The sequence below is a fragment of the Symphalangus syndactylus genome, chromosome 9, assembly GCF_028878055.3.
Source record: "Symphalangus syndactylus isolate Jambi chromosome 9, NHGRI_mSymSyn1-v2.1_pri, whole genome shotgun sequence".
Classification (NCBI taxonomy): domain Eukaryota; kingdom Metazoa; phylum Chordata; class Mammalia; order Primates; family Hylobatidae; genus Symphalangus; species Symphalangus syndactylus.
The window spans coordinates 30,699,813-30,766,401 of NC_072431.2; the positions used below are offsets into that span (position 1 = coordinate 30,699,813).

The 66,589-nt window shown below is 53.9% G+C and overlaps 6 protein-coding genes and 1 long non-coding RNA gene across 18 annotated transcripts in view; 4 read left to right on the top strand and 3 right to left on the bottom strand.

Annotated features, from left to right (window-relative positions):
• Nucleotides 1–1,221, top strand: part of LOC129489340 (myosin-7) — a 21,657-nt gene extending 20,436 nt beyond the window's left edge. The window contains exons 38-39 of the mRNA XM_055291783.2: nt 73–207; nt 1,090–1,221. Of these exons, the coding sequence (XP_055147758.1) occupies nt 73–207; nt 1,090–1,107 (153 nt within the window). The 3' untranslated portion in view covers nt 1,108–1,221. The remainder of the gene's footprint in view (nt 1–72; nt 208–1,089) is intronic.
• Nucleotides 1,222–6,339: 5,118 nt separating this feature from the next.
• LOC129489339 (myosin-6) lies at nt 6,340–32,018 on the top strand. 2 transcript variants are annotated; one of them, XM_055291782.2, is made up of 38 exons: nt 6,340–6,372; nt 6,711–6,924; nt 8,178–8,321; nt 8,572–8,728; nt 8,824–8,851; nt 9,129–9,240; nt 9,563–9,655; nt 10,173–10,236; nt 10,506–10,604; nt 11,142–11,245; nt 11,339–11,477; nt 12,992–13,260; nt 13,545–13,715; nt 14,934–15,243; nt 16,404–16,474; nt 16,760–16,847; nt 16,937–17,054; nt 17,200–17,323; nt 17,610–17,746; nt 19,713–19,968; nt 20,128–20,370; nt 20,518–20,694; nt 20,978–21,123; nt 21,383–21,473; nt 23,590–23,979; nt 24,311–24,437; nt 24,523–24,641; nt 24,977–25,173; nt 25,694–25,877; nt 26,110–26,275; nt 26,379–26,503; nt 27,401–27,709; nt 27,899–28,102; nt 28,981–29,106; nt 29,288–29,563; nt 30,685–30,780; nt 31,443–31,577; nt 31,942–32,018. In XM_055291782.2, exons 2-38 carry the CDS (start codon nt 6,724–6,726, stop codon nt 31,963–31,965), a joined length of 5,820 nt encoding a protein of 1,939 aa, XP_055147757.1. In that variant the 5' UTR covers nt 6,340–6,372; nt 6,711–6,723; the 3' UTR covers nt 31,966–32,018. The 2 variants fall into 2 exon arrangements, with proteins under 2 accessions (XP_055147757.1, XP_063465478.1); XM_063609408.1 differs by lacking the exon at nt 10,506–10,604 and having other exon boundaries at nt 6,350–6,372; nt 31,942–32,014.
• On the bottom strand, nt 18,605–31,707 carry LOC134731415 (uncharacterized). The gene is made up of 4 exons (XR_010113642.1): nt 31,464–31,707; nt 28,333–28,397; nt 25,686–27,589; nt 18,605–23,901 (listed from the first exon to the last, which is right to left on the bottom strand). It is a non-coding gene; the product is annotated as an uncharacterized lncRNA (long non-coding RNA).
• A 2,214-nt stretch (nt 32,019–34,232) lies between the features above and the next one.
• Nucleotides 34,233–37,266, bottom strand: CMTM5 (CKLF like MARVEL transmembrane domain containing 5). 6 transcript variants are annotated; one of them, XM_055294425.1, is made up of 7 exons: nt 37,197–37,266; nt 36,627–36,813; nt 35,503–35,655; nt 35,135–35,335; nt 34,881–34,973; nt 34,621–34,705; nt 34,233–34,531 (listed from the first exon to the last, which is right to left on the bottom strand). In XM_055294425.1, the coding sequence occupies exons 2-7, from the start codon at nt 36,750–36,752 to the stop codon at nt 34,518–34,520; spliced, it is 672 nt and encodes a 223-aa protein (XP_055150400.1). In that variant the 5' UTR covers nt 36,753–36,813; nt 37,197–37,266; the 3' UTR covers nt 34,233–34,517. The 6 variants fall into 6 exon arrangements, with proteins under 6 accessions (XP_055150400.1, XP_055150399.1, XP_055150401.1 ...); XM_055294424.2 differs by lacking the exon at nt 37,197–37,266 and having other exon boundaries at nt 36,627–37,137; XM_055294426.2 differs by lacking the exons at nt 35,135–35,335; nt 37,197–37,266 and having other exon boundaries at nt 36,627–37,108.
• A 334-nt stretch (nt 37,267–37,600) lies between these two features.
• Nucleotides 37,601–41,565, bottom strand: IL25 (interleukin 25). The gene is made up of 3 exons (XM_055294430.2): nt 41,053–41,565; nt 40,632–40,852; nt 37,601–38,383 (listed from the first exon to the last, which is right to left on the bottom strand). The coding sequence occupies exons 1-3, from the start codon at nt 41,059–41,061 to the stop codon at nt 38,128–38,130; spliced, it is 486 nt and encodes a 161-aa protein (XP_055150405.1). The 5' UTR covers nt 41,062–41,565; the 3' UTR covers nt 37,601–38,127.
• Nucleotides 41,566–47,612: 6,047 nt separating this feature from the next.
• EFS (embryonal Fyn-associated substrate) lies at nt 47,613–57,312 on the top strand. Of its 4 annotated transcripts, none has more exons than XM_055291788.2 (6): nt 47,613–49,031; nt 53,427–53,567; nt 53,669–53,785; nt 54,014–54,391; nt 54,755–54,844; nt 56,058–57,312. In XM_055291788.2, exons 1-6 carry the CDS (start codon nt 49,014–49,016, stop codon nt 56,490–56,492), a joined length of 1,179 nt encoding a protein of 392 aa, XP_055147763.1. In that variant the 5' UTR covers nt 47,613–49,013; the 3' UTR covers nt 56,493–57,312. The 4 variants fall into 4 exon arrangements, with proteins under 4 accessions (XP_055147763.1, XP_055147762.1, XP_055147761.1 ...); XM_055291784.2 differs by adding an exon at nt 52,875–53,153 and having other exon boundaries at nt 47,751–49,031; nt 53,669–54,391; XM_055291786.2 differs by having other exon boundaries at nt 47,750–49,031; nt 53,669–54,391.
• Nucleotides 57,313–59,582: 2,270 nt separating this feature from the next.
• The window catches only part of SLC22A17 (solute carrier family 22 member 17), a 7,810-nt gene continuing 803 nt past the window's right edge, over nt 59,583–66,589 (top strand). The window contains exons 1-9 of one of the 3 annotated variants that reach the window (XM_055291789.2): nt 59,583–61,070; nt 61,265–61,768; nt 61,861–61,964; nt 64,286–64,440; nt 65,039–65,204; nt 65,404–65,549; nt 65,713–65,818; nt 65,978–66,249; nt 66,497–66,589. The exon at nt 66,497–66,589 is cut by the window's right edge and continues 19 nt beyond it. In XM_055291789.2, the coding sequence (XP_055147764.1) occupies nt 61,502–61,768; nt 61,861–61,964; nt 64,286–64,440; nt 65,039–65,204; nt 65,404–65,549; nt 65,713–65,818; nt 65,978–66,249; nt 66,497–66,589 (1,309 nt within the window). In that variant the 5' untranslated portion in view covers nt 59,583–61,070; nt 61,265–61,501. Of the gene's footprint in view, nt 61,071–61,264; nt 61,769–61,860; nt 61,965–64,285; nt 64,441–65,038; nt 65,205–65,403; nt 65,550–65,712; nt 65,819–65,977; nt 66,250–66,496 lie in introns of those variants that run through there. The other 2 variants (XM_055291790.2, XM_063609410.1) reach the window with 2 other exon arrangements.

Genomic DNA, 66,589 nt, shown 5'->3' on the forward strand with positions numbered 1-66,589 from the left:
GAGAGCTCGTCCCCCAAACCAGGAGGCTGAGAACCCAAGCCCCCTCTCACCTCATGCTCCCACCTCCCGCAGGAGGAGCAAGCCAACACCAACCTGTCCAAGTTCCGCAAGGTGCAGCACGAGCTGGATGAGGCGGAGGAGCGGGCGGACATCGCCGAGTCCCAGGTCAACAAGCTACGGGCCAAGAGCCGTGACATTGGCGCCAAGGTGGGTCCCTCCTCTGCGCTTTGCTAGTCACCCCTACGGCAGGCATACCCAGACAGGGCACCCTCAAACCAGGGATGCTTCCTTTTCATTTATTCCGCACAATTGAACCACACAGCCCCAGAGGCCAAGGTAACTCAGTTCTGTGTGATTTCTAGGATTCTTCCAGCTCTAACTTTTATATTTTTGAGACTGTGTCTCACTCTGCCACCCAGGCTGGAGTGCAGTGGCACAATCTCGGCTCACTGCAACCTCCGCCTCCCGGGTTCTCCTGCCTCAGCCTCCCAAGTAGCTGGGATTATAGGCATGTGCTACCATGTCTAGCTAATTTTTGTATTTTAGTAGAGATGCAGTTTCACCATGTTGGCCAGGCTGGTCTTGAACTCCTGACCTTGTGATCCACCCACCTCAGCCTCCCAAAGTGCTGGGATTACAGGCGTGAGCCACCGCGCCCAGCTCAGCTCTAAGTTTCGGTGGTTCTGGGAATTTCAGCCCTAGGGAGGTCTGCCACCCTAGAAGACCCTAATTTATATACAACCAGTATATCCCAGTTTCCCCCCAACTGCTAGTTTCCAGTTCCCTTCCACCTAATTTTGTCCTGCAATCATGTAACTCAAACCTAAAATGGACATCTCAGAGAACCTGGGCCTGGCTTTGTTCTCGCCCAGGCAACTTCCCTCTGGCCAACCCCAGAACCCTACCCTCCAGAACTTGCCCCCTGCACATTGATCCCTGGAAACACATCTGCTGCTGCCACAGGGCCTTCCACCTGCCCACACAGCAGGCCCCCCACCATCAGACCCCTCTCACCTTTGTTTCCCATGCCCCGTCCCTGCCCAATACCATCTCTCCAAGGACTGATTGGACTTTGTTTCCTTTCAAAAGGGCTTGAATGAGGAGTAGCTTTGCCACATCTTGATCTGCTCAGCCCTGGAGGTGCCAGCAAAGCCCCATGCTGGAGCCTGTGTAACAGCTCCTTGGGAGGAAGCAGAATAAAGCAATTTTCCTTGAAGCCGAGATCCTGACTCCAGACTCTTCTTCACTGCCCTGAGGACCCGGGGGTGGGGTCTGGACTAGGGGAGGTGGAAATGCAGGGGAGCGGGGGCAAATTCAAAGGCCTGGCCTGGGAGGCCTTCCTAGAGCAGCGCTGAAACCCCCCTTCACTTCCCCCAAACCAGCCAAATGCAGCAGAGGTGACACCTCTCCTCCCAGCCTTCTCCCCGGTCCAGCCGGGATTTAAAGGAGATTTAGGGAGACCCCTAAAGTTCACCTAGAGCACCCTGAGCCCATCTACTGTGGACCTGCACCCCAGCTTCTGTCAACCCTGCCCCACCCACCACCATGGATACCGCCCAGGGCTGGGCAAAGGGCAGCGGTTCGGGGTGTGGGTGCTGGCCAGTGCCGTTTCTGAGCCTGCAGAAGTGTGAACCACTGGGCCAGGTGAGGCAATGGCTGCCTAAGTGCCAGTCCCAGGCAAGTCTCTGAGAGTACACAAGGACTCACAGCTATAGCCTGCATCCCCTTCTAAATAGAGCCACCACCCTCTCCAGCCACCACCAGAAGCCAGTGTACCCCCTCCCCACCACAGGTGGGAGAAACACACCCTCAGCCCACCTGCCGTCCTCTTCAGCTCCTCCCGGGGCCGAACCCCCTTGGCCCAGGGTGCTCACTTCTTCCCACTGATTTCTTCCCATTGTAATTCCCATTACCAAGCCCTTTGTCCTCTGGGCTTGTGGGAAGATGGGGTTCTCCTGGCCCATTTATGGCAAGCCATCTTGAGGGGAGGCAGACAGATGAGGGGCTGGGGAAGGTTATGTGTGAACAGGACTCTGGGGAGAGGGAGGGAAGGGATGGCTCCCCAGAGGGCCGGGAGGTACAGGAAGGAGTAAGTCTCCTCCCACTAAACAAGTTCAGCCCCTTTGGAGTTCCTGCCACAGCTGGGTTGCTTAGGTGGGCCTGGGACTGTGGGCCACAGAGGGCAGGGGCTTGGGAGGCACTGGGGCTGTCGGCCCCACTGGGAACCTGGGAAGCAGTGGTTCAGCCCTGGACTGGATCTCCCCCAACCCACCAACCACTCAGAGCCCACTCCTGCTCTGTACCCGGCTCTGAGCTCTGTCTGCGGCAGCCAGAGCAAAGGCCCTATGCCGGAGAAGGAGAAACCAGTACCGGACAACAGCAGTGACAGCAGAGGAGAAAAAGGGGGTAGGGAGGGGACAAGGAAAGCCCTGAGGGGGTGGCAGTGGACAAAGAGATTGAGCAACCACAGGACAAGGTAACCAGAGGAAACAGAGACAAGGAAAAAAGATGCAGGAAATGAGGAGGCCCCAGAAAGATCCGCAGGCGCCGCCACCTTTCTCCTCGTAGCCACTTTCATTCTCCTTCCCTAGGCCAACCCAGCCAGAGCACCCTCAAACCAGGGATGCTTCCTTTTCATTTACCCGGCTCAATCGAACCACACAGCCCCAGAGGCCAAGGTAATTCAGTTCTCTGTGATTTCTAGGATTCTTTCAGCTTTTTTTTTTTTTTTTTTTTTTTTTGTGATAGAGTCTCACTCGGCTGCCCAGGCTGGAGTGCAGTGGCACGACCTCGGCTTGCGCCGAGATCCCTAGGGCCATTCCTCTGGCTAGGAACAGACTTGGACAGCAATGAAGAGGTAACTAGAAACAAAGGAGAGGACCCTTGAAAAGGGAGCTATGCAGAGAGACCCAGGGGACCTAAGCAACCAGAGCAAGAGAGACTGCAAGAGATACAGATCCCACAAGAATGGCCAGGGGCTGGATGCAGACAGCAGGGTTGAGAGAGGACTGAGAGCCAAGCCAGGGAGAAGGAGGGGTGTTGAGGGGGATGGGGAGAGAGGAAAAGAGAGGGAGCCTTGGAGGGAGAAGCTTGAAGAGCTGCGGGTGGTGATCCCGAGTGAAGGAAAGAATCCTGGGTCACTTGCAAACGCAAGGAGAGTCAGGAAGGCACAAGGAGATTGGAGAGAAGGAGGAGGAAGAGCCTGGAGCAAGACATGGAGGCCCAGCACGAGAGAAGAGGCCAGCTCGGAGAGGGCAGAGCCTCATGTTAGACCCTGAGCCAGGTGGAGACATGGGCCAGGGAGAATCGGAGGCAGGCCCCACTCTGAGATGGGGAAGCAGGCAGAGGGAATGAAGGCGAGATATAGAGACAGATGCAACAGGGAGCCAGGCAGAAGACAGGCAACCTGTGCCAGGGAGGCCAGCCCTGCCTCCTTGGCACCCTCACCCGTGGCCAAAGCCTCCATCCCTGTCCTTATACTCCAGGACTCCCAGCAGAATGAGGAGCTGTGTGCAAGGCAGGAGGACGGAGGGCAGTATGTGAGAGCCAGGGAGAGAAGGAGCCTGGGGAAGGGAGAGGACAGTACAGCAGAGCAGACAGGGGCAGGGCCTGGGGCTGAGCGAACACCTTCCTTCCTCCTCCCTCCATAGGAGCGGGGGACTACCCCCCACCACCTCCACTCCCCACCGCCCTGCCACCACCACCTATACCAAGTGAGGCCTGCTCAGAGCACAGGGTTCCCTGAGGACAAAGCCTGGTCTTTGTCACCTGGACCTGACCCAGACTGACCTGGCATTCTCAGCTCCTTATCATGTCCCCAGAGCTATGGGAAACAAGCAGTGACGCACTGGCCATGGGCTAACCCCCGGCTCGAATTCTGGGGCCTCGAGTAACCTAGAGCTGGGGACAGGTGGCCTGCATCCCCTGGGGGTAATGATTTGGCATAAGCACCTGCAGGAGATGGGGATGTGGGGTCAACTAAGGTCCCTCCAAGGACATTGAGAAAAGGTCCAGATGCTCTGGGAAGAGAGGTGTGTTCCTGAGCCCAGGAATGGGGCGGCAGCGTCCTAGGGAGCTAGGGGAGAGGCCACATCTTAATGGTAAGTGCTCCTACCCAGAGAAGCTGACTCCTGTCGTCCTACCCACCTTCACACCCTAGAGCTATATTGAGAGGTGACAGTAAACTGGTGGGAGGGGGGCTGGGAGAGTGTTCCTGGGTGTGAGGGTGGGGGGAAAGCCAGAGCAGGGGAGTCTGGCTTTGTTTCCTGAACACAATGTCCACTTAGTCATAACAGGAATAGCCTGCTGAAGACCTGACACCTACAGCCTCTGAGAGATGGCAGCATTGGAGGATGGGGAGCGGAGCCTTGAGGGCCTAGCGTGCTTGAGGACACCCACAAAGAAGGGCATGTGAGTATAAGCCCTGGAGGGCTTGGAAGGGGGCAACAAAGTTCTGCCTGGGGAGGGGGCAGGCGGCAGAGCCCCACCCCAATGGAATGCAGTGCCTGGGGACCAGATGGTGTAAATCCCCAGGCTGCCAGGCACCTGCACCCTCTGGCAGCCCGGAGAGGCAGAAGGGGACAGCCCCTCACCCACCCCCCTCCTCCCTCAGGCCGTGGGATTAACACCATCTTCTTCTGCCCAACCCACCCCAGGAGCAGAGGGCAGCAGGGGAGGGCAAAAGCCTATGTGTGCAAATGCGGATGTGCAAGTGTGTGCATCCATGTACACAAAAGAAAGTAGAAAAGAAATCTGCAAGCTTGAGTTTACGGGTAAGTGTGAAAAATCTGCATGTGTGGCTGAAGATGGGCATGGACACGGTCAAGTCTATATGTGAGAGTGCTAAACTGGGGTTCTGTGTGAAAATCTGCCTGAGGCGGTGGGGAGAATCCCTTCCATTGTGTGAGCAGGTTGGATGACGGCCACTCTATCAGGAGCATTAGGGAAGGGGTGGGGACTCCAGATGTGTCCCCAAACCAGGGTGGCCTCAAGACCTTGGGAGAACACTTGTCTGGAGACTTGGGGAATAGAAGGAGACCAGGCATGGCACTTGTGCAGACTGAGGCCAGGACAGAAGTTCCTGACAAAAGAAAACTGAGCCATGGAGGTGGACAGCAGATCCCTTCCCTGGGCACCATACCCCAGCTTTTAGTCCCTAGCACTGGAGGCTCCAGTACTAAGAGCAGAAAGATGCTCCCAGCCTGGGGCTGTGTGGGGGAGGTCAGAATGGGAAGGAGAGGCTGGGGAACAAGGGAGGAAAAGCCCATGGTTGGGAGGCAGAGGACAGGCATTTGGCCTGCAGGAGAAGGTGACCCTCACCCATGTTTTCAATTCACCCTTCGGGTTAAAAATAACTGAGGTAAGGGCTGTGGCGGGGTGGGAGAGGCAGTGCGAGAAGGTCCTGTCTTCCCACTATCTGCTCATCAGCCCTTTGGAGGGGAGGAATGTGCCCAAGGACTAAAAAAAGGCCGTGGAGCCAGAGAGGCTGGGGCAGCAGACCTTTCATGGGCAAATCAGGGGGCCCTGCTGTCCTCCTGTCACCTCCAGAGCCAAAGGATCAAAGGAGGAGGAGCCAGGAGGGGAGAGAGGTGGGAGGGAGGGTCCCTCCGGAAAGAATCCAAATTTAGACAGGGGGTGGGGGAAACGGGATATAAAGGAACTGGAGCTTTGAGGACAGGCAGAGACTCCTGCAGCCCAGGTAAGAGGAGGTTTGGGGTGGGATGCCCTGCAGCCCGTCCACAGAGCCCCCACCATGAGGGACCTCCTTCACCAGGAGTGGGGTGCAGGTCAGTTGGAGGCCTAAGGGCTCTGTTAAAACTGCCTATCTCCAGGCCCAGGGAAGTTCCCCCTGACACAAGGAGGTCCCACAGGAAACCGAGAAACCTCTTTTCTTCTCTGACTCTCCATTTCTTTCTCTGCATCATTCTGAGTCTCCTACATGTTGTCTCCATCTTGCCATCTTTCTTCTTCCTTTGGATGGCTTCCTTCCCTTGATCCTGGTTTTATCTTGCCTCTTGGTCTTCATCCACACTTGTGACAATCATGCTTCTTTGTCTCTCTCCCTTGCCCTTCCTTCTTGGCACGTGTTCTCACCTCCCTGCCTCTCTGCTTCTAACCCTGTTTCCACACCCCATCCCTCGCACTCGTACTGACTCGGCGCCCTTTCTTTTCTGCCTCTGCGTCTTTCTCTTTCTGACTCCCTGGTCTGTCCTGCCTGTCTGCGCTCTGGGGCTGCCTCCATCCCCGGTTGGCCTGCCTCTGTTGTTCTTCACTCTCCTCATCTGTTCTTCTCTCTGCCCGGCTCTACCTCTGTGGTTCCTTGCTCCACCCACGGTCCAGATTCTTCAGGATTCTCCGTGAAGGGATAACCAGGTGAGAACTGCCCCCATTTTCTCTGCAGAGAGCGGGGCACACTTCTCCTGGGAGCCGGATTGCTGGACCAGGAGTCTGCTGTCCCAAGCACTCAGCGCCACCCCTTAGCAAACCCCAGCCAATGCCACCCCAGGGAAACCCTTACAGAGATTGTCCTTCAGCATCACCTCAGAGGGCAGAAGAAGCAGAGCCCTGAGTCGGGGAGGGTGCAACAGCAGGTGCCTCTCCCAGGGTGGAGGAGAGGAGCGGGGGCAGGGAGGGGGGTTGCAGAGGACAAAGCCACTCGCTGGAACCTGGGCTCCCTCAGGAGTAACACAGCCCTCCTGTCTCTGACCCAGGGGAAGCACCAAGATGACCGATGCTCAGATGGCTGACTTCGGGGCAGCGGCCCAGTACCTCCGCAAGTCAGAGAAGGAGCGTCTAGAGGCCCAGACCCGGCCCTTTGACATTCGCACTGAGTGCTTCGTGCCCGATGACAAGGAAGAGTTTGTCAAAGCCAAGATTTTGTCCCGGGAGGGGGGCAAGGTCATTGCTGAAACCGAGAATGGGAAGGTGAGTAGGGCATGGCACCAGGGCAGAAGGGAAGGAGGTTTGGGAAAGAAGATGCAGAGGTGGAGCCACTTGCAGGGGGAGCTGAGAGGGCTGGAGAAAAGCCAAGGCCAGTGGGGATGCCAGGACATGCTCCTTTGAGGAGCCCAGAATCTGATCCCTCTCAAATTGACCTGAGCTGGTGCAACAAGTGCCACCCAGGGCCCTGTGCCCCTTACCAGAGAGGATGCTGAGGGAGAAGGACCTCAGTGTTCACCTAAGAGGGGCCTTGTAGATAAAGAGGGCACAGACACAGCATTAAATGATGCCCCCTTCTTGCACTTGTATCCCTCTTCCCTGTGCCTCAATTTCCTCCATGGGTCCACTTTCTCAAATTCCATTCATCCAAATCAAGAGTAATTCTTAGACCCAGATGAACACAAAGATCAGAAACTTTTGAGCTGAGCACTCTCCTTGACTGGCACTCAGAAGCCTCTGGTCCCTGGTTTGCTCACGCCAGCCAAGAGAATCACCCCTGGTTACCAGCTGCGGCTCAGGGCTGTGTGTCTGACGAACTCGTTGACTGAATGTTACAACCCATTGAAGTGTAGAATAACAGGCCACAATCCCCTGGGGCTTTTGAGTCTGATCCCAGCTCTGCCACCCACTAGTCACTGTGCAGGCAAATCATTTAGTCATTTAGAGCCACGAGTTTCTCCACTATAAAAAACGCTGGAATACCTATTGGCAGGATCTAGTGACATCAGGGCATGGCAAACTGACTGCTGCCAATCAAACCACACCAACAGTGATGGATGGGGAGTGTGGAGTAGATGGGTGAACTACTTTTCCAGCAGGGGTGAAGGTTTGCCCTGAGCAACAGATACCCTAAAGCGCTGCCCGAGGGAGACAGCCTCAGGGTCAGCATACGGTATGCACAGATCTGAGAGCTGCCAATCTCCAGGTCTGCCCCAAGACCCTTGGAACATAGGGACTGAAGAGTGATGGTTATGGGCACAGGGTGTCCCCAGGATGGTCTGGGGATCTGGCAAGAGAAAGGTACCCTAGGACAGTCTCTAGGATGGGAGATACAGAGGGAAGGGACATTAGCTGGGGAAAGTGTCCCGGGGGACATACGGGGTAGGGGCTGGGGCACTGGTCAGAGCAAGCGGAGCAAGGCCAAGTCTCTGTGTCCTGGGAGCAGTCAGTGGGCAGTGCCGGCAAGGGTCCCGGAGGGATTGTGGTCACTCATCCTCCCGCCTATGCGCCCCCTCCAGACGGTGACTGTCAAGGAGGACCAAGTGTTGCAGCAGAACCCACCCAAGTTCGACAAGATTGAGGACATGGCCATGCTGACCTTCCTGCATGAGCCCGCGGTGCTTTTCAACCTCAAGGAGCGCTACGCGGCCTGGATGATATATGTGAGTGGCTCCTGCACACTGCAGAGACTTCCTGTGCTGCGTGGAGGCCAAAATAAGCCAGGGAGGCTCTCCCAAGGAGACGGGGAGGGACTCTCCCAAGGGACCCAAGTGCCCTTCCCCCCCCCACCCCTAGTCAGCTGCAGGAGGAGCAGAGCCAGCTGGAGTGAACAGGGACATGCCTGGCTGCCACCACTGCCTGTCCCAGGCTCTCCCCCACCAACCTCATGCCCAGCTTTGTCTCCTGCTCCAGACCTACTCGGGCCTCTTCTGTGTCACCGTCAACCCCTACAAGTGGCTGCCGGTGTACAATGCCGAGGTGGTGGCTGCCTACCGGGGCAAGAAGAGGAGTGAGGCTCCACCCCACATCTTCTCCATCTCCGACAATGCCTATCAGTACATGCTGACAGGTGAGCCTGGTGGCCCCTGGTCTCTGCTCCTCCTCCCAGACACCCACCCAGATCCTCAGCCCTGACCCCATTGCTTCTCCTGTTTTTTCTTCCAGATCGGGAGAACCAGTCCATCCTCATCACGTGAGCGGGTGCCATCCTCCCACAGAAGGGACTGGGCTGGAGGCATACAGGCTGATGCCTGGGGTGTAGTTGGGAGGAGAGGTTTAAGGCTGGGATTGCAGGGAGCATGGGGCACTGAGCTCTCATTAGAGGGGTGCCAGAGCAATGAACCATGTCAGGCAAATCCTGCTGGGTGCTGGGCTCTGATGGCCGGGCTGGGAAGGGGAGCATGTGGTGCTGAGCCATGTGTGGAGAACAGTAGGAATCCTGAGTTTTGATTGGTCCCTGTGGCCCCCAGGGGAGAATCCGGGGCGGGGAAGACTGTGAACACCAAGCGTGTCATCCAGTACTTTGCCAGCATTGCAGCCATAGGTGACCGTGGCAAGAAGGACAATGCCAATGCGAACAAGGTGCCATGGGGGCCACAGGCTCGGCAGAACAGGGGTGGGGGGGCAGGCCGACCTGAGTTACCCCTAACCCTCCCCTCCCTGTGACGTGGTGGGGACAGCCACACCGAGCTGGGCTCCTGATGGTCAGCCCAGTGTGGAAGACCTTCCTGACAGGAGACACTCACCCTGAGGTCTGGGTAGGATCCTACGGAGTTGCAGACCCACCAGCGGTTCACCCAGCCCCCCACCCCCATTCCTCAGGGCCAGGGCAGCCTCCCTGCCCTCTCACCACTGCCTGGAGGTGGATGGAGGATGAACCCATGCAGTTCTGCTCCTTTCATAGGGCACCCTGGAGGACCAGATCATCCAGGCCAACCCCGCTCTGGAGGCCTTCGGCAACGCCAAGACTGTCCGGAACGATAACTCCTCCCGCTTCGTGAGTGCCTTTGACCACTCACAGCAGCCTCATCCAGCCTTGACAAGAGAAAGAGGGTGCTGTTTTGCCACACCCACTTGATTGTACTGTATCTGGCTTTGGGATATCAACATGCACACGTTGGTGGGAAGAGAGCATAGGCTTTGGAGCCAAAGGTCTGACTCTCCACTTGCTCAGCAAGTCCTTACACCTCTCTGAGCCCTAGTTCCTTCACCTGTGAAACAGGGGGACCAATATCCACCCTGCAGATTACTGGGAGGATCAGGTGAGATCATATGAGAGTTATGAGCAGGAGGCATTGTGTATGCATTCCCCTCTGGGCCGAGGTTCCACTAGGAGGTCCCTGCACAGTGTGTGAGGGTGGCATCCTCTACCCGGCTTCACTTATACTCAGCTGAGACCCCAAAGAGGTTGTTTACATTTCCAGAACCACCCAGGGCTTCTGGGCTGAATAGAGGGCCAGGATTTCACTCTGTCCTTCCCGCCAGTTCCCTCACTCTGTCCCATTCGTCCCCAGGGGAAATTCATTAGGATCCACTTTGGGGCCACTGGAAAGCTGGCTTCTGCAGACATAGAGACCTGTGAGTACCAACAGGGAGGCCGCCACCCTCCAGGTCCCCCTCTGCCTTCTCTCCCTGCCTGGCAGCCAGTCTCATCATTCTTGCCATCTCCTGTCTTCGTCTGCATTTGCCTCTGGGCTTTAGGATCCTTTTTGTTTAAGCCACATCTTCTCGCCTGGCCCTGTTCATCAAGCTGTGGGTGCCCCCTGCCCTCTGCCCCCATGGCCACCTTTTTCTGACTCTACTCTCTTTCCTTCCTCACCTGCCTTCCTCCCCTCCGCCCACCTCAGACCTGCTGGAGAAGTCCCGGGTGATCTTCCAGCTGAAGGCTGAGAGAAACTACCACATCTTCTACCAGATTCTGTCCAACAAGAAGCCAGAGTTGCTGGGTGAACCTGCCTGCCACTCCCCACCTACTGCTGTCCCTGCTGCACTCCCCAAAGACGCCTGCATGCAGGGCAGGGCCCTCCTGCTCCCCACTGTGCCCCACCTTGCTGCTCACTTCCCTCCTCCCTCCGCTCACTCCGCCGGCTCCGTCTCCCTTCCCGCCCAAGACCACTTGCATCTCCTCTCACCTCCCTGTGCAGTCACACACCTCACTCTTTCTCCGCCCTTCTCTCCACTCCTGCCTCGGCTTGTCTTTGCCTTCTCCTCTTTATTTGCTTCCCCATCTCCCATGTGTCCCTCCGCTGCCACCCTCCCTCCTCCTTATTATTGGAGCCCCTGCCAGGGCCCTTCTTCTACCCTTTCACTTCCTCTGGGTTCACTCCTTGGTCCTTGCTGACTGCTCTTCTCTCCCTGCTCCCTGTCCTCCCCTCCTCCATTCTCCCCGTCCCTTGCCCCTCCCTCCCTTTCCCAACTCTCCCTGCCCCTTCCCTGGCCTCCGCCTGCCCCCTTGCCCCTGCCTCACCCCTTGCCTGGTGCAGACATGCTGCTGGTCACCAACAACCCCTACGACTATGCCTTCGTGTCTCAGGGAGAGGTGTCCGTGGCCTCCATTGATGACTCCGAGGAGCTCATGGCCACCGATGTGAGTGAGGGGCTGCTGCGACCGTTCTAGGGACCTCAGGAGCTCCCGGGGCCACCGCTCCAACCCCCCTCTTTGTCTCTCGCTCTGTCCCAGAGTGCCTTTGACGTGCTGGGCTTCACTTCAGAGGAGAAAGCTGGCGTCTACAAGCTGACGGGAGCCATCATGCACTACGGGAACATGAAGTTCAAGCAGAAGCAGCGGGAAGAGCAGGCAGAGCCAGACGGCACCGAAGGTGGGAGGGGCAGGCAGGCAGCGCTGGGAAGGCCTGAGGTGCCGACCAGGCTCTCTGGGGGACTCAGATCCCAGAGAATCTGAGGCTTTTGGGGCAGCGGGGTGAGTTGAGGGACGGTGAGGGACAGGGACGTGGGAGAGGTGGGCAGACAGAGAGTCCACCATAATCCCAACTCCTCAACCCCAGCTGCACTCACCAGAACTGAGGTGGGGAATTTTCCTCCTGTGCCCGAGACTCGCCTAGCCCCAGGAAGCACAGCCCCTGAGCTCTGCACATCACCATCACTAATGCAGGGCCTTTGCCTGCCCAGCCCTTGGGTCAGCCCCTCGTGGGCTCATACCATGTTCTATTTGGGAGGCAGCAGGCCAGGGGTCAGGACACAGCCCAGGGCATTGGTGTGTCAGTTTCCTCCTCAGTGAAATGGATCAACAATCTTTCCTCATTCCTCTGGTGGCTACTGTGAGGTCCTTTGAAAAAATGTGAAGGTGCAAACAGTGCTAGACAGGTGCCCAAGAACATTCCTCCCTACCTTTAGGGACCCTTCTCCAAGTCTGCCCAGATCAAAGTGTCAAGCTGGGGTTCATGATAACACACCAACAGGTATTACAACATTCCTGAAATTACACCAAATAACTCCTCCTTTAAATAGAGAAATCTCCATGTTGGGTGGCACATTTGGATGGCTGGGGGTAGGAGCGTGGTGCTGTCTGATATACTCTTGGGGGTCTTGGTCTCCCAGCCAGTCAGATTGGGTAACATGTCGATGGAGAAGACAGCATGGCCAGTCCAGGGCTAGACATTGGGGTAGAGAATGAAGGAGACAGGGAGCAGAGGACATCTAGCCCCTCAGCCACACACTTGCCCTGGAGAGGGGAGGGACGTGGTGAAGGTAGGGATATGCCCACAGCGGTGCTTGTGAAAGACCTGGCCCAGAGATGCCACAGATGTAGAGACAGAGCTGAGAAGAGCCAGTTGTGGCAAGAGGCCATGGGCCGGATAAGGGGGCCTGGGCTCCAGCCTGACTCAGGCACACGTTGGTTGAGTAACCAAGGCAAGCCCTGTGCTCTTCCAGGCCTTGATTTCTTCCTCTTTAAGGAGAAGAAATTGGACCTGATGCTTCCTAAAGTCTTGGCTGCAGGACAGGGAAGGAGGCTCACTCCCTGAAAGTGCTCACTCAGGCCAGGTGCAGTGGCTCACGCCTATAATCCCAGCACTTTGGGAGGCCAAGGCGGTGGATCACTTGAGGTAAGGAGTTTGAGACCAGCCTGGGCAACATGGTGAAACCCTGTCTCTACTACAAATACAAATTTAGTCTGGCATGGTGGCTCATGTCTGTAGTCCCAGCTGCTTGGGAGGCTGAGGCAGGAGAATCACTTGAACCCAGGAGGTGGAGGCTGTAGTGAGCCGAGATCGTGCCACTGCACTCTAGCCTGGGTGACAGAGCAAGTCTCTATCTTAAAAAAAAAAAAAAAAAAAAAAAGGAAGTGCTCACTTATCCTTTCCCTCTCAACCAGATGCCGACAAGTCGGCCTACCTCATGGGGCTAAACTCAGCTGACCTGCTCAAGGGGCTGTGCCACCCTCGGGTGAAAGTGGGCAACGAGTACGTCACCAAGGGGCAGAGCGTGCAGCAGGTGTACTACTCCATCGGGGCTCTGGCCAAGGCAGTGTATGAGAAGATGTTCAACTGGATGGTGACGCGCATCAATGCCACCCTGGAGACCAAGCAGCCACGCCAGTACTTCATAGGAGTCCTGGACATCGCTGGCTTCGAGATCTTCGACGTGAGTCAGGGACCCCTGGGAGTGGGAGACAATCACTTGCTCGCTCCTACATTCAACAGCCATTTGCTGAGAGCCAGCTGTGGACCAGACATGGGAAGGCAGTGGGGACTGTGTGGTGATAGTGGCAGTCATTGTCCTTGTCTTCAGGGGAAGCCCTCCTTCACTGCCCTGACATGGAGGGGACCAGCCACGCCCTGCTGGGCTTGGGCACAGTATGCGGGCACAGCCCCAATGGCTACTCACACCCACTTCCTGACTGCTCCCACCCCTCATGCCCCCTGCAGTTCAACAGCTTTGAGCAGCTCTGCATCAACTTCACCAACGAGAAGCTGCAGCAGTTCTTCAACCACCACATGTTCGTGCTGGAGCAGGAGGAGTACAAGAAAGAGGGCATCGAATGGACATTCATTGACTTTGGCATGGACCTGCAGGCCTGCATAGACCTCATCGAGAAGGTGCCTCCTTGGCCTCACCACCTATGTCCCCCCCTCTGCCATCCAGACAAAGTGGTGGCTGAGTCCCTTCTACACCCAAGAAACGAGAGTCCCAAGAATCCCAGGCCTTTCTCTAGGCCCAGCTTCTCCCCACTATGAAGTCATGGGCATGAACAGGATGATCCCCCCACTCTTCCTTTCCCAGGACCTTGCACTTTATGCCCCTTTGTGGTGGTCCCCTCAGTGTCTTAAGAGTGAGATGTAGTGAAGGAGAGGCCCCTGGCCCTTCTGACCACCCATGAGAAGCATCATTCATGGAAAGATCCTAGGCTGAAATTAGAGATGTTTGGCCTCCCACCACCTTCCTGTTGGTTGAGAAATAAGCCAGTCTCCAGCCCTCTTGCCTATGGGCATTCCTCAGAAGAGACAAGGCCGCAGGCGGGAGGCCTCATAGGCCGGGGCTGACTTGCTCTCAGGGAACCTCTGCTCTTTGTCAGCACAGGCCAGAGCCCGGAGTGTCTGACCCACACCCAGCCCAGCCACAGCCTTCAGAAAATGGGAGCTTCCCCACACACTTCGGGTCGTTATCTAGATTCTTAACCAGAGTTCTCATGTTTCAGAGCCCTCCGAATCCCATAAAACTGTGTGTGGAAAAAAGCACCTGTACATTCATACATACATGTGTGTGCTTGTGCATGTGTGTGTGTGTACGTGTGTGTGTGTACATGCGTTTTTCTGGAGAGACAGTCTTTAGCTTCAACAAATTCTTAAAAGGATTCCTGCCCCAAGAAAAGTCAAGAACCACCACGTTTTTGGAAGTGCAGAGTGTGGTGAAGAACCTGGATCCTTCTATCTAACCCTTGAAGAATTGCTACTGATGTCATACAGACAGAGCCTGGCCCGGTGCCTTTGACACACATCTGTCCCTGCCCTCCTGCCTCTGGGGCAGTGAGCCGTCAGAGAGAAGGGGCTGTGCTGTGAGGCACTGTGGGCCTTGCGGGGGGTGATTAGGAGTGCATGACTCTTTGTTGGACCCACTGGGCAGAAAGAGGGAGGAAGGGGCTCTTTTAATTCCAGGAATATTGGCTTCCTGTTTTAGGGTAAGAGGTACCAGCACAGCACCCCTTCAGCAGGCCAGCACTACTGGCTCCAGAGTCCTTTTCCTGTTAGGGTATGGGACTGTGGAAGCCTGGGAGTGTGCTCAGTGATTCTCTCTTTGCCTCTTCACCCTGCCCTCAGCCCATGGGCATCATGTCCATCCTGGAGGAGGAGTGCATGTTCCCCAAGGCCACTGACATGACCTTCAAGGCCAAGCTGTACGACAACCACCTGGGCAAGTCCAACAATTTCCAGAAGCCACGCAACATCAAGGGGAAGCAGGAAGCCCACTTCTCCCTGATCCACTACGCCGGCACTGTGGACTACAACATCCTGGGATGGCTGGAAAAAAACAAGGATCCTCTCAACGAGACTGTTGTGGCCCTGTACCAGAAGTCCTCCCTCAAGCTCATGGCCACTCTCTTCTCCTCCTATGCATCTGCCGATACTGGTAAGCAGGCAGCCCCTGCACTGGGCCAGGGCACTTCTGAAGGCACAAAGGGCCAGGGTCCTGCTGCTTCAAAGCACATGACTCCAGAGGCAGGCACAGGGGAGCCCATGAGTCAAGCCACCTCCTGGCTCACCTCACCACAGTCCAGCTGGGCTTCTGTAGCACCTGCCGTTCTCCACTTTGTGTTATGTGTGTTGATATAGCTGTCTCATGTTTCCCCAAGATGGGGAGTAACTGGAGGTCAGTGAGGGTGGCACATGCATCCCTGTACTGTGCCCAGCAGGGAACGATGCATGTGGGAGTTCTCAACAAATGTTGAGAGGACACTGAACAAAGGAGCCTCCAGTTCAGAAAAGGAAGAGAAAGGATGTGGCTTGAAATGAAGAGGATAAAGTGTAAGAAGAAAAGTAGAGGCTGGGCGTGGTGGCTCACGCCTGTAATCCCAGCACTTTGGGAGGCCAAGGCAGGTGGATCACAAGGTCAGGAGTTCGAGACCAGTCTGGTCAACATGGTGAAACCCGGTCTCTACTAAAAATACAAAAATTAGCCTGGCGTGGTGGCACATGCCTGTAGTCCCAGCCACTTGGGAGGCTGAGGCAGGAGAGTTGCTTGAACTCGGGTGGCAGAGGTTGCAGTGAGCCAAGATTGCACCACTGCACTCCAGCGTGGATGACAGAGCGAGATTCCGTCTCAAAAAAAAGAGAAGAAGAAGAAGGAGAAGGAGAAGGAGGAGAAGGAGAAGGAGAAGAAGAAGGAGAAGGAGAAGGAGAAGAAGAAGGAGAAGAAGAAGAAGAAGGAGAAGAAGAAGAAGAAGAAGGAGAAGAAGAAGAAGAGGAGGAGGAGGAGGAGGAGGAAGAAGACTAGAATGTGGAAAGATATAAGAAGGAAGGGAAAGTCTAGAAGAGGGAGAGCTAAGGGCACTGATGTATGTCAGTGCCTACTATGGGCAAGCACCGGTGAGCTGCCCTCCAGGCGTGGTCTTATCTGATCCTCTTTACAACTTTGGGAAGTTGTTACTGTCTTCCTCATGGTAAACTGAATCTTGGAGAATTCCTTGCCCAAAGTCTCAGAGCTACCAAGCGAGCAGCAGATCTCTGCCTCTGCCCGAGGGCTCCTCTATTTTCCAGCTCCTGTTCATTATTTCTCCTCTCGCTGTTTAGGGGACAGTGGTAAAAGCAAAGGAGGCAAGAAAAAGGGCTCATCCTTCCAGACGGTGTCAGCTCTCCACCGGGTAAGAAGGGCCCAGGGGTGCCAGGACACCTGGTGGAACAGCCCAGCCCAGAGACTTCTGGCTGCACCACCTATTCTGATGCTTAAGTTTGATGAGGAAAGAAGCTAGAGCTATGTAGTAGTTTTTTGGTGTGTGGATTCCACAAAAGCCTGAACTCACGTCATAAATTATGTGGCAGCCCCTGTCCCTTTGATGATTCTGGTGGAGAGTGTCTGGGGACCAGGGTTTAAGGGCCTAAGGGATGGTCCTTGTGGCTTCTAACTCCCCACCTTCATCTGCCTCCAGGAAAATCTGAACAAGCTGATGACCAACCTGAGGACCACCCATCCTCACTTTGTGCGTTGCATCATCCCCAATGAGCGGAAGGCTCCAGGTGAGCCAGGAGAAGATCTTAGTCTGGGAAGGACAGCTGGCATCCACTTTACCCTAAGGCTGACCCTTTCCCCTTCCCTCCTGACACAGGGGTGATGGACAACCCCCTGGTCATGCACCAGCTGCGCTGCAATGGCGTGCTGGAGGGCATCCGCATCTGCAGGAAGGGCTTCCCCAACCGCATCCTCTACGGGGACTTCCGGCAGAGGTGGGTATGAGGGTGCCCCAGAGCTCATAGAACAGGGGAAGCCAGGCTGCCCTGGTGGGAATGGGATCTGCAGGTGGCCCTGGAATTCTGTGGGCAGAGCAGATCACTGCAGAGCATGGGTGACTCTGGGCACTTCCCTCCTCAGGTATCGCATCCTGAACCCAGCGGCCATCCCTGAGGGACAGTTCATTGATAGCAGGAAGGGGACAGAGAAGCTGCTCAGCTCTCTGGACATTGACCACAACCAGTACAAGTTTGGCCACACCAAGGTGAGTCTAGAGCCCCATTGGGTGGTTGCAGGGCAGGTGGCCATGTTGAGTGGAGCAGAGAGGAGTTTAGGAGGCAGAACCCTAATTCTGGCTTCCTTATCAACCTTATCAAGGGCTGAAACCCAGGCTTCATTCCGGTCTTGTTTGTCAAATTTTTACTCTTACTTCTAGAAGGCATGGGGTGATGGGTCACCTGGGAGCTCATCCAGGGTCTTCCACCCTCTTCTTTCACCCTGGATACTCCCCTCTGAGGCTGCGGCCTGTTGCATCTACCCCTTGCCTGCAGGTATTCTTCAAGGCAGGGCTGCTTGGGCTGCTGGAGGAGATGCGGGATGAGAGACTGAGCCGCATCATCACGCGTATGCAGGCCCAAGCCCGGGGCCAGCTCATGCGCATTGAGTTCAAGAAGATAGTGGAACGCAGGTGAGACAGGAGGAACAGGGAGGCATGCACTAGAGATGTAGAGGCAGATCCGCAATGTCAACTAGTGTGGGGTCAGAAGACCTGGATTCAGACCTACCAGCTGGCCTGGGCAAGTTACTTTACCACTTCAAATCTCATTGCAAATTCTTCTTCCTCTTTTTTTTTTTTTTTTTAAAGAAAATTATCAATAGGAAAATGCAAATTAAGACACCAATGAAATACCATTTTAAAACACTAGACTTTGCTTGCTCAGATGGCCTACAAATTTTAAAAAATGAAAGAAACAAGTAGATAAAAATAAAATGAAAGAAAAAATAATTTTAAAAAGTTTTAAAAATCACTAGACCGACAAAAATTAAGAAGCCTGACCCACTGCTTACAGATGTGTAAATTAGTGCAACTTCCTAGGAAAACAGTTTATCACTATCTTTTAAAGTTGAACAGCTGCAGGCCAGGCACGGTGGCTCACACCTGTAATCCAAGCACTTTGGGAGGCCGAGGCAGGCGGATCACAAGGTCAGGAGATCGAAACCATCCTGGCTAACATGGTGAAACCCCATCTCTACTAAAAAAATACAAAAAATTAGCCAGGCGTGGTGGCAGGAGCCTGTAGTCCCAGCTACTTGGGAGGCTGAGGCAGGAGAATGGCATGAACCCGGGAGGCAGAGCTTGCAGTGAGCCGAGATCGAGCCACTGCACTCTAGCCTGGGTGACAGAGCAAGACTCCATCTTAAAAAAAAAAAAAAAAAAAAAAAAAGTTGAACAGCTGCATACTTCTCCATTCCACTCCTGAGTACATTCCTACAGAGAAACTCTTACACATGTACACCATGACATGAAAAATAATCTTCTAGCAGCATTGGTCATAACAGCAAAGATCTTAAAACAACTTGAATTTCCATCCACAGGGGAATGGGTAAATAGTATTACAGTCATTCAGTGGAACATTATAAAACAGTGAAAAGAAGTGAACTCCAACTACATGATACAATATGTTTGAACATTAAAGCATATTGTTAGTAAACAAAGGCAAATCTTGGAAGGATACATACAGTATGATGTAATTTTTATAAAGCTCATAAATAATCAAAACCAGCCATTCATTGTTTAAAGATACATACATATGGCTGGGCACAGTGGCTTATGCCTGTAAGCCCAGCACTTTGGGAGGCTAAGGCAGATGGATCACCTGAGGTCAGGAGTTGGAGACCAGCCTGGCCAACATGGTGAAACCCCATCTCTACTAAAATTACAAAAATTAGCTGGGCATGGTGGCAGGCACCTGTAATTCCAGCTACTCAGGAGCTGAGGCAGGAGAATCTCTTGAACCTGGGTGGTGGAGGTTGCAGTGAGCTGAGATTATGCCATTGCACTCCAGCCTGGGTGACAAGAGTGAAACTCCATCTCAAAATAAATAAAATTAAATTAAAATTAAGATACATTCATATGTGGTTAAAGTAATTTTTGAAAAAGCAAGGAAAGGAAAAATAAGAATCAGAGTGGTGGCTGCTCCTGGCGGGGTAACAGGGGTGTAGGAAGGAACGCACAGGTAGATCAATGGCTGGTAACACTTCGGCTCTTGTTTGGGCGGTAGGTTCATGGATAGTCATTTTGCTTTCATGCTGCATAACTTACATACTTATTATAGACATTCTTATATGTAAACCCCTACATAATTTTTAACATATTTGAAGTTCTTATGAGAATAGAAAAACTGAACAGAGTAGACATTCTATAAGTGGTAGTTTCCATTACAACTAATATCCCAGCTGGGAGGATATAAACTGCCCTTTCATCAAATTGATTAATAAATATTTATCAAGCAACTCCATGCTCAATGTAGTGATGTTGGAGGTGCGTGTGCACAAGAAGAAAGTCTACATGCCTACGAACTTGCTTAGTAGGGCCCATGATTGGGAAGCTCTCTTTTATAGTGCCCAACCCTGCCTCCACGTTTCCTTGCCAGGGATGCCCTGCTGGTAATCCAGTGGAACATTCGTGCCTTCATGGGGGTCAAGAATTGGCCCTGGATGAAACTCTACTTCAAGATCAAGCCGCTGCTGAAGAGCGCAGAGACGGAGAAGGAGATGGCCACCATGAAGGAAGAGTTTGGGCGCATCAAAGAGACGCTGGAGAAGTCTGAGGCTCGCCGCAAGGAGCTGGAGGAGAAGATGGTGTCCCTGCTGCAGGAGAAGAATGACCTGCAGCTCCAAGTGCAGGCGGTGAGGCCACATGATTATCTCTTCAGCCCTCTCCTCCCCTCTCCTAGATTATAGCCCATCTCACAACCAGGGGCTGGGAGTCTAGGAGTGCCAGCTCTTTTTAAGACCCTAGGTCTCCTCTCTTTAACCATCAGCTTCCTCCCTGTTCTCTTCTCCCAGGAACAAGACAACCTCAATGATGCTGAGGAGCGCTGCGACCAGCTGATCAAAAACAAGATTCAGCTGGAGGCCAAAGTAAAGGAGATGAATGAGAGGCTGGAGGACGAGGAGGAGATGAACGCGGAGCTCACTGCCAAGAAGCGCAAGCTGGAAGACGAGTGCTCAGAGCTCAAGAAGGACATCGATGACCTGGAGCTGACACTGGCCAAGGTGGAGAAGGAGAAGCATGCAACTGAGAACAAGGTGAGGGCAGCTCCCTCTGGCTTCAGCCCAGGTCTCCTCAAGACTCCCAGACTAGAGTGTGGCCCTGGTCCTTGGCATGGAGGTCCCCATAGATGTCTCCAGGCTGGTGATCTTTGACCCTAAAGGGGATGGGTTTTTGGTCGGCAGGTGAAGAACCTAACAGAGGAGATGGCTGGGCTGGATGAGATCATCGCTAAGCTGACCAAGGAGAAGAAAGCTCTACAAGAGGCCCATCAGCAGGCCCTGGATGACCTTCAGGTTGAGGAAGACAAGGTTAACAGCCTGTCTAAGTCTAAGGTCAAGCTGGAGCAGCAGGTGGATGACGTGAGTAGTAAGAACCATGCTCCTGCTCTCAGAGCAAGATTTTGCAGGCAACACCAATGGTCCAGAAAGTCCTGATCCCTAGAATTAACTTCTATGGCCCTTGAACCTTTTTTGCTCCCTGTAATTCCTCACTAGAGTAGGTCTCTGAATCCTTTGTGCTTGCAGGATTTCTCTACTGGTTTGACTTCCAATCCCACTGGACTTCAAGTTTAGAAGGAGGCAAAAGAGCATACACTATGGATTTCAAATTTCCACACTTTGCTTATTTTCTTCTCTCCATCAGCTGGAGGGATCCCTAGAGCAAGAGAAGAAGGTGCGCATGGACCTGGAGCGAGCAAAGCGGAAACTGGAGGGCGACCTGAAGCTGACCCAGGAGAGCATCATGGACCTGGAAAATGATAAACTGCAGCTGGAAGAAAAGCTTAAGAAGTAGGAGACTGTGGTGGCCAGGAGGGGCTAATGGAGGTGTCTGGCCTGGTAGATAGAGTGCAGGGTGCTGCGCCTCCACTGGCCACAGTTGCCTTGGGCACACTGGGAATGAGGTCAATCACAGCCCTCTTCCTCCACTCTCTGGGCTGGCGAGGGGAGGGGGAGGTGCCGATTCTGGCATACTAAGGCCAAGAAGAGAATGAGCCCCAGAGGAAGGAAGGCTACCTGTCACCCCCCCGCCCCCACCCTTCTCCTGCAGGAAGGAGTTTGACATTAATCAGCAGAACAATAAGATTGAGGATGAGCAGGCACTGGCCCTTCAGCTACAGAAGAAACTGAAGGAAAACCAGGTGACTTTTTTTCCCAGTGAATGAAAGTGGGAGCTCAATAGCCCTGAGGTAACTGAGGCTGCAGTAGCTGCTTAGGGTTCTACACAATATCTGGAACTCCAGGCAGCCTCATAGACCCAACCATCCCTGAGTTACAGGCGCTCAGGAACACTAGCCTTCCCCCATAGAGCAAGAATACATTACGTTAGCAAAACTGTTTGAGAAGGGGGATTCGTACCTACTAAAGGGCTTCTCCTTCTGAGATCTGCTCTGCCTCAGGGACTTTCTACTCTAAGACAAACGATAGAGCTCTATTCTCCTCTAATCCTTCCTCTGGTAGTTCTGCCCTCTGAACGCGGAGTGAAAAAAAAAAAAAAGCTTCAAGGAGCACCTTCCTGTGAGCTGCTCTGTTCATATTCTTCCCGGTACTAACCCCAGCCACTAACCCAGGCTGAGTCCCCATAGGGCACTCATGATAAGAGCCAATTCCAACAACCTTGAGCAAGTCACTTACCCTCCCTGATCCTCAGATTCTCTTCTCACCTGTAAAATGAGACTGACAATACCTACCACACAGGACCAGAGGGGATAATGTATTTGAAACCACTTTGTCAACTAGGAAATTCTATACAAGCATCATATTAATATAGCCCAGTTTAGAGAAGTCAGCCAGCCACTAGCCTACGGAGGTATTGTTTTGTCTTCTCAATGGCCTTCTCATTCCTCTGCAGCTCAGGATTAAGTGAACAGCCATAGTCTCCCTTAGCTTTAATGAACCTCAAACCTTAATGTGCTTTTAGTATCGGGTTTGTCCGAAGAGCCCTGGAAGTCCACTGCCATCCCCATTTTAGAGCTACAGAAGCTACATGGCCAGGTCTGGACATAGTGACCCCAAGAGCAACAGGAACTCGGCTACTGGGGCAGGACCTTGTCCTCTCACTTTCGGGCAGACTGTGGCTGGTAGAAAGAGGTAGTCTCCCCTCTGCACTTGAGGCCCATAGCCCAGGCTGCAAGTAATGTATGAACACAATTCCACTCCTCCGGGGCTGCACAGGGACTGGCCCGCCTTCATTAGTAATTTGCCCTCCCATCTTCTTGGATGCCCCTTCTGGGTTTTAGCTAGAATATCGGGCCAATCTGAGGTTCTTCCACCCTAGGTCTGGGCAACTTCTTTGGCCTCTTGGACACAGAATAACAGTCCTGTTAATCTCATCAGGTCTTGGCAATAGGCTATGGCTCCTCCTTCATCCCCAAGATCTTGCTCAGAAGTCCCACCTTCTCCATCCTGGGAGCAGAGGCACGGTGGTCCTCTCTGCTGCTCGTAGGACCCATCCATGAACAGTCCATTAAAGCTGTCCATAATCTGAGGTGAAGGGATTTCCACTGAACCCCTGTTTTGCTCCTGGCTAGCCAGACAACAGATCAAAATGGTAGATAGGATATTCTCCCAATTTAGTCAAGACCAAGGCTAAGGCACGAAAAGTGAGGTAAGGGCACTTGAAGAGGATGAGGAGTTGAGGTGAAGAGGAGAGTACCCTACTAGCACTTTCCTGGCCTGGAAGGGAGAAATCATGTTGAAACCCAACCCTGGGCATAAACACAGCAAGCCTGGGAGAGCAAGGAATATGGTTGATTGGACTTTGTGATTAACTTGGAGAATTGCAAAGGTATTTGATTGTTTCGAGGTATATTGTCACAAATATTTGTAAAATACAAGCACTCACTTTCCTGTGTTATGGATAGCGGAACAGAGCCTAGTGAATCTGGGGACCCTGAACTTCTTGATCTCACAGGACCCCAGGATCCCCCTTCAAACACAGGTTCTCAGGATTTGGGGCTGCAGATGTTCACACTGGGTCTGAGATGCCCTCGGGAGTTTCAACCAAATTCCTATTGATGGCCTATGCATTATAGGATGTTTAGCAGCATCCCTGGCCTCTACCCTCTAGATGCCAGTAGCAAGCCCCACCAAGACATGACAATCAGACATTGCCAACCGTTCCCTGGGGCACAAAATTGCCCCTAGTTGAGAACCACTGCTTGAGAGGGACCTAAGTTCCTGGTAGCCTTTTAGAGCCGGGGGAATTCCAGTGGAGGGGTCCAGGCGGTGGGTCTGAGCCCTTTGTGTCTGACCCAGGCGCGCATCGAGGAGCTGGAGGAGGAGCTGGAGGCCGAGCGCACCGCCAGGGCTAAGGTGGAGAAGCTGCGCTCAGACCTGTCCCGGGAGCTGGAGGAGATCAGCGAGCGGCTGGAAGAGGCCGGCGGGGCCACGTCCGTGCAGATCGAGATGAACAAGAAGCGCGAGGCCGAGTTCCAGAAGATGCGGCGGGACCTGGAGGAGGCCACGCTGCAGCACGAGGCCACTGCCGCGGCCCTGCGCAAGAAGCACGCCGACAGCGTGGCCGAGCTGGGCGAGCAGATCGACAACCTGCAGCGGGTGAAGCAGAAGCTGGAGAAGGAGAAGAGCGAGTTCAAGCTGGAGCTGGACGACGTCACCTCCAACATGGAGCAGATCATCAAGGCCAAGGCAGGCCCTGCTCAGCCTCCCCTCGCCCTCTCCCCTGCACAGCGGAGCCTCCCCCATGCCTTCTCTCTCTGTCTGCTATCTCCCTTGTCATTCTCATTCTCTTCATCACCCTTTGGTCTCTCTTCCTCTCTCCCCTGCCCCTCTCTGGCTCTCCTCTCCCTCTATCTCTTCATGTTCTTCCTTTAATTCAAGTCCCTCTTCAGACTGCGCCCTCCCACACCTTCTGTGTCCCCCTCCTGCCCTCCGGTGTTCCCCATCTCTGACCCTCTCTTCCTTCCTCTGGTCGACTCAGCCCCTCCCACACTCACCCTTCCTGTCTTGCTTCCTGAAGGCAAACCTGGAGAAAGTATCTCGGACGCTGGAGGACCAGGCCAATGAGTACCGTGTGAAGCTAGAAGAGGCCCAACGCTCCCTCAATGACTTCACTACCCAGCGAGCCAAGCTGCAGACCGAGAATGGTGGGTGCCCCTAACCAGCCCTGCACCTGCCTAGGGCAGGACATGACTTGTGAAATGGCCCACAAGCCCCTCATTTCACCTCCAGGAGAGTTGGCCCGGCAGCTAGAGGAAAAGGAGGCGCTAATCTCGCAGCTGACCCGGGGGAAGCTCTCTTATACCCAGCAAATGGAGGACCTCAAAAGGCAGCTGGAGGAGGAGGGCAAGGTGAGGCCCAGTGGGGAGGGTAGGCAGACTTGATGGCAGCCCTGGGGCAATTCACCTCAGTGCCAGAAATGGAACCTGGGGCTGGAAAGAGTCCTCTGCAAGGGAAAGACCCTCCAGTCTAGGTTCTGCCCTGCAGCTAAGCGTCATTTAATGCCTCTTTCCTTATTTGCAAGGGGATGGGGTGAGCAGACTGGGAAACTCCTCAAACAGTGAGGTGCCACATCAGCCCACATGGTGAATAAGGCTGGGCTTGGTCGAAGTACTAGATAAGAAGAGAATCTAGAGAATGGGGCACAGGCAGTCCCTCCGACCTCCTGGTGCCCACCCCTCCCCAGGCGAAGAACGCCCTGGCCCATGCACTGCAGTCGGCCCGGCATGACTGCGACCTGCTGCGGGAGCAGTACGAGGAGGAGACGGAGGCCAAGGCCGAGCTGCAGCGCGTCCTGTCCAAGGCCAACTCGGAGGTGGCCCAGTGGAGGACCAAGTATGAGACAGACGCCATTCAGCGGACTGAGGAGCTCGAGGAGGCCAAGTGAGCTCCAGATACCCCCTTAAGCTGACTCTCAGAGAGGAAGGGGCGAGAGGACCTGGGGTGGGGACAGGCAGAGTGGTCATGAGAAGGAAGTGGAAGAGACAGGAGGAACTCAGAGGGCAACAGAAGTGCTTGGAAGAAAGTCTGAACTCTTTGCTCTGTGAACTCTGGCTGGCCCTGACCCACTTCCTGTGACGGGCGAGCTTTTGGCCCGGGTTATACCTGATGCTCACGTATAAGACGAGCAAAAAGCTTGTTGGTCAGAGGAGCTACCGTCGATCAGCCTGTGTGGGGGGCGAGGGCAGGGGGCACTGACACCCAGATGCCACTGCAGGTAGGGAGGATGCCTGGGCAGCCCATGCTGGCAGACTCTGTTCCAGGCAGGAGCAGGCTCAGCTCCTGCTAGGCTGGACTTACAGCATCTCAAGGAGATATAGGGAGGGGGTGGGAGGAGGTCCACCCAAGCCTCCACTGTTGCCCAGTAGAGTCACACACACACCCTCCACCCTCACCTGGGCAGAAAGAAGCTGGCCCAGCGGCTGCAGGATGCCGAGGAGGCCGTGGAGGCTGTTAATGCCAAGTGCTCCTCGCTGGAGAAGACCAAGCACCGGCTACAGAATGAGATCGAGGACTTGATGGTGGATGTAGAGCGCTCCAATGCTGCTGCTGCAGCCCTGGACAAGAAGCAGAGGAACTTCGACAAGGTGGGCCATGGGTGGGGGCCACAGCCAGCATGCAGGGCAAGGGGGCATGAGGGGTTCAGTGAAAGGCCAGAGTCATCCTCCTTGGAGGTGGGGGAGGAGGGCTGAGCCCAGGCTCGGGACCAGGGACAGATTCTTGGACATGGGGCTGAGGCTGGGGGCTGGGGCACTGGGAAGCAGGAGGGCTGGGGAGCTAAGGCTGGGGGGCTGAAGAGTGAGCCTTGCCCCCCGGCAGATCCTGGCCGAGTGGAAGCAGAAGTATGAGGAGTCGCAGTCGGAGCTGGAGTCCTCGCAGAAGGAGGCTCGCTCCCTCAGCACAGAGCTCTTCAAGCTCAAGAACGCCTACGAGGAGTCCCTGGAGCACCTAGAGACCTTCAAGCGGGAGAACAAGAACCTTCAGGGTGTGCTGGGGGTCCAAGAGGCCAGAGATGATTGGTGGGAGGGAGGGCCATGCAGGGGCAGGGGGAACACAGGCTTTGAGCTTTCTGGCCCTCTGGTCCCCAGAGGAAATCTCGGACCTAACTGAGCAGCTAGGAGAAGGAGGAAAGAATGTGCACGAGCTGGAGAAGGTCCGCAAACAGCTGGAGGTGGAGAAGCTGGAGCTGCAGTCAGCCCTGGAGGAGGCAGAGGTGAGGGCCGAGAGCTCCCTGCACCCCATCCCTGTTCTGCCACTGTCTCCCACTTCCCCCTCACTTGGGGGTGACCCTGACCCCAAGACAAAATCTTTCATTCCATATTCTTTGTTCAACATTATCTACCCACTATTCACTACCCATGACTACCTCTAAAGCCAAGGTCTGCACAAAGGAAAATGTCAGTCTGATTAGAGGCCAAAGGTTTGGTTTCCCACCAGGTTTTAAAAGTTGGAATCTGGCCATAATAATAACCACTTAGACAGTGGGTAGGAGTGTGGGTTCCAGAGTCAAACAGGCCTGAGTTGGAACACAGCTTGAGGACTTTCACTGCAGCGTTGGGCAAAATCTTTAATCTCTGCCTCAGTTTTCTCATCTGTAAAATGGAATTAACTGTACATACCTCATATGATTTTACACGATTATTATAAAGATTAAATGACGTAACACATCTAAGCACTTAATATATATTAGCTATTGTTACTCTTCATTTTTAAGCACCTGGGAATAGCCCTGAGTTTTCTGGGCTTCTAACTTTTCTCAGGAAAGGGTGAGGGACCTGGAAAGCAAGAGAAAATTTTGAATTTGTGGTTATAAAAATTCCTCCCTTTTCTATAATACTTTAGACAGGTCAGGAATTTATGCAGTGTTAGTGCTGGAGAGTCTGGCAATTGTGAGGTCCAAACTCTTTTCTTGACAGAGGAAGCCCAGGGAGTCCAGCACTTTCTCCCCAATAGCACCGTGGTGGGCATGGGGTGCAGATCCCACCTCCCCATCTCTTCTCAGCTCTTCTTCTCTGGGCCATAGTCCTGGCTGACACCCTGTATCTTCTCATCCTCCCTCTCAACCCTGCCCTGTGCCCTGTCTGCCCGCCCTCGCCCCACCCCTTCCCAGGCCTCCCTGGAGCACGAGGAGGGCAAGATCCTCCGGGCCCAGCTGGAGTTCAACCAGATCAAGGCAGAGATCGAGCGGAAGCTGGCAGAGAAGGACGAGGAGATGGAACAGGCCAAGCGCAACCACCAGCGGGTGGTGGACTCGCTGCAGACCTCCCTGGACGCAGAGACACGCAGCCGCAATGAGGCCCTGAGGGTGAAGAAGAAGATGGAAGGAGACCTCAATGAGATGGAGATCCAGCTCAGCCATGCCAACCGCATGGCTGCCGAGGCCCAGAAGCAAGTCAAGAACCTACAGAGCTTGTTGAAGGTACACGGGGGTGGGAGGTCCCCTCACCCAGAGGGGACTGGCCTCCACGTGGCCTGGCGAAGCAGTGGTGTCTCCCTACAGGCACCAGATTCCTCTTGCCCCTAGGTTACTGCAGGGACCTCTGACAGGTGCCCTCGGTGAAGGGAACCGAGGCTGGCTTCTGCTCACGCCCACTCTCCTGATCCTCAGGACACCCAGATTCAGCTGGATGATGCGGTCCGCGCCAACGACGACCTGAAGGAGAACATCGCCATCGTGGAGCGGCGCAACAACCTGCTGCAGGCTGAGCTGGAGGAGCTGCGTGCCGTGGTGGAGCAGACAGAGCGCTCTCGGAAGCTGGCGGAGCAGGAGCTGATTGAGACCAGCGAGCGGGTGCAGCTGCTGCATTCCCAGGTGAGGGGGTCAGGAGCCACCTTGTGGAAACCTGCCGAGTGCAGGGCCCAGGACATCTAGAAAAGCCAGATGTTCTAGCCAGATGTTCTAAGTGAGCACATCTAGCCAGGGTCACAAATCATTTCCTCTCTTAGGCCAGCTCTCATCTGTGGTGGCTGCAGAACCATTATATTGAGAAAGTGGTCTCTACTTAGAAGCTAAGAGTGTCATGATTGACTGCTGATACCTACCAAAGCCACAAATCTGGGAACGTATCCTGTTATTCGATATTCTTTAAGACGGCCTCTGGCTTGCTCTGTAAAGATGAGAGTTTGGGAGTTTAAAGAAGCATAACTGCATCTCTTGCAAACCAAGCTGGATAGAACACCATTTCCTGCAATCCCACCCACACTGTTTTCAGTTATACTCTGCAATAAGACTTTGTGCTCACCTTTTGCAGTGCCCTGTGGAGTTTTGTTCTTTAATCTAGTATGTGTGAGAATGACATCATCCACTTACCTCATCCCCTCTTCCTTACCCCACTACATTCTTGGTATAGCTATAAACATCTCTGGAATATTGTCCTGGTAAAAAGTTGTTTCCATTTTCCTTGGAATATTGTCATGCTCCTACGTAAACATGTTCTAAAGAGCTCCAGGGTAATACTGCAGACCTTTTGCTATTTGAAGTCTTTTTTCAGAGTTTAGTAATCTTAGATATAATGTCTAGGATGTATGCACTTTCATAGGAAAAGGGAAAGCAGGTACAAAACAAGGAATAGTCTAAAAGTGGGCTTGTTTAAAAAAAATGACCACCTTTAATTCTCTCTGGAGAAAGCGTATGAAATCAGGTAACAAAGTGCAGTATATATTTGATCATTTTTCTCTTTCCATGTCTAGAACACCAGCCTCATCAACCAGAAGAAGAAGATGGAGTCGGATCTGACCCAGCTCCAGTCGGAAGTGGAGGAGGCAGTGCAGGAGTGCAGAAACGCCGAGGAGAAGGCCAAGAAGGCCATCACGGATGTAAGTGACCGCCCAACTTCCGCCTCCCCTAAAGACACAGACAAGGTCCTGGATCCAGGCCAGGCCACTGTGCTGTAACACCAAGCCAACTCTGCAGTTCTGTGGGAGAAAGGAGATCCTTGGGGGGCAAAAGGCCCCGGCCCCTGGCCCATGTTCCTTGCCACCTCTCTCCTGCACACAGGCCGCCATGATGGCAGAGGAGCTGAAGAAGGAGCAGGACACCAGCGCCCACCTGGAGCGCATGAAGAAGAACATGGAGCAGACCATTAAGGACCTGCAGCACCGGCTGGACGAGGCCGAGCAGATCGCCCTCAAGGGTGGCAAGAAGCAGCTGCAGAAGCTGGAAGCGCGGGTGCGGGAGCTGGAGGGTGAGCTGGAGGCGGAGCAGAAGCGCAACGCAGAGTCGGTGAAGGGCATGAGGAAGAGCGAGCGGCGCATCAAGGAGCTCACCTACCAGGTGCGGCGGGCGCCAGAGGCCAGGAGTAGATGTGGAAGATTCTTCTCTGGCCCCACTGCCCCGCCCACACAGGGCTCCTCTCACCTCCTCTTTGAGATGCTATTGGTAGATTTAACCTTCTCACGCTCTGCAGTCAGTTTGACTTGAGTCTATGAGTTTTTCCAGCAAATGAAGAATCTACTTCTACTTCCTGAAAACTCTTCTAACTAGCCTTTCCCAAGGTTTCTTTTTTTTTTTTTTTTAATAACTCAAAGTGCTACCATGAAGACTTCAGAACAGTCCAAAGAATCTTTCCACCTTCGACCGTGGGGATAAGAGTCAGGCGAGGGCAAAAGACCCAGAAATCTTCCATGGAACTTCTGGCACACAAAGGGAAGGCCACAGAGAAAGAGGACCCTAGAATGCTCTAAGACCTCCATTTGCATAGCTGAGAGCTGTGCCCTTGGCCCGTTATTTTCAGTGTACCTGGGAAGAAAAGGCCAAGGAGACGAGGGTGTCAGTCCATTTGATAGATGGATACCAGAGGCACAAGAAAGAGGTTACAGATACAGAACCACGGAGTGATTTGTGGACAGAAGTAGAAATGGCATCCTGGCACATACAGTGATAAAGAGATAAGAATGATCGAGTGACGTTGGAGCCAGTGATCCCGATGCCTGAATTCTGGCCCAGTGCAATACGTTAGAATGTAGAATAATCTGGATTATGATAATACCCCCTTCTTTCTGCATTCCTCATTATTCCTCTTCTGGTCAAGAAATACTGGCCAAGAGAACCTATGTAAGTCCAGATTGGAGCTTTATCCACTAGATTGGAGTTGGAACAGACCTGGTGCTTTTATATTACCACATTAGGGAATTCCATTAGGTTCTGAGCCCCTCCCCCCACTTCTAGCTTTAAGACTTCAGCCTTCATTGCTTTGTGGATCCCTGACTGACAACCTTGCATTGCCCCTTTGACCTACGATAGAGTCAGAGAATCTTCCCCACCACCTCTTTGACCTGGATCATTGCAGGGAGGGGCAGCAAAGTCAAGGGGAGAAGGGTAAAATGATGGAGAAGGGAAAGGTGATTGCATTTGCTCCCCCTCCAAAATGGTTTCTCCCACCATCCCACCCCCAGACAGAGGAAGATAAAAAGAACCTGCTGCGGCTGCAGGACCTGGTGGACAAGCTGCAACTGAAGGTCAAGGCCTACAAGCGCCAGGCCGAGGAGGCGGTGAGTTCAGAGCTTTCTTCCCTTTCTCATCAACACGCCTACTATTTGTGAGAACCAATGAATATCTCCTACAGAGGGGCCTGGACAAAGAGTTTGCTATAAACTCTAACTCTCAAACATTTATTTGACACATCTGGTGTGCTCAGAGCTGTCAGGTGTTCTGAATTAACAAAGGCACCACCTACAAGCTGCTTACAATTCAGATACCATAACCCAACAGAAGGCAGTGTAGATGCTAGTGCAGGACATGGGGCAGCCAAAGCTGAAGGCAGGAAGGTGGCAGTGGAATTGGGCCTGGAAGGGGACCCAGCTAGCCACAGGGCAGTGGGGAAGACATCTGGGTGGATGTGAGTTGCTGATGAGCATGCCTGCACAGGAACCTGGGGTCCGGGACAGGTGCAGCAAAACAGGATTCTGAAGGGGCCCAGATCAGGCAGCATGGGATTTGTCTTGGGCAGTGGATGGCCATGAAGGACTCTGAGTGCTGGACATGTTTGAGAAGAGTGCAAGGCAGTTGCAGAATACCCTTGGGAAGGCTGTTGCAGGAATATGCATGAGGCATGGGTGCCTCAGGGACAGGGAGCTGGAACCTCAGGTTGAGAGGCTGAGAATCCCATAGCCCATCTCCAGCTCACTCACCCATCCCCATTGTCCCACCGCAGGAGGAGCAAGCCAACACCAACCTGTCCAAGTTCCGCAAGGTGCAGCATGAGCTGGATGAGGCAGAGGAGCGGGCGGACATCGCTGAGTCCCAGGTCAACAAGCTTCGAGCCAAGAGCCGCGACATTGGTGCCAAGGTGGGTCCCTCCCCTGGGCTTCACTAGTCACTTCCACATTAGGATGCCCCCTGATATGGGTGCTCTTCAGAGTGGGCACTGCTTGCCCTATAGATAGGCAGTTCTGAGGGTCCCACAGCTTACATAACCTGAGAATCCACTCTCCTGCTCAAAACAGCCCCCCACTGACTGGAACTTCTGCAGAGATCCCCAGTTCCATCCCCTTAAACCACAAGTGCCTCTAACGTGGGACCACAAGACCCCTGGGGCCCTGCCTCTCCCTCCAAGGGCATCTCCCTTAGGCCTCTGAAAGCCCCAGGGATTTGTCCCCACACACTTCTCCCTCTTGCCAGCTGCCCCCTCACACCTCATATTCTTTTTGCAGCAAAAAATGCACGACGAGGAGTGACACTGCCTCGGGAACCTTACTCTTGCCAACCTATAATAAATATGAGTGCCAAACTCTGCCTGAGCCCATCTGTCCTTCCTGCCAGCTGTCCATCCTGGATCAGGGCAGTAGGGGGCCTGAGAGGAGGGAGGCCCCCAGCCCCTGTATCAGAGCTGCCAGAGCCAAGGTGTCCCATATCCACAAGGAAGGAGACCGAGATGCAGAGGAGTGAGGTGTTCTGCCTGAAGTGGACAGCTGTGAGTCCCAGTTCTGCTCAGTCAACCACACAAGGGTGGAGAGGGAGAAATTTCAACAGTGAAGAAAACAATGGCATCAAAATGGTGATGCCAGTCCAAGATGCTAGGAGATAGAATTTTGGTGCCGAAGTTGAAGCCACTCTCCACCTACCCCACCCCTGAGGCTGCAATGATTAAAGGTGTCCTAGGACACCCATTCTTTCTGAAATGAATTTTCCACCAATGCCAGAAAAGGCTCAGAGCTAGCTGAAAATTAAGGTATGGGAAAGGAGATGGGAGAAATTCCATTCTAGTCAGCCCCTAGGAAGTAACTCCCAGGGAGCCCCCTCCCTGTCTTCCCCAGGGGTCTCCCCTGCCCCCTGTGATTCAGCATCTCACCGTGAGGGCATCTTGAGACTCTGGGGCCAATCAACAATGAGCCCAAACCAATATGCCATGAGGACCAAGCCTGGGCATTGCTCATTTCATGTTGGTTCTCACACAGACACAGACAGCAGAGGTGCCTGTACAGGGAAACACTGTGGTCACATTTCTGCTCTCTCTAAGCTCCTACTGGGGAGAGTCTGGCCTGGATCACACAGCTGCTTGTGGGACAGGCCCGGTCCTGACCCTGTTCTGCACAAAGCAAATCCCCACTCTCCACTGGACTTTGCAGCCAGGCTCTGCTGACCACCTCCTTAACCGTTCACCTGGCACCCCATCTCCCTGACTCCCCAAGTGGAGCCTCTTCTATCCCTCCTCTGAGACCATGAGAATGGACTGTGCATAAAGCCCTGAGAAATGTGAGCAGTGACCAGAGAAACACAAAATCCTGTTGGTTCTAGCCCAGGAGAGGCTGCCAGCCCTGATGGTGAGCCAGGACACAAGGATAGGAGAACAGGAAGCAGGAGGCAGGAAAAAGACCAAGAGAGAGGAGTGGCTGCCACCAAGGAAGCAGAGCACTGTGACCAGAGTTCAAGATCCAGGGTTCGGGCAGGACTTGGGAGCTGGGGCCTGCAGCTGGAAGGAGCACTCCAGAAGAAGGGTTGTATCTCAGGGCGGGAACATACACACATCAGCGACAGGAGATAGCACGTCAGCTGGGATGGAGCTGCTGAGCCAGGCCATGCTGGGCTCCTCGGGCTGGGCAGGAACGTCTGGCTGCACATCTGTCTGTCTCGGCCCAGCAGGGCTGACTCCCGGGCTGTGGCAGTGTCTGCTCCAAACTCCCCCAAGCCTTCCCATAGTGTTCACTATGGGGAGCCCTTGACCAGCTTGTCTCTTTCCCAGCCTGTGAGTGCTCAAGCGCAGGCTCCCCGTCACCTCTGAGGCCCTGGTGCCCAGCACAGTGTGCATGGGAGATGCTCAGGAAATGTGTGCTGAGGAGCTGGCAAGCTGGGAAGGTGGAGCCACAGTGGAGGGAAGAGTTAGCCATTCTTTTCTGAGCTACAAGGAGGCTCAGTACAGTATCGAGAACACTCGCTTAGGTGTCAGAAGAGCTGCGTTCTGGCCGTAGCTCTGTCACAGATGAGTTCACCTCCCCTGGCTGGGCCTGTTTTCTCATATGTGAAATGAGGGCATTGGACCAGCTGGTAATCAACGGCTCTCCCAGCATTCGCATTTTGGGAAATCTCTCCCTTCTCTGATACCTCAGGCTGCCCTCTCCCTGCGTCCTGTGGGCCAAGTCTTCCCCACACCACAAGGGGGAGCTCTGCATACACCCCAGGCGAGCGCCTGGCCTCCAGCCCACTAACCTGTGGGAACAGGTGTGGTGGTGCATGCATGCTCCCATGAGGAAGGCTGTTCCTTCTCAGACACAGAACTCCAGATGCCCAGCCATCAGGCACAGCACAAAGTGGCCGTGCACACAGAGGTGTACCGTAGAAGTTTTGTGTTGGAGGATGTCTTCAGCTTCTTCTGGCTAGCCCCCACATCCTCACTGCTCAGACCCAGTCCCAGAGAGAGACCATGACCTGCTCTGGCAACATTCCCATGAATACTCCTTGGCATTCCTGACCTGCCTAATTTCTGGGGAAGAAAGAGACTCACCAGTAGAATTTGAATATTTTAATTTGGGAATGACTTAGGGGCCCAGATTCCTCCCCTCCACCCTCCCTCCCCAGATAAGTTCCCCTCCTCTGGCCAGAGCTTCATGAGGAGCCAGATCCCAGAGCACCAGGCTCCACGGATAAGTCCCCAGTGACGTCTCGGGCCAGACTTCTCTGTAGGGCTGGGGTGGGGTTTGGCGGGCTGGGGGCTAGTGGATCCCAAGGAGACGTGTCTGGGCTCCACTGTCCTCTCTGGCTGGCTGGGCCTAGGAGCCAGGTAGCCCCAGAGTCACTGCTGGTCCCCTGTGAGGATGGAGCCAGGTAGGGACCCACATCAGGATGGGTAGCTAGGGTGCGGAGGGCCCTCCTCTCCACAGAGCACAAGCACTCACCCTGGCTGGCCCCGGGTGCCATCTCAGTCCGGTAGATCTTGAAGGCATCATAGGCAAAGACGGAAACCAGGATGATGCCAAAAACCTGTGGGAGTGGGAGTGGGGATGGCAAAACAGAGGCTATCGGGCCATTGGGTTAAGGTGTAGGGCGAGGTGCAAGCCAGAACCCCAAGCCCTGGCTGTGGCTTCTGACACAGAAAGTGTGCAAGCACCAGCCTGAGCTCCTGAGGGGCTGAGGAGCCCTGCACGGCTGAACTCACAAAAGCAGCAATGGCAGCTCCATCCCGGGAGGTCACAGCTGCAAAGGAGACCACCAGGAAGATGATGATGGCACTGACACAGCGCAGGAAGTCCTGGGGGCCAGAGGTGCAGGGTTAACAGGACCTCAGAAGGCAGGGGGAGTTGCCCTGAGGCTTTCCAGGCTAGCCAGCAGCCCGACCCTGAGGGATTCTGAACCCCTCCATGGGATACCCCTCACACAACATGAAGCACGTTCAGGAGACAGAGCGCTCACACTGCTACCCAGGGAGTGGAAGCAGATGAACCAGAGCAACCAGGACCAGAAGCCAGGCGCTGGGGCTGGAGCCCAGGGGACAGCAGCTGGAGTGCTCCAGCCTGGGGGGGTCAGGCCAGGCCAGGGCTGGGGCTGGACCTTTGCTGAGTGGGAGAGTAGATCTAGCGGATGTGGTCCTCCTGATTCCCTGTGGCCCTGCAGCTGTGAAATCAGTGTGAATCAAAGCACACCTTTGAATGCAGGGCATAGCATGGGACAAAGCCCAGCTGAGGTGTGGAAATGCAAAGAAGCTCGGGCAGGAAAGGAAAATGCAGCATTTAGAGGAGAAGGAAGGGCCCCAAACTGGGCTAGGGGTCAGGGTTCCTCACCAGACAGGGCCAGTTAAGCCGGTTGAGGCGCTGGTAGTACTGGGTGGCATAGAGGAAGAGGAAGGCAAGTGTGATGAAGAACTCCAGTAGCGCCGCGGCCATGTAGGCAGACACGGAGGCCGTGAAGCAGATGAAGATGATGAGGGTCAGGGCCTGCAGGACCGAGCATGTGGAACATGCCAGGAAGGGGACACAGGCAGGGGCCAGGGCTTTGCCTTCCCCTCCTTGGAAGCTCCCCTAGGCTGGCACCTACTACCTATCCTTGGAGGGAAGGAAGGACTCTGGCACATCTGCCTATCCCCTGGTGTCAGGAGCCACCATTGCGGGGCATTTGCCCGTCAAGGGCAGTCTCCGGCCTCCCACTCTGCTCACCCAGCAACCTCAGCAGTCTGGCCAAGCCATATGGCTCCCAGGAGCACTATCCCACAGTAATTCATGGGTACAGTGTGAACGCCAGCCCCCGGAGTTGTGCCCACAGAGACCCAACTCCACAGGGACCAAGAGGCGCCCCCTGCCCCATAATGCTTTCCCCACCCCCAGATGCCTAAAAGCCCTCTGACAAGGACCAGAGCCTTTGATTCCATGCCAAGAGAGAAGGCAGATGCTGCCCAGTGGATTCTGGGAACTGCTTTAGCTCTGATGACCTAGGATGGCATACATGCAGAGGCCTTAAGTCTACACTGTGGTCTTGCTAAGTAACCAGGGGAAGATCCTTTCCTGAGAAGAGATGTTTCTGGGCAGCAGACCACAGATAAAGTGCAGTTGCAGGAAGTCTGCCGTTTTTGATAGTTAGAGTTCTTGGACATGCTGAGAAGTGGCCATGTTAGAGGCTGTCATTGCCCCTGTCCCATCCCCATGTCTCACGCTCCCTCAATGTCCCAAAAAGTCATCCTGTCTAACTGCAGTCCTTCCTGCTGCAACTGAAACCTGCTGTAAATGCCTCCGGGTGGAGAGGCAGCAAGAAGGCAGAGTAGGAGATGAAGAAGGGGCAGCTGGGGGCAGGAGAGGTGTCCAGAGGGCCTGGAGAGGGAGGCTACTGAAGGGCGAGCTGGGGGCTGGCATAAGGCTGGCCAGGAGCCAGGGGTCAGGGAGATGGAGGCACCAGGTTGGGAGGCAGCTGTTACCAGCTCGGTTTCCAGCAGGATGCCCTTGTGGGAGGTGAGGAAGGCCTTGTCCACCGCGAAGCCCTGGAGCTCTGCAACTACCCCCTCCTCAGGGGTCCGGTCCCGGCGATCTCGAGCACTGAGCATCTTCGTGGGGCCCACCAACAAAGCTCCCTACTGCCAAAAGCCCAGCAAAAGAAACAGAAATCTGGCAGGATGGGGAAACAGACAGGAGAAAGAAGGCACTTGGAGAAACCTGAAAGTGAAGCAGGAGGCTTGCCCACAGGGCCCCGGGAGAGAAGGCAGCCGCTGGGGGCCTTGCCCAGATGGGCCCTCATCCAGCAGCCCGGAGTGCCTCTGCTGCTGCCTGCACCAGCCCCCTAGAGACCCATGGGGCGGGGCAGAGAGGAAGGAGGCGCTAATCCCTCCCCTTGCTTAGAGCCCAACCCAGCCTGGAATAGAGAAGGAAGGGGAGAGGAGGAGGTCCGAAAAGAAACTGGGAGGAGCTGGGACGTGAGTAGAGGAACAGGAGCAGGACTGGGAGCCCCCAGGGACCTAAGCCTGAAGACATTTGTGTCCCCCTTCTCTAACCTTAACCCTCTTGTTTGGCCGGTCCTTTCTCCCATCTCCTTTTAGGGAGGGTGTGAGCTGGAGCCCAGCCCAGGCAGCACCCCCAGGACCAAGCTGCAGCAGCCAGGACTGGAGGACAAAGGCGGATTGTTGGGGGACAAGGGGGCGCTGTGTGCCTGCTGCAATGCCTCAATGGGCCTCTGTCTCTCCAGCATGCCGGGAGCCCGGCCTAGCCCCCACCCTGGTGTTCGGGATGGGCCAGGGAGACAGAGATGGGAGAGGACGGGAGGGTGCAGCGGAAACTCTGGAGGGCAGAGAGAGCTGGCAGGGTGGACAGAGGTGAGGGCCGATGGTGGAAAGGAGAAGGGACAGGCTGGGAGACCGCGAGATGTTCAGGCACCATGGATGCCAAAAACAGATTAGGCCATTTTTAAATAAAGATATTTATTTGGATAAATCTCTATACATTCGATAACAGCTTCCTCTTCAGAATCATCCATGTCAAAAGACTGGTAACTACACTAGAATGCACCCAAAGTAGATGCTCAATGAGTGATGAGTAAACAAACAAACAAATAAAACGAGGGGCTCTTTCTTCTCCGGCAAGGGGGAAATATCTAGAAAGTGCCTGTGCTGGGCCAGGGTAGCAGGGGATGGGAAGAGAGGAAGAGACAGGAGTGGTGGCCTCCAGAAATGGGCAGAACTTTGAAAACCTTTCCTGGGAGAAAATGACAGGACACCAGCTTCCAGCGGCGGTAAGCAGCAGCTGCTCTTTTCAAAATGTGCAGAAGTGTAGGTTTTCCCCAAAGCCCCCCATCCTGTCCCGGGATCCTGCTGCTCCAGACGGCACTTCACAGGGGCCAAGCATCTGGGCATCCTGGCCCTTCATGGCAAGTGGTTGTACACCTGGCTCCAGGTTTCCCAAAAAGGGACCAGCCTCCAGCAGGTCCGGCTAGCCCATCACACGGGGCCGCACACACACACAAGCCAAGGAAACACGGTACAGCCTGCGCTCCAGACAGTAGCCCTTGTGGGTGCCCTTCTTGCCATGGCATGGCCGCCGGTAGAAGACAGTCTGGTTGTGGTAGAGCAGCTCCGAGTTGCCCCGGGGGTCCATGTGGGAGCCTGTCTGTAGGCTGACGCAGTGTGGGCACAGGCAACGGGCGTGGTACAGGTCCTGGGGGAGCCGGTTCAAGTCTCTGTCCAACCTGTGGGGGCGGCACTTGTCAGGCCCTGGAAAGATGGGCCAGAAACAGAGAGGGTGGGGTGGCATGGGAGTGCCAGAGGAAGGAAATGGTCCATCTGGGGCCTTGGCCTCTTGTCTCAGTTCTGCACCCACTTGCTGTGTAATTTTGAACAAGTCACCTCCCTTCTTTATTAATTTTTTCCCCACTGTAAATGAGGGTAGCAGGTGACAGAGTGCTTTCCAACTGGTCCTGGGACCCTTAGGGAGGCAGGGGAGGGTGAGCAGGCTCCTGCCTTAGCCTCCATTGACTAGCACTGCTTCTATCTGTCTCAGCATGAGGTTTCTTATTGTAATGATTATACTTTAGGTGTTTTTTATTTGTTTGTTTGTTTGTTTTGTTTTTGTTTTTTTGAGCCAGAGTACCCAGGCTGGAGTGCAGTGGCACGATCTTGGCTCAACTGCAACCTCCACCTCCTAAGTTCAAGCAATTCTCCTGATGCCTGACACCATACCCAGCTAATTTTCATATTTTTAGTAGAGATGGGGTTTCACGATGTTGGCCATGGTTGGCCAGGCTGGTCTTGAACTCCTGACCTTAGGTAATCCACCCACCTCGACCTCCCAAAGTGCTGGGATTACAGGCGTGAGCTACCGGGCCGGACGTTAGGCGGTGTTTCTATTATTATTATAGCATTATTGCAAAAGTAAAAACCACTCTGACATCCAAGTATTAAAGAGTATAAAGAGTGAAAGCTAATAGTCTCTCCCTACCAGTCCCACTCCCCAGAAGAAGCTATCCTCAACTATTTCCTGCACATTCCTCCAGATGCTGTGCAAGTTTATATTATAAGCATACTTGAGAATGCATGGGAAGACTTATTTACTTATTCTGAAAGGATTTCATGGCAGGCAAGCAAGCAAGAAAGAAAGAGAGAGAGAGAAAGAAAGATGAAAAACACTGAAAAGTAGATGTCCCACAGGTCTGCGACTCCATTAGTCTGGCAGGCGACAGTCCCCAGCTTGTAGGACCATTCCCCACACAGACAAGCCCTGGCAAATGGGTTTAGCTAGCACATCACTTCCCAAAGTGGGTTCCCTAATAAATCACCTGCACCGGTTGGGTGCTTAAATGAATTTGGGAAACACTAGTTTAATGGTTTACTTTCTGTAGACTTCTTGCAGACTTTAATGTACAATGACAGTATGAATCTCCAAGGGGTAGGAGATAGAGCAGTCTTTCCCAAGTTTACCTGGCATCACTTTTTTCTGAGAAGCAACTCATGGGATGAGCATTGCACAGAACACACTTTGGGGAAAGTCACCTGAGTGGTCCTCGGGTTCACAGACTCCCAGCAAGGGGTCTGGAAGACAGCTGAGTTAACCTCTGGCACCCAGCCTCCCCTAAGAAGCTCCCATGCCATCTGATTTGGCCCAGGACCCAGCCAGCTTCTGAGACCACTCCAAAGCATCATGACCTGTAGTGTCCACACTAGATCCAGTCTCAGTTAAATCTGACCCCCTCCCCACCACTGAACTTCTCCATCCACCCCCAAAGCCAATGCTAAGATAGAACTAGAAGGAAGAAGTGAAATCATATGTCTGGAATCCCTAGGACCCTAGTTTTTAATATTTTGCTTCATCGTTCATATTTCAGCACTTCCTAATGTTTTTCATTTCATGGCACAAATAGAGAGCTATAATATTTATGTGGCACACTGAGTGAAAGAATACAGTATCCATGATCATGATCAAAGATACCTAGTCCACAGCTCCAGCCAGCCAGGTTCCCCCAACAGTTAAGGGTTTCACTCCCTTAGTATGCTTATAACTAACCCATTCATGGCCAGGGCAGTATCATTTGGTATTGGGATGCTTCATGCCTGTATCATGCCATTATTCCCTGATATTTTACCCAGAAAAAGCATGGGCCATTATAGGGATTTTTTAAAAGAAAAGGAGAGAACCAACATAAATACAGACTTTTACATACATTATATTTCATTTGATCTGCACATTAGCCTATGGGGCATTATACCATTTTGCAGGTGAAAAAAAACCCTGAGTTTTGAAAACTTGAATTGACTCAAGATCATCCAATGAGAGTCAGAGCTAGGACTCAAATGCAGACCTTGTCTAACTCCCAAACCTTTACAGCCTCTCTGAGATCAAAATGGGAAAGTAAGCTGGAACTGCCCTGGTCCCTCACGCATACCCTGACCAGCACACACAGGGGAGCATGTGCAGGCATTCGGGAGGGGCAGCAGACTCACTCATATCTCCAGGGGGAGATGGCCCTGCTGTTGAGGGGTCCATCTTCACTGGCCCTACAGGATTCTTGGTGGTGGTCGAGGCTAGCAGGCTCTAGGGGAGGCACAGGCACAGTGTTCCACCTCAGCAACTCTTCAGAGGGGTCCTGGCCTTTGCTGGGGCAGCAGCTGGGCCAGTGGCTGTAGGTGTGGGTTCCCATGACCATTGCCAAGAATGCAACCACCTGTAGGAAAAGGCTAATGAGAGAACTGTTCTCACCTAATCTGGGTCACCCCCCCATCTGCACCCTCCCCCTGGGATCCTAGTTTCTCACTCCACTTGGCCCCCAGCCCCAAACCTGGCAGCTTGGCCTCCCTCCCCCCTCAGCAGCATCTCTGCTCCTCTCCCTCTCAGCACAGCCCTCAGGCAGCCCTCTGCACTGACCTGGTACATGCTGGGCACCGCGCACTCAGTCACAAGTGGAGCACTGACTGACAGGCCTCGTGGAAGCAAGCAAGCTGACTGGAGCAGGTTAGGAGTCCTGATTTTATTTTCAGCAAGCCTGTTTTGTTTATTCAAATTTATTTCCACTATCTTTTTAGGGAGTGACTTGAGATTAAAAAACAAAACAAAAAAAACTCTGAAAGTATTTCCAAAGGCTGCTTAAAATGCGATACTCATGGAAGTTGTGATGACCATCATTATATGCCTGGTAGCTGATTGGGTAAACTTTGCTCTTTGAACTTTTCTGGCCGTGGGGTCAAAGCAATAGCAGTCTGCTCTTCTGTGTTCTTGTGAACTGGCGTTAGCGGGATTTCCCTGATTGGTTTGGTAGCCAAAATTAGGAAATGTCTTGTGGCCTCCCTTCAAGAGGCCTCGTTTCCATGATCCCTGCTGCCCCCATCCAGGGTCTGGTTTCATCATTCCCCTCTTCCCAGGTGTCCCCCTGATCATCCATCTTCGTGATTATTTCCTTTCCCTTAGATAGCCTTTGACTCCCATCCCCTTTGTTCTCTGACCTCTTCCACATTTTTGATGACCCCAAAATTCTTTGACCCCCCATCATCTATGACTTCTCCCCCATTGTCCATGACCCACTCCCTAACTCCCCCTTGCCCTCGCCAGTCACTGCCCCCCACCGGGGATACAAGCCTACCTTCACAGGACTGCCGGAAGGCCCTGACTTCCTGTTTGTTGGCTGGATGGACAAGGTCTGATGGAAGAAGCTGTGGGTGAGTGTTCCCATTGCACAAATGAGAAGGTGAAGCAAGGAAGAGGAGGGAAACTGAAACAGCCTCACCTAAGACCCAACAGGAAGGAGGTCTCAGTTCCAGGGACCAACCTGCTCTCATTCACAGAGCCTTGGGGACCAAGCCCATGACAGGGTCAGCTACTGCTTTCAGGCCATGAAGTGAGCCCACTCAGCCTCAGCAGGCCCAGAAACATGGGCCACTGTCAGCCAGGAGGGAGTATGTGTGCCCCAGAAAGGCTTAGAGTTGGGCTTGACCCCAAAGACACAGGTCAACCGGGTCCAGCCTGCTTGGGAGACACTGTGCTGAGAGTGGGCCAGTGTGTCCTTCCCCCCAGGTCCTTCTCTTCATGCTTGCCTATTGGCCTGCCTCATCCCCCACACCCACCCAACATACCCATACACAGACACTGCCCCCAGAATGATGCGGCCTGATTTGCATGTGCTTTCCCTTAGAAAATACTCCTCTAGTAACCAAGGACTCAGGAAATAAACAAAGGGAACCAAGAATAACTTAAACTGCAAAGTGAGAGGAATCTTTCCAATGCATTAGGGCAAAGCAGCCCCAAAAGAGAGAAGTGATGAGGTCAGAGGGCGACCTGGAAAATTGGGAGAACATGCTCTGCTCTGGTGAATCTTGGGGCACCTGGAACTGTGGGATGGGGGGCACTTAGAAGAAGCAGGTGGTGGCTGGGAGAGCAGGGGCACTCAGGAACAGTGATGAGGCCAGTATCACGGCCCCACTCTCACTGCCTCACCCTCTGCCCCCAGTACTCGCAGACGTCCTCTCCCTTCCATATCCTGCTGGCCTCAGCTCCTGTCCACTTACATGTGCCAGGCATGGTGCTAAGCCCTGGGCATGCATCATATCATTTTATCCTGACAATGAAACCATGACATGGAAACTATTATCCCCGTATTACAGATGAGGAAACTGAGGCCCAAGGAAATTTAGTAACTTACCCAAGATCACAAAGAAAGAAGCTGAGCTGGTTTCCCATTCCAGCTCTGACCAATTCCACATCTAACCTCCTGGCATGGAAGTGCCACACTGTGCCTACTCCTAGTTGGCTGTGAACAGAAGGGGAGCCCCACAGTGAATGCTTTCCTACTCACCTGGGCTTGGGTTGGGACAAGTTTCAACTGCACCTGCTGAGGGCCACAGGGTGTGTCTGCCCGCTTATGCATCCAGCCCTGCTGTTCAGATTCACTGCACTAGCTCCCTTTCCTAGCCTTTTGTCTGGCAGACATGGCCTCAAGGTGGCTTCTGGTGCTCCTGGGAAAACCTCAATCCCAGAACAGGCTCTTAGGGGGCAGTGCCGTTTCAGAAGAGCTGGATACCTATGGGTCTCACTCTCACCAATCAGAACCTCAGGGCTAAGAAGGTAGTAGAACTGGAGTTGGCTCAGATCTCCTATCTTGACCCTTGCCCAGGAGGGGGTATTCAAAGGAGCCAGAAGTGATCCCAGCTACCTGTTTCACTTGCTGACACTGCAGGGAGGACCCAGCCTAGGTCACCAGGAACGTTGCCCTTCAGAAGAGTCCTTTGGGGTGTCCCTCTAAGACAGAGAGAGAACCCCTCCAGGAGGGGTTGGGAAAAGCCTTCCCTGGCCCATGATGGCCAGGACTGACCTGAGAACCTGTGCTCAGAGCCACATGCCCCCACCCCACCCCACTTGCTCACCCTCTGTCCTTATCTCAGTAGCAGCTTTGTGGGACTCCTTAGGGTGACTCCCTGTCATGAGAAACATTTTCCAGTGGGGTTTCCTCCTGAGGTGACTAGTTTTGGAATCCCTGAGTCACTTCAGCTTCCAGGGAACCCTTGGGGGTGTGAGGATAGGGGGGTGGCAATGGGGAGAAGGCTGGAGGCGGGAACAAAGGCAAGTCTGCATGGCACATGACATCAAGCTTCCCTCCCAGCATGTCTTCACCCGCCTAGGCCTGACCTGGCAGCTGAAGAGAGCTTCCTGGGATTCTTGTCCCTGTGGCCCTGAGGAAAGAGAGAAGCACCTGCCAGGAAAGGGCAGGGAAGATGTGGTGGGATACACTTCCCAATCTTGGCTTGGAAAGGCTCTTGGGGCTTGCAGAAAGTGAGAATATGTCTTCCCTGCACCTTCTCAGGAAGATATGCAAGTCTCCACCTGTTGCCTTGAATTCTTGGCCCTGCTAATGACCAGTTCTGGATCTTGAGCCCTCTCTCTGATCCTCCCTCTTCAATTGTGGAAGTGGGTGGGTTTGAGTGGGCGGGGATTGGGGGCAACATTAACCTGGATGGTCACAAAGGTGCCAACCAGCTTAGCTGCTCCAGACCTCAGCTCCTGAAATAGTGCTGAATCCACAGGACTCAGCAGGGTCTATTGAAGCTCATCGGCACTCACTGCACGTGAAGCTAAGGCACCGAACATCAAAATGTTGAAATACTTCTGCTCCTGCTGGTAGGTAGATGCTCCCCTCAGCCTTGGGACACCACCTTGCCATACCTCCCTATGATCCAGCAACTAAAGGTTGAACACCTGGCACAGATGGAGGCCCCCAGGACAGTGCTCCCACTTTCTGATTGGTAGGTGATAATGGTTTAGCTTCAAAAATGCCTAGGCTCAGGAACAGCCTTCAAGGAGAACCCAGTCTAGACGCTGGGAGACACATGGAGAATCAGAGTTAGCAGAACAAGAACCCAACAAACCCATGTCTTTAGCCCAGGGCTGTAGCCTTCCCCAGGAGGCCCCTCGGCTTACTCGGCTTTGTCCTATAGTCATGGCTGCCTTCGTTCACTTATCCACTCACCAAATATTTATTGTGCACCTACTGTGTTCCAAGCACCATTCTAACTGCTAGAAATGCAGAGGAGGACAAGCCAGACAAGGTCCCTGCCTCATGAAGCTTACGTTTTAGGAGGAGACAGATGATAAACAAGGAAACAAGATAATTTCTGATAATAATAAGTGCTATGAAGAAAATGAAACAGCATTATGAGATAGGGAGTTACTGGGGGTGGGGGAGAGGAAGGCGGGGCAACTTTAAGTTGGAAAGCCGGGAAAGGCCTTTCTGAGGATGTAGGATTTGACCTGATGACGGAAAGCGTCTGGGGGAAGTAGTTTAGGCAGAGGGGGCAGGACATGCAGAGTCCTAGAGGTGGAAAAGAGCATGGCATATTTGAGAAACAGAAAGGACAGTGTAGATGTTGAACAAGAGATAAGGAGGAGAGGGAGACGAGATGAGGTGAAAGAGGTGGGCAGGGAGCAGATCACATAGGGTCCTCCAGGCTACCATGGAGCATTTGGATTTTATTCCAGAGTCAGCGGGAAGGTATTGACTGGATTCAAGCATGGGCTACATGATATGTTTCTTAAGGGCAGGTACCATGTCCTTGACATTCTAGTGCCACCACAGGGCCATCACCAAATAACAATAATAGTAGTTGCCTTTGTCCAAAATTTGCACCTCATGGGCCAGATACTGTTCTTGGGATTCCCTTAATCCTCATAAGAAGTAAATGCTAAAAGTTCAATTAACATTCCCGCTCTACAGACAAGGAACCAGAGGCTCCAGGAAGTCACAGGACTTGGCCAAGGTAACTAGCCAGTGTTGGAACCAGGATTAGAACCCAGGCAATCTGGGTGCTATGGGTCCAAAGAGAGGAGAACTGAAGAATTGGTGAGCACTCGAGAAGTTTTGGGTAGCAGGAGAAACAAGGAGAGGTCCAGGAAGTCTTGGGGTCAGGTGAGGAAAAAACCAGCTCATTGGACCTGCAGGGAAGGGGAAAGAATGGGAGAAAAGACTGGGACCCAGGAAGCCAGATGGAGGGGTTCCTTCCCTTCTTCTCCCTGAATACGGCAAGGGCAAACCTTGAAGACCCGCTGCTTGAGGCTGCCACCCACCGAGGGTCTCAGCTACCTGCCAAGCCTGGGTTTTTTCCAACCTCACCTGCCCTCAACAATGAACACATTCAGATTTCTGGAAAGCACAAGTCAGAGGGGAAGCCAAGGTAAAGAGGAAAAGCCATGGAAGAAGAGCACTGTGCCTGGCAATCTACATAAGCTTACTCCTCACCAAAGTCACTGCCACAGAGGAGGACCTGAGACTCGGATGCCCTATAACTGGACCAAGGTCACACAGCTAGTTAAGCAGGATTCACTTATGACTCTGACTGGCTCCACTCCACACCTGGATATTCCAGAAGCAGCCTTATTTCCCACTGGTCTGCCCTCTGCTGTCCCTCTTCTACCCTTCCCTGGGCAGGGAAACTGCCTGCCCATCTCCCAAGCCACCACCTTGCCTGGTCCTAGCAGCTTCCTTCCTGCTTAGCCTTTTCTGGCCTCCATCTATTTCCCCTCGTGCCAGTCAAAGCATTCATCTTTGAAGACAGGGTTTCCTGCCCACCTCCACCTTGGACTCAAATTTGCATTTGCAGTCTCCTGGGCAGAGATCACACCAAGTCACTCGCCAGCAGCTGGATATCTGTGTGCCTGGCAGCCAGGTCCCCTGGGGCTGGGGTCTGGAAGAGGTTGGAAAATCTTCCCTAGTGGCCACCTCCAACCTAACTGGAGCTGGGAAGCAGGAGCTCTCCCTGGAAATTTAAAAGTTCCTCTACCATCCTAGTGGAGCTGAAATCTATTCAGGAGTCTTCCATCATGGACAGCCAGCCTAGAGCCAACACAGTTCATCCCCATCCCCATGTCTATCCCAGAATCTCTCCCTATTCCACTCCATAGGCCCCACCACACCCTTCCAGCAAAGGTTTCTTCACAGGTGCCCAGGTAATACAGTGGGGAAGGAGCTGGGGCAGGTGTCCTGACCACACTGTCCTAGGAAATGCCTAGATGTGTGGGCCTGTGGAATATTGAGGCCGGGTTATCTGTCCAGGGCCTCAAGTTCACCAAGGGCCTTATATTACATTTCTGATCTTATCTCCAAATAAGGTCATGCACAGAGTCATTCTCTGTTGTATGTGTTTGAAGCGTTAATTTGTTCAATGTAAACATCTAAAATATACCACAGCTTTCAATCCTGCTTGTCATCTTGCTTTTTAAATACCAGGAACCTCAAAAATGGAAGAAGGCAGGCTTCACTCAAGCCTGAGAGGCCCTGATGTGTGTGTCCCAGAGGGAAGGTCCAGGGAAGCAGCACACACTAAAGAGTTATCCCAGGGCAGAGGAGCTGTAGGGGGCTAGGAGCACCGTCCTTTCAGTGGAAACTCCTGGCGGGGCTAGATCCCAGCTCCTCTGGAAGAGTTCTAGCAACTTTTGTGCCAGCGGTCCCCAGTGCTCTCCTCATAGCAGCAAGAGTGAGCCAGGCTGAGGAGGCGACAGGCCCAAACTGGCAGAGGAGTGTAAGAGGCCGCACAACCTGCCCGCCTGCAGCTCTGGGGCCAGACGCCCTGCTTCATGTTCTGTCACCAGGGCCAGAATCCATGTCCAGCGCCAGACTCCCCCCACCCGTGCCCCGCAAGAACGGCCCAGCGAACCCTGTGTAGGAGAGGCGCCGAGGATTGGAGAGGCTCTGCTAAGGGCCCCGCTGGGCGGAAGGCGCGCGCTCCCTCCCATGGGAAAGACAGATGTGGGGCTAATGAAAGGGAGGCCGAGAGGCGCGGGGACGGCCGGGGAGACGGGGGCGTGGCGGGGAGAGGAAAGCTCCCGGAGAAAGCCGACCGGACCACCGCGAGCGAGGCCTGCAGCGGAGTCCGGAGGAGGAAGGCGCTAGGGACTGGGGCAGGGCCAGCGCGGGACGGGGGTGGGGGGTGTGGGGGGTACCACAGGCAGTTGGACCCGAGGGTCCTGAGCTGAAACTCAACACCCGCCTTCGGAAGGATCGTCCCTCTTTCTCCTCCGCCCCTTGCCTTCCCCTCCCCTTTCCCCTCCCTCCTTTCTCTTAATCCCCAGGACTGAGCCCCGCGCGGGAGAGGAGAGGGCCTGAGGGGAGGAGAAAGGAACAGCACTGAGAGGGGCCAGGAGCCCAGGAAGGGGAGGGAAGGGCAGCCGCGGGCCAGGGGTGAACCTGCGGGCCACGCGCGACCCCCGGAGCCTTCGCAGCCCTCTCAGTGTCCCCACCCCCAGCCCAGGCGAGTCCACAGGACCCGGGCCCCTGCTCCTCCTTCGCCTTCTCTTTGCTCCTTCTTTTGCTTTGTGGCCTTTCTTTCCCTTCCCAGAGACACCTGGGAGCTGCCCCCAAGCTCTGGGGCGCCCCGCGGGGCCCTGCCAAGGGTGCGTGTGAGAGGGGGCGGCGAAGCCGGCGCCGGGTGCCAGGGGCCGAGGGTGGGAGCGGGAGCTCGTGGCCCTGCGCCCTGGAGCCGAGGACTGGAAGGGGGCTGGGCCCCTCCGCCGCCTGGGCGCAGGCCGCGCGTCGGGAAGGCCGTCCTGCCTGTTCCAGGGGTGCCTGCGTGCTGGTTGCTGCTGCCCGGGGCGAGGCGCCGTGGCGGCGACCTCAGATCCCCGGGCGCGCTGAGTGAGTGCGCGCGTGAAAACCGCCGCGCCGCCGGGGGTGCGAGTGTCTGGGCAGAAGCGGCCACTCCAGCGACCCAGCCCCACGGCCACGCTCTCGGGGGCCTTTGGCTCCAGGCAACTTGGGACAAGCGTCTCAGTTCTCGCTCTCCCTCCCTCCCAGCGGGGTCGCCGCAGACCCCAGCCCTGGGAGCACCGCTCTGCAGCGCGGCCGGCGGGTGGAGAGGGTTGGCCCCTAAACTCGCTCGTCCAGCCCAACCGCCCCGGCGGCTTCTCCCAGCCCTCGAGGCTCTCCTGAGCGGCCTGGAGAGGCGTCGAGCGCAGCCCAGCGCCCGCCTGCTCACCCGCCCCGCTCCCGGAAGGGAATTTTCGGCTCCTGCGAGCCCGGGGCGCCCCCGCGGCCTAGGGCGCGCAGCTCCCGGGGCCTGGCCGAGCCGGTGGCGCCCGGGAGGCCGCGGGGACAGCACGCAGCGCGCGCCCTTGGATGCCGTCCCGCAGCGACGCCCCGGCCCGCCCCGCTCCTCCTCCTGCCTGGCTAGCCTGCCTCTCATTTGGGAAGTTTTGTGGGTTTTCTTTCTCCTCCTCCAACCTTGGCGGAGGCCACGACTCAGGCGCCACAGCTGGGGGCTAGAGGCCGCGGACCATGGTGCGGGGCAGCCACCGCTGAAGTCAGCAAAACCGAGCCTGGCCTGAGGCAGGCTGCGCGGGAGGCCAAAGCCATGGCCATTGCCACGTCGGTGAGTCCACCAGGGAGTGGAGGCTGCCGGGGAGAGACCTCCACGGCCTGCCCTGCGCTCCCGTCACTTTATTTCTGCCCTCTCTTTGTCTCTCTCCTTCGTCCCTTTCTTCTCCAGGAGGCTGTGTCCCCCTCCTCTCACTTTTGTTTCCCTTCTCCCTCTCACTCCTCATCCCCTGCTCCTCTTGGCTCCGGGCTCGCCCCTCTTCCCCGCCCCCTCCCCATTCTCCTTTTTCTTCCTAGAGGCTGTGCCTGAATGGAGGGGAGGGGGCAAGCGTAGCCCGAGTCCTATCTGCTCCTTTTGGGCGGGAACAGATGGCCACTGGTGGTTGGCAGGGGCTTGTGATTGGGAGGCAGGTAAAAGGTTTGGAGGGGACTGAAAGGACCTAGTGGCTCACGGAAAACGGAAAACTAGAGGCTGAAGGACCCAAGAAGGCCCATCTCAAGACGAGGGATAGAGAAAAGAGGGAGATAGAGCAAAGGAGGGAGATCAGGCAAGGAGAAAGAGAAGACAGAGAGAGGGAGGAGGGGAGGTGATGTCAGCCAGCCTCAGGCCACTTTCCAGGGATCGGGACAAAGGGAGGAGACAGCTGGCATGATGGGACAGTGGGAGGAGGCCTCCCAGAGAGCACAGAGGCTCTCTGCCACCCACATTAGGCTGGCCATTCCCTCACCAGTCAGCTAGGCCGCTGGGGGATAAAGCAGGAGTGGTCACACCCATCATCAATCAGTCCATCAACAACTCTGTCCCGTAACGGCAGGGCCCAGAGGCTTAGCTCCATTGGACAGAACTCAGTCCTAACACCGGGAGGAGCGCTCTACAGCCCCACCTCTGCTTTCTGTTCTACAGTCTATGCAGTCTGAATCCAGGCAGCTTTGTTCCCCTTCCACCCTCTTCTAGGTCCTGCCTAAGATTCCCAGGGAAGCGAGGCTGTCACCTGCTTTCTGTTCCCTTCTCAGTGGGGACTCTTGGAGAGAGACTGGAAAGAGAAGCACAGAGCCACCCAGTGTCCTCCCATGCCCTTTGAGGACAGGTTCAAGTTTGGTTCTTTCTCAGACCAAACTCCATTTTTTTTTTTTTTTTTTTTTTTTTGAGACAAGGTCTCACCCTGTCACCCAGGCTGGAGTGCAGTGGCACAATCACGGCTCACTGCAGCCTCGACCTCCTGGGCTCAGGTGATCCACCTACCTCAGCCTCTTGAGTAGCTGGGACTACAAGCACGCACCACCACATCGGCCTTTTGTATTTTTTGTAGAGGCGGGGTTTTGCCATGTTGCCCAGGCTGGTCTCAAACTCCTGGGCTCAAACAATCCATCCGCCTCAGCCTTCTAAAGTGCTGAGATTACAGGCATGAGCCACCGCACCTGGCCCCAAATTCCTTTTAGTTCCTCAATCTGTAACGATGGCCAGGAAACCCTAGCTCAGAGTGGGGAAAGAGGCCCTCTGGAGATAGAGTACCTCTGGGAGTACTCTGGCATAGAGATACTAGTTCAGAAGCCACCTGGTCAGCTTTGTAGTCCCAAGAAGGTAGATTTTTCTTTTTGGGGTCAGGGACATTTATGCTAATCAAACTCACAGGATTCTAATAACAGCTATTATTTATTGAGCATTTACTGCACCTGGCCCTGTGCTACGCTTTATCATAGTTTATGCATTATCTCATGCAGCTCTCACAACTACCTTGTGAAGGTAGTATCGTTATTATCTGAAAATGGATATGCGCATATGGAATTCTACAAAGGAGGAAATTGAGACTCAGAAAGGTTAAACAATCTGCCCAAAGGAACCTGGCTAGAAAAGGACAGACCGCCAAGCAGTGGGTCGCAACGGTAATCCCAGCTATTTAGGAGGCTGAACCCAGGCATTCGAGGTTACAGTGAGTTATGATTGTGCCACTGCACTCCAGTCTGGACCACAGATCAAGAGCTGGTCTCTAAAGAAATACTTTAAATAAAATTTTAAAAGAAAGAGACACAGCCAAGACTCAACCCCAGGTCTGCCTCTAGATCCAAAAGACTGATTTATAATTTACAACTAAAAAGAAAAGTGCAGCACTAACCGGGAATTTGTGTCATCTGGTTAGCACGTTTCTTTGTGTGGAACAATATCCTTTAGAAACCAAAATATAATCAGAAACTCGTTTGATGAATTGGGAATCAGGCAAGAAGAGGGGTCAATTTGTTGTTAAAATCACCCAGCCATGAGGGGCCAGACAACCTCACCACCAGAGGGAAACATCAGCCAAGAGGAACATGCACTCCTGCTGACTCTAGCAAGGCATCCTTCTCCCTAGAATCTGGTGGCAGCCTGCCTGAGATCTTTAACTTGAGATTGTTTTTGCTGAATCGGTCAGTCCATCTGGCTACCTGGCTAGTAATGCCTAACTAGCTGCTCTCCAACACTACATGTAAGTCACCACTGCCTGGGATCCTACCAGCAAGCATCATCATTTAGCAGTCAAAACTGAAGCTGAATATAATTGTATGTTTTGAGTGGTTTTAGCTTGATTCTACCAAAAGACATCATGGAGCAAGAGCACTGCGAAGGGTTATAGCAAAGGGAAATTGGGTATAAGAAGGCTTTCCTATGCGCTTGACTTGCTTTTGAGTTAGGGACCCTCTCAGCCACTGTTACTACTCTTTCTTTTAAGTAGATTCCTACATTTGTAATTGTGGAGAAGCAGTAGCGCAAGTGATTGAGAGCACAGGCTCTGGGATCAAGCAGCGTAGGTTTCAGATTATGCTCCACCAGCTGAGCCAGCGATATGGCATCAGACAAAGTACTAACCTCCCTCTTCCAGTTTTCTTTCCAAAATGGGGTAATGAAGGTTCCTCCCTCGTGAGGTTGTTGTGAGAATTAAATGAGATGAGTTGATTAATGCAAAGATTTGCACAGTCTGGAAATGTTGTTTGCACTTGGTACCTGTGACTTATTACCTGAGCCTGTGGCCCTTGATGGAAAAAGCTTCTAAGCCCCCACCAGACAGGACTGGAAACAGGATGATACATGTTTCCTTTTGGTTGGCCTGCCAACCCCCTTCACCTACACACAAAGACACACTCTGTCCTGCAATGGAAGGGCCCATTGCTAAATGATGATGCCTGCTGGTAGGATCCCAGGCCGTGGTGACACACACACAAGAATACACACTTTTCTCCATGGTAACCTCAGCCTCTTCTGGTAGATCCTTATTTGCTAAGACTGAGAGCAAAACAATTGCTTTGTTTCTGTTTTCTTTCTTATTATGCCTGGGCACACTGTCTGGACTAGGCCTCTCCCAGTCTCTCAGAATGAGAGGTCTCTGCGGCTGCTTAATCTAACCTTTTACTAGTGAGGGATAATGACTTGGGAACAGAGAGAAGGTAAAGGAGATTCTATGAGAGACTGTAGCAGGGCTTCATATGTTTTGGAAGAAATTCATTCAACATGTGTAATGACCAATTCCAGGTCAGGCCTTATTGCAAGGACTAGAAATATAGCAGTTCCTATGTTCATAGGGTTCACAGTATAAGGGAAGAAATTGATACAAAAAAAGCAAATAGACAAATAGTATGAAGTATGAGGACGGAAACAATAGGTGGAGACAAACAGAGAATGGGGCGGGGAGAAGAGTAAAGAATCGGCCTCTCTGAGGAGAGTTGGTCTAGTTGAAGGAAATGAAAGGAAGAGGGAGAATGCAAGTGGTGAAGCTGGAGAGAAGCTAGGGCCCAGGCAGAAAGCTGCATCCAGAGTTCAGGTTTTTAGCTTGAGGGAAATGCGGAGCTCCAAAGGGTTTTCAGCAGGGGTGACATGACCTGAAAGGGGTCTGAAGACCCTTCTCCCCACTCCCACCTCCCCCACCAGGCCCAGCTGGCCCGGGCACTGTATGACAACACCGCTGAGTCCCCCCAGGAGCTGTCCTTCCGCCGAGGGGATGTCCTACGGGTCCTGCAGAGAGAGGGCGCTGGTGGACTGGACGGCTGGTGCCTCTGCTCCCTACACGGCCAGCAGGGCATTGTGCCCGCCAACAGGGTGAAGCTCTTGCCTGCTGGCCCAGCACCCAAACCCAGCCTCTCTCCTGCATCCCCAGCCCAGCCTGGCTCACCATATCCAGCCCCACATCACAGCAATGAGGACCAGGAGGTGAGAGTGGGAGCCTCCCCAACCCCAAGCCAGAAGACCCCCATTCCTCCCCGACTAGCCCCACCCAGGGCCTGCAGCAGGTGGGCAGGAAGAGCCCTGAGGCCACAGCTCTTCACTGCTCTGCGCTGGACGAAACCTGTCTACCAACCTTTCTGAGCTGTGGGCCTCTCGGTACAGGGAGAGTTAGAAGGTCTCTAAGCTCCTCACACTCAGACATTGTCTGATCACTGCCCCCTCCGTTCCTCCTGACCCCCCATCTATTTGATCCCTCAGGTGTATGTGGTGCCACCCCCAGCTCGGCCCTGTCCAACCTCAGGACCTCCAGCTGGACCTTGCCCACCCTCTCCTGACCCCATCTACAAGATCCCCAGAGCTAGTGGGACCCAGCTGGCTGCTCCCAGAGATGTCTTGGAGGTGAGGGCTAGAGGTCCCTGTGTATGTTGGGTGGGAGACAAATGGTCCCAAGGGAGGGTTCATTGCTGAGCTGACAGATGACTGACCACTCCTCTTCACAGGTCTACGATGTGCCCCCCACCGCCCTCCGGGTGCCCTCCAGTAGCCCCTATGACTGCCCTGCCTCCTTTTCCCACCCTCTGACCCGGGTTGCCCCGCAGACCCCTGGAGAGGATAATGCTCCCTATGATGTGCCCCTGACCCCAAAGCCACCTGCAGAGCTGGAACCGGATCTGGAGTGGGAAGGAGGCCGGGAGCCGGGGCCCCCCATCTATGCTGCCCCCTCCAACCTGAAACGAGCATCAGCCTTACTCAATTTGTATGAAGCACCGGAGGAACTGCTGGCAGATGGGGAGGGCGGGGGCACTGATGAGGGGATCTACGATGTGCCTCTGCTGGGGCCAGAGGCTCCCCCTTCTCCAGAGCCCCCTGGAGCCTTGGCCTCCCAAGACCAGGACACCCTGGCCCAGCTTCTGGCCAGAAGCCCCCCACCCCCACACAGGCCCCGGCTCCCCTCAGCTGAGAGCCTGTCCCGCCGCCCTCTGCCTGCCCTACCTGTCCCTGAGGCCCCCAGCCCCTCCCCAGTGCCCTCTCCTGCCCCAGGCCGGAAGGGCAGCATCCAGGACCGGCCTCTGCCCCCACCCCCACCCCGCCTGCCTGGCTATGGAGGCCCCAAGGTCGAGGGGGATCCAGAGGGCAGGGAGAGGGAGGATGACCCAGCAGGACACCACAATGAGTACGAGGGCATTCCTATGGCTGAGGAGTATGACTATGTCCACCTGAAGGTGAGCGCCCCTTGGCAGCCCCACCAGGAGGGACCCCAGGGGGACCAAGGGGAGGAGTGTGGAGACCTGGGGCACAGAGGCAGAGCCTCCCTGCCTCCCTTCTGTCCCCCTTCCCTCTCCCCTGGCCCTCTACCCTGCAGCCTGGGACCCCAGTACTTGGCCACAACACTTGTACCAGTGCCACACTGTTCCTCCTAGACCCAGCCTGGGGCCACCAGAGCTCTCTGGAGTCAAGGGACTACAACCTCTGATAACAGGAGTGTCCTTGGGAAGGAAGGGGGTCCGGGAAGGGAGAGAAAGTCCACAGAGGCCACCCGGTCCTGCTTCCCCACCCCGGCACTGAGACCTGATCCCCTCCTGCAGGGCATGGACAAAGCTCAGGGATCTAGGCCCCCGGATCAGGCCTGCACAGGGGATCCTGAACTGCCCGAGAGGGGGATGCCGGCGCCGCAGGTGACCCTGGCGGGAATGGTGCTAGAGAAGGGGGCCGGGGAGGGAGGAACGGGGACTTGGGAGAAGAACTGGGCCATCAACCGTGGAAGGAAATAGGTTAGGATGGAGTAAGAGTTCACAGGAACCAGGGACAGAGCGGAGGCAAGTTAGAAATCTACAGGAAGGAACTGGACCTTGGAAGAGGATGTTAGGAATTCAGAAAGAGGGGAAAGAATGTGTTGGAGAGGAGTCAGAAAATCAAGCAGCCAGGAGGGCAGAAAGTTTCTGAGTTGTGGGGTCAGAGCTGGGCCTGGGGACTTCGGAGCCTCCTTCCAACTGTGAATTCCTGGGCTCCTAAGAGACCTGGCTTCTAATCCCAGCTCCACTACTGAGAGGCCAGGAGCTTTGAAGCCATCAGTTAATCTCTCCAGGCCTCAGAAAGTGAGGTGGTTTCCTCAACCCTGCGTAGAATGGTCGCAACACAATAGCTACCATTTATCAGGTATTTACCAAGTGCCAGACCCTGTGCTAGGCACACTGCATGTGTTAGTATTAATCATAGCCACAGTTAATACGCATCTGGTGCTCACAGTGTGAAATGCACTGTGCTAAGCCCTTTCTCTGTATTATCTCAATTGATCTTCACTGCAGCCTCATGAGGTACATACCAGAACTGCACTATCTAGTACAGTAGCCACGAGCTACATATGGCTATTGAGCACTCAAGATATGGCTAGTTCAAATTGAAATATGCTGCAAATATGAAATGGACCCTGGATTTTGCAGACTCAGTATGGGAAAAGTCTCGATAATTTTCATGTTGATTATATGTTGAAATTATAACATTTTTATATTTGGAGTTAGATAAAATATATTAGGGTTTTTTTTTTTTTTACCACTTTTAATGTGGCTACTAACACATCTAAAATTTCACATGTGGTTCACATTATGTTTGTATTGGACAGTGCAGTCCTAGACTCCCTGTTTTAGAGTTAAGGAAACCAAGTTCAAAGCCTTGTCTGAAATCAAGTTTGAGGTTGTTTGAATCCAGATCTATCCGATATCAAGTGTGGGCACTTCACTGCTGCTCTCTGTAGAATCTAAATTTTCCAGTGGGTAGAGATAAGAGCTAAAAGGATTGCCTTTGGGAAGAAAGGGAGGAAGGAGAAAAGAAGTGAGGGAGGAAATGGCACTGATGAGAATGTTCTCTCTGACCACTCCTCTTGCCCTTCAGGAGGCCCTGCCCCCAGGGGAGCCACTGGTTCTGTCCACCGGAGATCTACAGCTCCTGCACTTCTACGCTGGGCAATGCCAGAGCCACTACTCAGCCCTGCAGGCAGCTGTGGCAGCCCTGATGTCCAGTACCCAGGCTAATCAGCCCCCGCGCCTTTTCGTGCCCCACAGCAAGAGGGTGGTGGTGGCTGCTCATCGCCTGGTATTTGTTGGGGACACCCTGGGCCGGCTGGCAGCCTCTGCCCCTCTGAGAGCACAGGTCAGGGCTGCAGGTACAGCACTGGGCCAGGCATTGCGAGCCACTGTGCTGGCTGTCAAGGGAGCTGCCCTGGGCTACCCATCTAGCCCTGCCATCCAAGAGATGGTGCAGTGTGTAACAGAACTGGCAGGGCAGGCCCTGCGATTCACTACCCTGCTCACTAGCCTGGCTCCCTGAAGGTCCTTTGGCACAGCTCTGCTCCTCCCCTGCCTGCCAAAGCCCCCCTTTAGGCCTTGGGTGGCTGGAGGGCTTTGTTAAGGGACTAGGAGAAATGGGGGTATCTTTCCCCTTTCCTGCCCTTTCTGCTCATCTCAACCTCTCACAGAGGTGTCTTCTCCCCCAACCTACTTTTTGTACAAGCCATTTTGTATAAATTATTTATATTTAATATTATTCCCTGCTTTGTCAGGAGCAGGTACTAGGCTCTGGGGCAGTGAGGAACTGGACCCTTCTCTCCTCGGCCTGGGGTGGAAGTCACTGCACTGCCACCCACCTCGGAAGGCTGGCCATGAAAAGTCAGGTGGCAGAAACCTGGGGCCACATAGAGCTTCTCTCTTTTCCTGTTTCTTGGCTCTAGAAGATCAGTGCTGCACTGTTAGCTGAGAGTGCGGGCAAGACATAAACTGTCCAGAGTTTGAAGGTTCTCAGAAAGACCAGAGGGCTTCTCCCCACAGAAGGCAGAGAGAGCTGGGGCTCAGACATGGGTGTGCACCTCAATAAACCCTGCTGTCTGCCTCCCTGACTCTGCTTCTTGGGAGCATGGTGAGCAGCCCTGGTGCTCAGCAGCCATACCTATGGGACACACACTATGAAAAGGATGCCTTTAGGGGTTTGGGGGAGATTTTACTCCTTTCTTCAGCAACTATTCACTGGACAAGTTCTCTGCTCCCATGATGCGCCAGGCACAGTTCTGCAAGTGTATTGTGAATGTATTGTTCTAGTGGGATACACAAATAAGTCAGTTAAAATACATAAATAAAAACATAAACCTGCCATAGATTTGACATTTGCTGGTGATGGAAGTCGGCAGGATGATGTGAAGAAACTAAGTAGATGAGGGGAGAGGCCAGTGAAGGAGACTTTAGACAGGGTGGTTGGGAGGTGAGATCTGAAATGAAACCCAGAGGAGGAGAGTCTGAGGACTAGTGTTCCCAGAAGGCAGATGCCGATGACTGACCTGAGGGCCTTCCTCCAAGACTTCATTGTCATATGATGTCATTAGAGAGGTGTCAATGTGGAGAGAAGCTGACCACATAAGGGCCTTGAAATATGCCATCCTGGAGAGGCCACCCCAACTAAAGGCCCAGCCTCAGCTTTGCACCACAGGATAGCTCTGGCCAACTGGAGACTGCTGCTGGCCAGTCTAGGCACCCTCTTCCTTAGCTGACACCAAGAGGGTATAGGCCCTTTCACTCAGCTTCCAGGTAGATCATCTCAGTATGACCTGCTCATCATCCTTCTGGACAAACCATTTTCTGGAGGATCCGCGGTGGCAGATGAATGCAATGTGTTGAAAGGTCAGTCTTCAGGACTTTGGTGAAATTGATGAGACTATGGCTTAGATAGATCACGCTAGCCATTTACCACAAGGGAAAACATCCAAGCTACAAATCAATTGCTTCAGTTCTGCTTTCCCAAGATACTACCATGGCATGATGACTGGATTGGGGGCATAATCATAGTCTGTTGGCACCCCTGCACATTTGCCTCCTCCCCTTTAGGTTCCTTTCTCATCTCACTCTCAAAGAAAAATGCACTGTCAGATTCTGGGGCTAACAAAATTCACCCCTATGTGTTGAAGTCCATCGTCCATCATCTTCCAAACAGAATTTCAAGAGATTAGCCTGGAGTTAGAGGTTTCAATTCAAGTCTCTGCTCTGCCATGTACTTGTGTATCCATGGGTAAATCATGCCAGTCCCTCTGAAGTCCTGGTTTTATCTTCAATATTAGCATGATCATAATGGTCTTACTGGGTTATTATGAGGACCTAACAAGAAAATGCATGTGAACAGCCCCACAAGGTATAAATTAAGTGATTGTTATTCCGGGACAGACACAAGGATGCAGACAATAAATCCCCAAGGAATATTGGCTATTCAGCACCATAGTAAAACCTGAAGAGATGCTGAAATGAGTTGAGAGAGGGGAAGTGGTAGGAGGCTGCTTGATGCATTAGCAAAGAAATGTTTCGGAGGGATGCAGTGACTCGCACCTGTAATCCCAGCACTTTGGGAAGCTGAGGCCAGAGTACGGCTTGAACTCAGGAGTATGAGGCCAGCCTGGGCCACACAGTGAGACCCTGTCTCAACAAAACATCAAAAAATTAGCCAAGTGTGGTGGCACATGCATGTAGTCCCAGCTATTCAGGAGCCTGAGGTAGGAGGATTGCTTGAGCTGGGGAGGTGGAGACCACAGTGAGCTATGATCAAGCCACTGCACTCCAGCCTGGGTAAGACAGTGAGTGAGACCCTGTCTGAAGAAAAGAGTTTCCCATGTGTGGAAAATTTCTGAACAGAGACAAGTTAAAGGTGTGGTTCAGTGGAGAGAAGGGGAACAATTTCCCAGCTTACAATGATAGAACACTGCTTTCTAGCCCTTACCTAGGATTACAGGATAAAGTACCTATCAGGTAACAAATCTCTTAGACATGTGTGTCTCTACCTTTAATGTATAATACCTATGCCTGGAGATCTGGTTAAAATACAGATTATGATTTAAGGGTCTGGGTGAGGCTTGGATTCTGCATTTCTAACAAGCTCCCAGGTATGCTGCTGGTCCATGAACCACACTTTGAGTAGCAATAATAGAGGTTAGGGAAGACTCCTGTGTAGCAAAGATGTTTGAGCTGAGAGCTGAAGGATGAGAAAAATGTGACTAAGAAGCTTTTTAGGTGCAGGAACCAGCTTGTTCAAAGGCCTCGTGGCACTGGGAAAACAAGAAGAAGGTCTGTGGCTGGAATGCAGAGAGTTTGGGGAAAGAAGTGAGGCGGAACTACAGACAGCATGTGACCAGGCATATAGAACCATGTATGAGGTATCTAGATTTTTAATATTCACCTTGACAGTGAGGAGACACCACTGAAGGCTGGTTAGCAGCAAAGATACATGATCAGATCTGTATTTTGAAAAGATCATTCTATCTGACTATAAATGACATATGGGTGGCAAGGAGGTGTAAACGAAGCGGATGCAGAACACCAGTTAGGAATTAGGGGACTAAAGTGGTCTTTGCAACAGGTAGCTTGACTAATAGGGGTAGAGATGGAGAGATGTGGGATATCTGAGAATATATAGGAAGTAAAATGGGCAGAATTTTGTAAAGGATTCAAAATGGATAAGGAAGAGAAAGCTCTAAGGGCTGTTGCCTGAGCATTTGGCCTCAATGCGATGTTGAGGGTGCCATTTGCTGCAGAAAAAAAGCAGTGGAAGACAACCAAGTTATGGGGGAAAAGCAAAAATTTGGTCTTGAACATATTGAGTTTGAGGTCCCTGTGAGTCATCCAAGGTGAAGGTCAAATAAGAGGTGGCTTCATGGGTCTGGAGCTCAGAACAGAGGTGGAAGCTGGAGATGTCAGTCTGGGCATCAGGTTTGTATTGTTTGTATGGGTGGCGATTGAAGCTGTGGGCAGAGGTAAGATCCCAAGATGGAGACAGTGTGAGGTGAGAGGAGGGCCTAGGACTAAGTCTGTGAGGATTCCAGACACTGAACGATGGTGTCTAAATGATACAGACAGGAATGGCCCTAGAAGCCAGCACCACCAGCCTCATCACTACCAATACAGACCCCTCCTGTAGTTGCGTCACCCCGCTGGACTTCAATCATTGCCTCAAGAACCGGGACGATAATGGCCTGCCCATGCTCAGCACCAATGCCATGAGCTGGAAGACGATTTCTGCAATGGAGAAAAGGGGAGCAGGAGAGACTCGGCAGCAAAGGAAGAGAGTGTTTAGAGGAAGAGAGGGTCAACAGTGCCAAATGCTGTTGAGAAATGGAGATTTAAACAGGATGGGAGTGATGAAACCCAAGAAAGTGGTCTCCTTGTAGAGGACTGAAGCTAGGGCTGATAACAGAGCTAAGCCAGTCTTCCATATGCATAAATTGTACTGCAATAGCCAGTTTACATGTCTGTCTCCCTGGAGTAAACGTCTCCAAAGTGGAACTTGTCCACCCTATTATCCTTAAAGTCTAGTGCAAGTCCTGGAACGTAGTGGACACTTAAATTTTACTGATTAGTGAATGGGTGAATGAATGAATGAGTGATGGCAAATGATTGGAAGCAGAGGAAGAATCTCTGGCATCTACCTGGACTAGCTACTATCCTTCAGCTTTTTTTCTTTTTTACCGCAATGGCCCGCAGATCCAGGAAAGAGACGACAGAGCCCCCTTCCTCTCCCTCCCCTGGGCCCTGGCCCCCCTTCCTCTCTCTGACGAAGAGTCTGGACCGAAGGTTCTGCTGACGTGGGAAGGGGAGGAGAGTCTAGAGGAAGGGGAGGGGAAAGCAGCGCAGAGATCGCAGAGACCAAGGAGGCGCCCGCGGCTGCAGAGCTGCAGAGCGGGATCTCTTCGGGCTCTCTGTGTCCGGGCAGCCGGCGCGCAACTGGGCCAGAGGACAGCGCATCCTTTCGGCGCGGGCCGGCAGGGCCCCTGCGGTCGGCAAGCTGGCTCCCCGGGTGGCCACCGGGACCCCTGAGCCCAATGGCGGGGGCGGCGGCAAAATCGACAGCACTGTAGAGATCACCCCCACCTCCAACGGAGTAAGTGCCCGAGCCCCAGGTGGCGACGCCATCCTCTCCCCGCACCCCCGCCCCCGCGGAGCGCCTGGCATTTTCCTCCTGCGCATCCCCCGCCCCTGACTGCCTTCCTAGCCCTCGCTCCCACCCGCCCCCTGCCCTTGCTCTGCGGTTTCCTCCGCTTCACCCTTCTCCTGCCACCCCCTGCCCCCCAACAGCAGGTCGGGACCCTCGGAGATGCGGTGCCCACGGAGCAGCTGCAGGGTGAGCGGGAGCGCGAGCGGGAGGGGGAGGGAGACGCGGGCGGCGACGGACTGGGCAGCAGCCTGTCGCTGGCCGTGCCCCCAGGCCCCCTCAGCTTTGAGGCGCTGCTCGCCCAGGTGGGGGCGCTGGGCGGCGGCCAGCAGCTGCAGCTCGGCCTCTGCTGCCTGCCGGTGCTCTTCGTGGCTCTGGGCATGGCCTCGGACCCCATCTTCACGCTGGCGCCCCCGCTGCATTGCCACTACGGGGCCTTCCCCCCTAATGCCTCTGGCTGGGAGCAGCCTCCCAATGCCAGCGGCGTCAGCGTCGCCAGCGCTGCCCTAGCAGCCAGCGCCGCCAGCCGTGTCGCCACCAGTACCGACCCCTCGTGCAGCGGCTTCGCCCCCCCGGACTTCAACCATTGCCTCAAGGATTGGGACTATAATGGCCTTCCTGTGCTCACCACCAACGCCATCGGCCAGGTGAGGCGGCCAGGCGGGCCGCGGGTCTGGGGGCGGGCAGAGAGGGGCGAGGGCGGGGCCTCACGCCCGCTGCACCCTTCTCACATCCCCAGTGGGATCTGGTGTGTGACCTGGGCTGGCAGGTGATCCTGGAGCAGATCCTCTTCATCTTGGGCTTTGCCTCCGGCTACCTGTTCCTGGGTTACCCCGCAGACAGGTGAGGGCTGTCGTGGGGGCAGGGCTGGTAGAAAGGAGGGGGTGCTAGGGAAGCTAGCCCAAGCAGCTGGCGTTTACAAGAGGTCGAAGACGATTCCCTGGACTCTGCAGTCTTCTCTGGACTTCTATTCAATGGTCTATCCATGTCTCAACTTCACTCCCCATCAAGAAATACACCTTCCCTACCTCTTCCGTGCAAGGGAATGACTCGACCTCTATGGACTATTGGTCCCATTCCCACTAATTAGTGGCCCCCTATCCTTGAATCAATGGCCTCATCTCCAAAGAGAATAGTCTCATCCCCACTAACAGCCCACATGGACTGTTAGCTCCATCTCAGTGACCTCATTCCTGAAGATCAATATGTTAATTCCTAAACACCAACAGCTCCATTCCCACTGATCAATTGTTCAACTTCACAAACAAGTTACTCCATTTCTGACCAGTGGCCCCTCCCCTACAAGTCAATAACTATCTCCAAAGAAAATCCTCAGACCCAATAACCCACAGTCCCATGCCTGCCACCAAATGACCCAACCCTCTGTAGGTGAATAGCCCATAGATTAAAAGTCACATCCTCATGGATCCTCAGGGCTTTGAGATCCTCTCACCAAAATCCCCGTTTCCATGAGTCAGTAGCTTCACCTCCAGAGATCAACAGCCCAATCCCAGCAACCAATAACTCTTCCCACAGATCAAAAATCTCATCTCTGATTCTGGTCACCATCACCACTGACCAGATGCTCTCACTGCACTAAACTTCCGATTAGACTCAGCCTCATTGATCCACAGTTCCATCTAAGTGGATTAATAACTCAACTTCTATGGATCAAAGCCATCCCAACATTCAATATTCCAGTTCCTTAAAATCAATACCCATCCTCACTGCCCAGTAGTCACACACCTCTGTGGGCCAATGATCCGAAACCCACAGGTCAATAGCCCATCCCTATGCATCAGTGGCCTCATTGCCACAGACCAGTAGCCTCGTTCCTATGGAACAATGGTTTCATCCCCAAAGATCAATAATTTGGTCTCCTAAAATCTGCAGCCTTCAGCACATTAACCAATAAGCCCATCCTCATGGAAAAATGCCCCACCCCATTAGATCAATAGCCTAACTCCCAGGGATTGGTGCCCCCTTTCCAATGACCAGAGGCTCCCTATCTTCATCTCCATAGATCAATGGTCTTATCCGAAAAGATCAATAGCCCAGCCTCCAAGAATCAGTAACCATGTCTTCACTAACTCATAGTTAGTGACCATCATCACTTACCAATAGTCTCATCTCCTCTGGTCTGTGACCTTATCCTTACTGATTATTCCCATGGATTAATAGATTTATCCCAGTGATCAATAGTCCTACCCTATGGATTAATAGACCCATGTCCATGTCCTCACTGACCTTTCTTTTTTCTTTCTTTTTTCTTCTTTTTTCTTTCTTTTTGAGATGGAATCTCGCTCTGTTGCCCAGGCTGGAGTGTAGTGGCACAATCTCAGCTCACTGCAACCTCTGCCTCCCAGGTTCAAGCAATTCTCCTGCCTCAGCCTCCCGAGTAGCTGAGACTACAGGCATGCACCATCACACCTGGCTAGTTTTTGTATTTTTAGTAGGGATGGAGTTTCACCATATTTGTCAGGCTGGTCTGGAACTCCTGACCTTTTGATCTGCCCACCTTGGCCTCCCAAAGTGCTGGGATTACAGCCGTGAGCCACCGCGCCTAGCCTGACCATTCTTAATGTGTTAATAGACCAATGTCCCACCTCCATGGAACAATGGTCTCATCTCCAAAAATCAATTACTCAGTCCCCTAATATCATTAGCTTTACCTTCACTGACCAGTAGTAGCCCCATGAACAAGTGGCCAATGGCCTCCCCTCCACAGGTTAATAGTTCCAACTCTGTATATCAATGAACCTCCCTCTCACATATCCTCTGAACAGTGAGCAAGACAAGATCCAGGCCCACTGACCATTAGCTCTATTCCTAAGGATGAATGGTTCCAAATCCCCTAAGCAATATCCCATACCCTCTGTTGAGTGATCTCACATCCATTGACAAGTGCCCTAATCTCTGACCAACAGCCCAAGAGTCAATGTTCCCACCTCTTACAGAACCACAACCACACCCCAGTGCCCAGTAGCCAGGCATCACCCACCCATGGTCCCCATCTCTTCCTATCTTCTCAAGCCTCTGTCCAACTCTTGCTCCCAGAACTTCATTCTCATACCTCTAGCTCTGAAGTGTGCAGCTGGGTCTTACCCAGAAACTTCCCCACCACTAGAGAGTCTGGGTGACCAGAGGCCCTTCCCACTTTCTAGGTTTGGCCGTCGTGGCATTGTGTTGCTGACCTTGGGGCTGGTGGGCCCCTGTGGAGTAGGAGGGGCTGCTGCAGGCTCCTCCACAGGCGTCATGGCCCTCCGATTCCTCCTGGGCTTTCTGCTTGCCGGTGTTGACCTGGGTGTCTACCTGATGCGTAAGTGGCACCCTCCCAGAATTCCCTCCCTTGGGTCTCATGCCTACCTGCCTGCATCCCCAGGCCATCCTCACTGCCCCCTAGGCCACATTTCAGCTGCCTAGAATCTCAGCTATCTTCCTGCCCAGGCCCTTGAAGAATCCAGGGCTCTTGCTTCTCTCTACACCTATCTCCCCCTCCCGACAATCTTTAAAGTCTTTGCCCTGGACTTACTGCTGCCAGGGAATAAGGTGCTATTCCCCTGACAGCAGTAAGTCCAGAGACAAGGATTGTCCCTAGCTGTGCGACCTTGGACAAGGGTTGATGTGAAGGTCAAATAAGAGGCCTGATGGGAAAGGGCCTATAAATTGGAAATGTTGAACACTCACCCGGGACTCTGGCCCTAGAGCCCTCTTAGGTTTGAGCAGGAGAGGAGAGAGGGCTGAACAATCTCCCCAGTCCTTGCCACCCAGAGGTTAGCAAGGGAGGCAATGGTTGCAGCCTCCACTCTGGGTCTGACCTCGCTCTCTGTCCTCCTCCCTCCCTCTCTCCTCTTCTCTCTTATGCCTTCTTCCTCCCTGGCCTCCCTCTCCTCTCTCCACCCCTGCTGTATCTCCAGGCCTGGAGCTGTGCGACCCAACCCAGAGGCTTCGGGTGGCCCTGGCAGGGGAGTTGGTGGGGGTGGGAGGGCACTTCCTGTTCCTGGGCCTGGCCCTTGTCTCTAAGGATTGGCGATTCCTGCAGCGAATGATCACCGCTCCCTGCATCCTCTTCCTGTTTTATGGGTCAGTATTACCCTTCACCTGTCATCTGGCAATTCCCGTCTCTGCCTCCAAACTAGCCCTAGCCCGGAGACCCCTCCTCTTTTCCAACTACCCCTGGTCCAGGCCTACCCCAGCCCCAGTCCCTCAGTGGTGAGCATTTCCCACCCCTAGATCAGGAGAAGGGAGGCCTCACAGTATACCCCTTCCACCCTGCCCCCAGCTGGCCTGGTTTGTTCCTGGAGTCCGCACGGTGGCTGATAGTGAAGCGGCAGATCGAGGAGGCTCAGTCTGTGCTGAGGATCCTGGCTGAGCGAAACCGGCCCCATGGGCAGATGCTGGGGGAGGAGGCCCAGGAGGCCCTGCAGGGTAAGAGATAGGGGTCCCTGTGAGTGTTGCCTCACTTGCACACATGATGGTGCCCTCTGCATGGTTGTAGCTGTGCCACCTTCTCCCAGGGTCCCCACCACCCATGTGGGAGGATCCTGGGTCTCAGAGTTGTCTTCTGACAGCTCCTCTCTCTCTCCCAAAGACCTGGAGAATACCTGCCCTCTCCCTGCAACGTCCTCCTTTTCCTTCGCTTCCCTCCTCAACTACCGCAACATCTGGAAAAATCTGCTTATCCTGGGCTTTACCAAGTGAGCCTGGGTGTCTGGGCTGAGGGCCAGGCCAGTAGCTGGAATGGGGGCTGGCTGGGTGGGAAGGCCCGAGGACCCCTGCAGAGGACCATCAGCACTGTGGAAGGCTGCGGGCGGGGATTCAGACTCTGTTCTTTGCTTCCCCACCCTTTCTCACAGCTTCATTGCCCACGCCATTCGCCACTGCTACCAGCCTGTGGGAGGAGGAGGGAGCCCATCGGACTTCTACCTGTGCTCTCTGCTGGCCAGCGGCACTGCAGCCCTGGCCTGTGTCTTCCTGGGGGTCACCGTGGACCGATTTGGCCGCCGGGGCATCCTTCTTCTCTCCATGACCCTTACCGGCATTGCTTCCCTGGTCCTGCTGGGCCTATGGGATTGTGAGCATCCTACCTTCCCCACAGTGTGGGCTCAACAAGGGAACCCCAACAGAGGTGCTTCAGACAGGCTCAGCCATTTCTTCTGGCACAGGCCTCCCAAGACAAGCCCCAGACCCTGCCCAGCTCTTCCACCAGCCTCCACCTGGCCCCACAGCCCCATCTGCTCTCCCAGTCAATTACTGAATGCCCAGAGCCTGCCCAGCTAGAGCCATGGGAACAGAGAACCAAGGGGATGACACCCGGGACTAGGCCAGCCTTGGCCTCCCCACCTCCATTCATATCATCCCTCTTGCTTCTGCAGATCTGAACGAGGCTGCCATCACCACTTTCTCTGTCCTTGGGCTCTTCTCCTCCCAAGCTGCTGCCATCCTCAGCACCCTCCTTGCTGCTGAGG

Excerpts from the sequence above, each read along its gene's own strand:
- LOC129489339 (XM_055291782.2), top strand. The coding sequence starts at position 6,724 with ATGACCGATGCTCAGATGGCTGACTTCGGGGCAGCGGCCCAGTACCTC. Across the intron at positions 11,246-11,338 it reads AGGAGCTCATGGCCACCGAT|AGTGCCTTTGACGTGCTGGG; the intron begins GTGAGTGAGGGG and ends GCTCTGTCCCAG. Across the intron at positions 24,438-24,522 it reads CAAGCTGCAGACCGAGAATG|GAGAGTTGGCCCGGCAGCTA; the intron begins GTGGGTGCCCCT and ends TTTCACCTCCAG.
- CMTM5 (XM_055294425.1), bottom strand. The coding sequence starts at position 36,752 with ATGCTCAGTGCTCGAGATCGCCGGGACCGGACCCCTGAGGAGGGGGTA. Across the intron at positions 35,656-36,626 it reads TCCTGCTGGAAACCGAGCTG|GCCCTGACCCTCATCATCTT; the intron begins GTAACAGCTGCC and ends TCGGTCCTGCAG. Across the intron at positions 34,974-35,134 it reads TCCACTCCCTGGGTAGCAGT|GACTTCCTGCGCTGTGTCAG; the intron begins GTGAGCGCTCTG and ends TCTGGCCCCCAG.
- IL25 (XM_055294430.2), bottom strand. Across the intron at positions 38,384-40,631 it reads ATCTCCCCCTGGAGATATGA|GTTGGACAGAGACTTGAACC; the intron begins GTGAGTCTGCTG and ends CCGCCCCCACAG.
- EFS (XM_055291784.2), top strand. Across the intron at positions 53,568-53,668 it reads CTCCCAGAGATGTCTTGGAG|GTCTACGATGTGCCCCCCAC; the intron begins GTGAGGGCTAGA and ends TCCTCTTCACAG. Across the intron at positions 54,845-56,057 it reads GGGGGATGCCGGCGCCGCAG|GAGGCCCTGCCCCCAGGGGA; the intron begins GTGACCCTGGCG and ends CTTGCCCTTCAG.